The sequence below is a fragment of the Lolium perenne genome, chromosome 2 (assembly GCF_019359855.2).
Source record: "Lolium perenne isolate Kyuss_39 chromosome 2, Kyuss_2.0, whole genome shotgun sequence".
Classification (NCBI taxonomy): Eukaryota; Viridiplantae; Streptophyta; class Magnoliopsida; order Poales; family Poaceae; genus Lolium; species Lolium perenne.
Window position 1 is genome coordinate 203,824,199 of NC_067245.2, and position 71,492 is coordinate 203,895,690.

A 71,492-nucleotide genomic window follows, 5' to 3' on the forward strand; every position below is an offset into this window, starting at 1 on the left:
GAACAATTCTAGTAACAACTATAGGCCATATCCTTATAATAATAGCAACGGCTATGGTAATTCTTATGGGAATTCTTACAACAATAATAGGAATTCACCCCCTGGACTTGAAGCCATGCTTAAAGAATTTATTAATACACAAACTGCTTTTAACAAATCTGTTGAAGAAAAGCTTGGGAAAGTTGATATACTTGCTTCTAAAGTCGATAGTCTTGTTGCTGATGTTGATCTTTTGAAATTGAAAGTTATGCCTAATGAAAATCATCATAATAAAATTGTTACTACAGCAAATGCCATCCAAGTTAGAATTAATGAGAATATAAGATTGATGGCCGAATTGCGTGCTAGGTGGGAAAGAGAATAAAATGAAAAAGAAGATAATATAGCTAAAGTTTGGACTATTACCACCACTACTAATGCTAATGCTACACAAGTTGCTGCACCTCCTACTATTAATAATAAAAGAATTGGTGTTAGCAATGTTTCCACTTCTAGCGCAAAGCGCGAAAAACTGCCCGAAACTGCTAAAACTGCTGAAACTGCCTGTGATAAAACTGCTGAATTTTCTTCCAACATTGGGGATGATGATCCCATTGCTTTAGATTATAATGGTTTGAATTTTGATGATTTCCACATCTCTGAAGTTATTAAGTTCTTACAAAAACTTGCTAAGAGTCCTAATGCTAGTGCTATAAATTTGGCTTTCACGCAACATATTACAAATGCTCTCATAAAAGCTAGAGAAGAGAAACTAGAGCGCGAAACCTCTATTCCTAGAAAGCTAGAGGATGGTTGGGAACCCATCATTAAGATGAAGGTCAAAGATTTTGATTGTAATGCTTTATGTGATCTTGGTGCAAGTATTTCTGTTATGCCAAGAAAATTTATAATATGCTTGACTTGCCACCGCTGAAAAATTGTTATTTGGATGTTAATCTTGCTGATCATTCTACAAAGAAACCTTTGGGGAAAGTTGATAATGTTCGCATTACCGTTAACAATAACCTTGTCCCCGTTGATTTTGTTGTCTTGGATATTGAATGCAATGCATCTTGTCCCATCATATTGGGAAGACCTTTTCTTCGAACTGTTGGTGCTACCATTGATATGAAGGAAGGTAATATTAAATATCAATTTCCTCTCAAGAAAGGTATGGAACACTTCCCTAGAAAGAGAATGAAGTTACCTTTTGATTCTATTATTAGAACAAATTATGATGTTGACACTTCGTCTCTTGATAATACTTGATACACACTTTCTGTGCCTAGCTGAAAGGCGTTAAAGAAAAGCGCTTATGGGAGACAACCCATGTTTTTACTACAGTACTTTGTTTTTATTTTGTGTCTTGAAAGTTGTTTACTACTGTAGCAACCTCTCCTTATCTTAGTTTAGTGTTTTGTTGTGCCAAGTAAAGTCGTTGATAGTAAAGTTCATACTAGATTTGGATTACTGCGCAGAAACAGATTTCTTTGCTGTCACGAATCTGGGCAAAATTCTCTGTAGGTAACTCAGAAAATTATGCCAATTTACGTGAGTGATCCTCAGATATGTACGCAACTTTCATTCAATTTGAGAATTTTCATTTGAGCAAGTCTGGTGCCTCAATAAAATTCGTCAATACGAACTGTTCTGTTTTGACAGATTCTGCCTTTTATTTCGCATTGCCTGTTTTGTTATGTTCGATGGATATTTTGATTCCATTGACTTTCAGTAGCTTTGTGCAATGTCCAGAAGTGTTAAGAATGATTATGTCACCTCTGAACGTGTATATTTTGATTGTGCACTAACCCTCTAATGAGTTGTTCCAAGTTTGATGTGGAGGAAGTTTTCAAGGATCAAGAGAGGGAGATGATACAACATGATCAAGGAGAGTGAAAGCTCTAAGCTTGGGGATGCCTCGGTGGTTCACCCCTACATATATCAAGAAGACTCAAGCGTCTAAGCTTGGGGATGCCCAAGGCATCCCCTTCTTCATCGACAACATTATCAGGTTCCTCCCCTGAAACTATATTTTTATTCCATCACATCTTATGTGCTTTTCTTGGAGCGTCGGGTTGTTTTTGTTTTTTGTTTTGTTTGAATAAAATGGATCCTAGCATTCTTTGTGTGGGACAGAGACACGCTCCGCTGTTGCATATGGACAAGTATGTCCTTAGGCTTTACTCATAGTATTCATGGCGAAGTTTCTTCTTCGTTAAATTGTTATGTGGTTGGAATTGAAAAATGTTACATGTAGTAATTGCTATAATGTCTTGGATAATGTGATACTTGGCAATTGTTGTGCTCATGTTTAAGCTCTTGCATCATATGCTTTGCACCCATTAATGAAGAAATACATAGAGCATGCTAAAATTTGGTTTGCATATTTGGTCTCTCTAAGGTCTAGATAATTTCTAGTATTGAGTTTGAACAACAAGGAAGACGGTGTAGAGTCTTATAATGTTTACAATATGTCTTTTATGTGAGTTTTGCTGCACCGCTTCATCCTTGTGTTTGTTTCAAATAGCCTTGCTAGCCTAAACCTTGTATCGAGAGGGAATACTTCTCATGCATCCAAAATACTTGAGCCAACCACTATGCCATTTGTGTCCACCATACCTACCTACTACATGGTATTTCTCCGCCATTCCAAAGTAAATTGCTTGAGTGCTACCTTTAAATTTCCATTCTCTACCTTTACAATATATAGCTCATGGGACAAATAGCTTAAAAACTATTGTGGTATTGAATATGTACTTATGCACTTTATCTCTTATTAAGTTGCTCGTTGTGCGATAACCATGTTCCTGGGGACGCCATCAACTACTCTTTGTTGAATATCATGTGAGTTGATATGCATGTTCATCTTGTCTGAAGTAAGGGCGATCTACCACCTTATGGTTAGAGCGTGCATATTGTTAGAGAAGAACATTGGGCCGCTAACTAAAGCCATGATCCATGGTGGAAGTTTCAGTTTTGGACATATATCCTCAATCTCATATGAGAAAATTAATTGTTGCTACATGCTTATGCATAAAAGAGGAGTCCATTATCTGTTGTCTATGTTGTCCCGGTATGGATGTCTAAGTTGAGAATAATCAATAGCGAGAAATCCAATGCGAGCTTTCTCCTTAGACCTTTGTACAGGCGGCATAGAGGTACCCCTTTGTGACACTTGGTTAAAACATGTGCACTGCGATAATCCCGGTAGTCCAAGCTAATTAGGACAAGGTGCGGGCACTATTAGTATACTATGCATGAGGCTTGCAACTTGTAAGAAATAATTTACATGATACATATGCTATATTACTACCGTTGACAAAATTGTTTCTTGTTTTCAAAATCAAAGCTCTAGCACAAATATAGCAATCGATGCTTTCCTCTTTGAAGGACCTTTCTTTTACTTTTATGTTGAGTCAGTTCACCTATTTCTCTCCACCTCAAGAAGCAAACACTTGTGTGAACTATGCATTGATTCCTACATATTTGCATATTGCACTTGTTATATTACTCTATGTTGACAATATCCATGAGATATACATGTTACAAGTTGAAAGCAACCGCTGAAACTTCATCTTCCTTTGTGTTGTTTCAATACCTTTACTTTGAATTATTGCTTTATGAGTTAACTCTTATGCAAGACTTATTGATGCTTGTCTTGAAGTACTATTCATGAAAAGTCTTTGCTATATGATTCAGTTGTATACTCATGTCATTTACATTGTTTTGATCGCTGCATTCACTACATATGCTTACAAATAGTATGATCAAGGTTATGATGGCATGTCACTCCAGAAATTATCTTTGTTTATCGTTTACCTGCTCGGGACGAGCAGGAACTAAGCTTGGGGATGCTGATACGTCTCCGACGTATCGATAATTTCTTATGTTCCATGCCACATTATTGATGATATCTACATGTTTTATGCATACTTTATGTCATATTTGTGCATTTTCTGGAACTAACTTATTAACAAGATGCCGAAGTGCCTGTTGCTGTTTTCTGTTGTTTTTGGTTTCAGAAATCCTAGTAAGGAAATATTCTCGGAATTGGACGAAATCAACGCCCAGGGTCCTATTTTGCCACGAAGCTTCCAGAAGACCGAAGAGTCAACGAAGTGGGGCCACGAGGTGGCCAGACCACAGGGCGGCGCGGCCCAAGCCCTGGCCGCGCCGACCTATGGTGTGGGCCCCTCGTGACGCCCCTTGACCTGCCCTTCCGCCTACAAATAGCCTTCGTCGCGAAACCCCCAGTACCGAGAGCCACGATACGGAAAACCTTCCAGAGACGCCGCCGCCGCCAATCCCATCTCGGGGGATTCAGGAGATCGCCTCCGGCACCCTGCCGGAGAGGGGAATCATCTCCCGGAGGACTCTACGCCGCCATGGTCGCCTCCGGAGTGATGAGTGAGTAGTTCACCCCTGGACTATGGGTCCATAGCAGTAGCTAGATGGTTGTCTTCTCCTCATTGTGCTTAATTGTCGGGTCTTGTGAGCTGCCGAACATGATCAAGATCATCTATCTGTAATTCTATATGTTGTGTTTGTTGGGATCCGATGAATAGAGAATACTTGTTATGTTGATTATCAATTTATATCTATGTGTTGTTTATGATCTTGCATGCTCTCCGTTATTAGTAGAGGCTCTGGCCAAGTTTTTGCTATTAACTCCAAGAGGGAGTATTTATGCTCGATAGTGGGTTCATGTCTCCGTGAATCTGGGGAAGTGACAGAAATCTCTAAGATTATGGATGTGCTGTTGCCACTAGGGATAAAACATTGGTGCTATGTTCGAGGATGTAGTTACTGATTACATTACGCGCAATACTTAATGCAATTGTCTGTTGTTAGCAACTTAATACTGGAGGGGGTTCGGATGATAACCTGAAGGTGGACTTTTTAGGCATAGATGCATGCTGGATAGCGGTCTATGTACTTTGTCGTAATGCCCAATTAAATCTCACTATACTCATCGTAATATGTATGTGCATGGTCATGCCCTCTTTATTTGTCAATTGCCCAACTGTAATTTGTTCACCCAACATGCTGTTTATCTTATGGGAGAGACACCTCTAGTGAACTGTGGACCCCGGTCCAATTCTCTATACTGAAATACAATCTACTGCAATACTGTTCTAGTGTTTTCTGCAAACAATCATTTTCCACACTATACATCTAATCCTTTGTTACAGCAAGCCGGTGAGATTGACAACCTCGCTGTTTCGTTGGGGCAAAGTACTTGGTTTGTGTTGTGCAGGTTCCACGTTGGCGCCGGAATCCCTGGTGTTGCGCCGCACTACATCTCGCCGCCATCAACCTTCAACGTGCTTCTTGGCTCCTACTGGTTCGATTAAACCTTGGTTTCATACTGAGGGAAAACTTGCCGCTGTACGCATCACACCTTCCTCTTGGGGTTCCCAACGGTCGCGTGTTGTACGCGTATCATACACACATTGTTTAGGATCGTGAAATTCCCAAAGGAATATCACTCCCCCAAAATGGGATAGTCCATTAATCGCTCATAAGAGCCATATATGATACAACAAGATGCAAAGTGGCTCCAACACAAACACAAATACATGGTGTGCAACCCAACATGCATAGACTTGATTTCTCAAGAAAAGCAAGTAGGAAGCACAACATATACAAACACATGTTAGGAACAAAAACTAACACATGCAAAGGGGCGAGTAACTTTCAATATAAATGAGTTGAGCACATGTTACTGCAAGGAGGAACATTGAATATATGATAGAAGCAAGATAACCAAGACTTGGCTTGAGATAATATAAATGATGAAGATCCCTTAATTCTTCATGATGTAGCCAAGTCTCCAATGCCCTCCAACAAGCACCTGTTGATCAAGTTTTGGATTGTTGGTCCCCAACTAAGTTGGGTCCTAAGAGGTTAGTCACAATAGGCTTGGCAACCCAAATGGTTCTTTTCTTGACACCACTTTGAGCACCAACATATTTGGCAAACACATTGCCACCCTCATCCTTACGAAGAGAATAAACATCATCAATGGAGATAGAGTTGGATGAGGTACCAATAGTGCAAAAGGAGGAGATGTGGCCCTTCTCACGGCATATGTAGCAAGTTCTTTTCTTCTCCTTCTTCTCACTAGATTTCTCCACAATGGGAGCATTGGCTTGATTCTTCTTGGGAAGTGGAATTTCTTCAACTTGAGGTTGAATATGAGTTTGAGCTTGAGGCCGCTTCCCTTTTTGCTTCTTCTTCAAAGGGCAAGATCTAACATGGTGCCCTTCAATTTTGCACTTGAAGCAAACAATCTTGGCCGGGTCTTTGACTTGTACTTGGCCCTTGTTGTTGTTGTTGTTGTTGTTGCTGCTGCTGTTGTTCTTGGACTTGTTCTTGTTGTTGGATTTGAATCCAAGTCCACTCTTGTCATTGGGGGATTGTTGCACACTTAACATCGTGTCAAGTTTGCATTTCCCTTCATGACTCTTTACCAAGTCGGTCTTCAAAGAAGTGACTTGGGCCTTGAGCTCTTTGATTTCCTCTACATGGTTAGTAACAACACAAGTACTAGAGGAAGTAGAACCTTCATTGTTAGAGCAACAAGGCAAGGAAGATAATTCATCACAAGATTTAGCAATACTATGAGTGGATGAATTACTAGGACTAGCACATGGCAATATAGCATCTTGGGTAGTAGGGCTAGTATCCACATGAGGCTCACAAGGTGTTGCCTTTGATATGATAGCCTCATGAGCTAACTTTAGCCTATCATGGGAGGCTAGAAGATCCTCATGGGAGCTATAAATCTTTCCATGATTTTCTTCCAATTTTCCATAATTAGAGTTAGCAATTCAAGTTGAGCCCTTAGCTCAACATTCTCCTTGAAGATAGATGCTTCACAAGAAGTAGAGTTAGTAGCACAAGCATCATCACAAGACATATTAATAAGAGATGGTAACATAGCATGCTCTTTTAAATAGTAAGCTTGAAGTTGCTCATGGGACTTGGTGAGGACAGAGTGTTCGCTCTCCAAGACCTTATGGGCCTTGTCTAGATCATCTAGATCCTTAAGAAGTTTATCATGACCAACACCAACTTTGGAATTTTCCTTTTTAAGCATTTTTACTTGAGCTTTAGCATGGTCTCTTTCCTTAGTGAGTTTACAAACTATTTAATTTTGAGACACTTCAAGGGTTTCAAGTTGCTCTTCAAGAGAGGCTATGGTCTCTTGTTCTTCTTCAAGATCATTCTTTAGGGATGCTACATCATTGGCATACTCTCGTTCAAGAGCACCCATTTTATCAATGGTGTTCTCATGCATCCAAATAAGTTTTTGGCTCTCAATAGCGGTAGTCAAGATTTCAAAGAAGTGAGAGCTAGCAATTTTATCTTTGCAAAGAACCTTGAACACACTCTTACCCTTATCGCGTAGAGAGACAACCCAATCCTCTTCTTCATATTCATCCTCATCCTTATCACCACGAGACATATTAGGTTCCATGGTAGGAGGTACCGTGAAATCCTTGGCCATAAGGCATATATGAGGACCGTGAGATAAAGATGAGGAGTTACTTGAGGCTCCTTTCAAGATCTTGTCTTGACCAATAGAATCTTTGGTTTCCTCTACATTGTTAGACACACAACAACTAGAGGAAATAGAAGCATTTTTATCATGGCCACAAGACAAAGTAAGCATATCATCATTAGATTTATTCAAGCAACTTGCACATGATATGCAAGGACTATCAACACAAGCATGTAAATCATTTCTAGTGCTAGCTAGATGTGTTTGAGTCCGTAGATGAAGCATTGCAATGAGATAGAGATGAAGAATCATCAATAGTAAGCTCAATATCAACATTGCAATTTTCATCACCACTCACCATATTATTACCTTGTGTCTTGACACACTTTGGTGAAGTGGATGAAGATGAGAACTCATCACGGCCGGAAGTGGAAGCAATACAATCATCCTCAATAATATTGGACACATCATATTTATCTTGAATCGTTGTCCATAACTCATGAGCGCTCCAAAAAGGCAAGTATGGAAAAAGACCTACATCTCTCAAATCATTCATAAGAACATTACAAGCTTGAGAATTGAGATATAAATTTTTCTCATCCTCTAAAGACAGATTTTGTGAATCCATAGGAGGAGAAAAACCTATATCTACAGTTTTCTCCATATGAGGGTCAATGTCCCGAAAATGACTAAGCATGCAAATTTTCCAAACATCATAATTTGTGCCATCTAATATAAGAGTGTTATCGTGCACTAATCCTCTAGCCGACATCTTTACTCTCAAGGCGGTGAAGCCTAAGAATGAGAGACCTTGCTCTGATACCAATTGAAAGGACACGGATGTCGCCTAGAGGGGGGTGAATAGGCGGTTTAAAACTTTTACGAGATGGGCTTAACAAATGCGGAATAAAACTAGCGTTTACTTTGTCAAACCCAAATCCTATATGTTATGGTTCACCTATGTGCACCAACAACTTATTCTAAGCAAAGGTTCACCTATGTGCACCAACAACTTATGCTAAGCAAGACAAGCAACTTATATGATAGCAAGATATATATAACCTCAAGCACGATGGCTATCACAAAGTAAAGTGCATAAGTAAAGAGTTCGGGTATAGAGATAACCGAGGCACGCGGGAGACGATGATTTATCCCGAAGTTCACACTCTTGCGAGTGCTAATCTCCGGTGGAGAGGTGCGGTGGCTTAGTGCTCCCGAACACCACAAGAGGCTCACCTTGAGGTGTGGTTGCTCGATGCACACCAACGCCACAAATGCCTCACCCCAAGATGCGGTACTCACACCACACACCGAACGCCACGAAGGTGCCTCACCTAAATCTCCGGTGACCCTCGCCACAAAGGCCTAGGTCACGGTTCCACTAAGGGATTTCCTTCGAGGCAGAAACCGGGCCTTACACAAAGGTTGGGGCACACTTCCACAACTTAATTGGAGGCTCCCAACAAATCGCCACAAAGGCCTAGAATCCGTCTAGGGTTCCAAGAACCCAAGAGTAACAACCTTCTTGCTTTCACCACCACGAATCACCGTGGAGAACTCAAACCGATGCACCTAATGCAATGGCAAGAACACTAGAAAGATGCTCAAGTCCATCTCTCTCAAATTCCAACAAAGCTACAAAAGCTATTGGGGGAATAAGATAGGAAGAACAAATAAGAGGAGGAACACCAAAATTCTCCAAGATCTAGATCTAGTGGATTCCCCTCACAAAGAGAGGGATTTGATTGGTAGGAATGTAGATCTAGATCTCCTCTTCCTTTTCCCTCAAAAAGATTCAAGAAGCATAGGAGGAGTAGAGGGAAAGGGAAGCTCTCAAGGTCAACAATGGTGGAGAGCACAAAAGGGGAAGAGGTGACAGCCCAAGGAGGAAGAAGGGGGGCTTGAATACCCCATCCCATCGAAATATGACCGTTTGGGTATGCTCAGGCCGGATTTTCCGGGCCGGATATTTGCAAAATATCCGGGACCCGAAAAACGGCAAAGGACCAGAAAAAACATGCCCCAGGATGGGGGCCGGATATTTGGCCGGATTTTCCCAGAGGCCGGAATTTTCGGGGGGGGGGGGGCGGATTATCCGCCCCAAACTTGGGCCGGAATATCCGCCCCCCTTAAAACTGGTAGAAACATCAAACTGAAACGGGCATAACTTTATCATCCGGACTCCGATTTTGATGATCTTGGGCTTGTTTTAAAGCTAGGAACAAGCTCTACAAGATCATGCAGGGAACCATCATAATCCAACAATGCAGGATATAAACAAATGATGAAAGGTTTGACCTATCTAAAAAAGACATACCGGTGAAAACCTCCAACCTTGAAAATGCAACAAGTTGCCCAGGCAAAAACCATTTTCGATGAACTAGAGCTTGTCATTAGAATACACACAAGGTATAAAACATAACATGGATAAGATCCAAATAAAACCAAGAAAGATGATGAACCAAACTCGAAAACGCAACAAGTGATCTATGCGAAATCCGTTTTCGATGAACTAGAACTTGTCATGAGAATAAGCACAAGCTCTAAAACATCACATGGATAAGGTACAAATAACAACCAAGAAAGATGATGCAAGGATGCAAAGGTTTGAGCTTTCTCCGAACGATACGATCGAGTTACTCACTCGAGAGCCCTCTTGATAGTACGGCAACTAAACTATAAACCGGTCTCCAACTACACTATGAGACCGGTGAGAAAGAAACCCTATCAAGAGCAAACCTTATACCTGCGCATTCCACTTGAGCTCGATGACGACGATCTTGACCTCAGCAAGATGGAATGCCTTTCTTGCTTGTGCTTGCTTGACGAAGTCTTGTGGATTGCTCCCCCATAATTCACCATGGGAGAGCTTCTTCTTCGACGCATCTTCACATATCCATGAACACCATATGGATGGCAAGAGTCAATCAAAGGATCTCTTCGAGATGGCTCATCTTGAACTAGCACTTCATTTCTCCATTCTTCATCATGTAGATGTCTTGAAGTAACTTGAGGGCTCACTTCATCTTCAAGACATACTTGACACTTGATATCCTTCATCAATTTCTTCTTATTGCAACCTAACACAAACATGTTGATGTCTTGAAGTAACTTGAGGGCTCAGTTCATCTTCATCTTCAAGACATACTTGACACTTGATATCCTTCATCAAATTCTTCTTATTGCAACCTTGAAGCCAACATATGGTTCAAGAATTGCCTATGGACAACTCCTACAAATATAACTCAATGCAACTTTCAACGGGCACGTTAGTGTGTCACAACACGTAGGATTCGGCATGTGGAGCCGTCATGGCCGCAAGAGTAACCATCCGTCGCGTTTTAAATGACCATGCGGAGAAGGCCGGTCGTTGGCTTCAATGGGCGCACCGATTCCCGAAACAACGATGCGGCGGGACACAGCCTGCCATGTCCACGCGATGACTGCAGAGCTTCCCGCTCATCAATGTGCACCACCTCCCTCTATAAACCACCCGCCCCTCCCGCCTCCGTCCATTCCACCGCCCTCTCCTCCAAAAAAAACCCCAGCCACCAACAACCACCCTCTCCAAGTCCGAGTTCGCCTCTTTCATTAGATTAGTTTTTTTGACGTCTTGTATTTTAAATTTGGAAAAACTTTGTACAAATTAGAATGGAATCCGACGTATTTTGTTCAAAGTCAAATTTTATGAAAGTTTAAATTTATTGGGGCCGCCGTTTTTGGGTCACCGGTGTGTGCAACCTCCCCCCAAATTGGGGAATAGGTGTCGGCTCCCCCAATGGGGCACTGCCAATGCACATGCCGAGATGCCTATTTGGGGGCGATGGTGGAGATGCTTTTAGCCCTTAATTTTTATGAAATTTTTGATTATTTTCCATAGTAGAAGTGGCAACCACAGTGATTGACCTTATGCTCTCCTTACTTTGTGTCTTATTAAATGACTCGTATTGCTTGCTTGCTTGTATTCGTCTTTTGCATGAAGAATAAGATTTTGTATTTGAAAGAAGGTGTTGAGGGAACGTAAAACTTATTGGTGGAATAAAGATATATGATTTAATTTTCCAATATGCAATGGGTTTGGTTTAACAAAGGGTATTCTTTAAAGCTTCAACTCATAGGTCAGCAATTGCATGATTGATGTTCTATAATCTTACATTTATTTAAACTTATGATGATATAATGCTCGTATTTATTTATCAACCACAAGTTCATATACATTTGTTAGTTTAATGAACTTGCTCAAGGACGAGCTTAGGGGAGGTTATATGTGCATTTTGTATCAGCATTATTAGACCATATTGTTCATATTTAGGATGGTATTTTCATTGATCATGAGTTATTTTCATTCTAGGAGGCAAAAAAGTAACTTCTCGTATTTTGATGTGTATAGGACCTTACAAAAGTCAAATAAGTCGAAGAAAAATCCCCAACAACTCTTTCTTTTACCAAAACGAAGATTGACAACATTGGAGGGCCACAAGACGAGCATCAACGCTCCAGGGAGGGCCCATGGCGTGGACCACCTTCCAGGTCAGGACATGGCGGCCCCCTATGCCCCGAGCCTCTCCTAGCCTCCTCCTTTTTTATCGTAACCTTTATTGTCATGAGAAACCTAAATTGTAATTTTCTTGATTATTCTGAAATGGCAGTGAAGGCGAAAGTTATCTTCTTCTCCGGGAGATGGAAAATTTTGTGGCTCCATGGCCACCGCCAGGGGCGGAGCTAGAGAAAAAGCTTCCCTGATGCATCTTCAAGACATAGCATAAGTTTTTTCAGGTTCATAACCTTGTGAGCTAGATTTGTAGCTTCCTGATACGTTCAAAACGTATCTACTTTCCCGAACACTTTTGCTATTGTTTGCCCTCTATCTTGGGTGTTTTGAATACAACTAACGCTGACTAACGTTGTTTTTAGCAGAATTGCGCTGGTGTCTCGTATTTGTGCAGAAATCCAACTTTCAGGAAAATTCTCGGAAAATATCGCAAAACTCATATTTCACCTGAAAACTCACGGAGTCAGAAGACGAGACGGAGGGGGCCACGAGGGGCCCACACCTACCCTAGGCGCGGGCCAGGCCTTGGCCGCGCCTAGGGGTGGTCTGGCCGCCTCGGCCACCCCCTCGACCTCTCCTTCACACTATAAGAAGCCCCTGACCTGAAAATATTGGGGGGTTTCGACATTTTTCCAGAAAGAGTTCCGCTGCTCCGCCGCCACCAGAAACCCCAATCTGGAGACCAGAAACTCCGTTCTGGCACCTTGCCGGGATGGAGATTTGGAGGAGATCATCACCATCACCGATGCCTCTCCATCAACCATCCATGATTCCCCCATCCATGTGTGAGTAATTTCCTGCTGTAGGCTGTAGGGGATGGTAGGGATTGAATGAGATTGGTCATGTAATAGCTATAAGATTGTTATGGGTATAGTGCCTAGTATCCATTGTTAGTATTTTTGACATTGTTGCAACTATCTATGCTTAATACTTGTCACTTTGGGCCCGAGTGCCATGATCTCAGATCTGAACATGTTATTGATTCATGATGATAATTATTGTTTTTGATCATATCTGCAAGTTGTATACACATATCATTGTTCGGAACCCGAGGCCCCAAAATGATAATAATTGGGATAACCGGAGGGAATGGCTATGATGTGAGGATTACGTGTGTTCACGGAGTGTTAATGCTTTGCTCCGGTACTCTATTAAAAGGAGTACCTTAATTACCAGTAGATTCCCTAGAGGCCCCGCTGCAACGGGCTGGTAGGACAAAAGATGTCATGCAAGTTTCTCATTGCAAGCACGCACGACTAAATAGGAACACACGCTTATGGTTATCTTTTACTAGGATGCTTATATCATTATTACTTGCAATGCATATGTCTTGCTATTATATGGACTCTCTCATTCATCCAGTGCCCGTTCATCCATCCATGTGCCTACAGTATTTTAATCCTGCTATCTACTGCAATCATCGATACTGCTGTTTTTATTTCGCTACTGTTGTTACTTCACAACTACCACTGCTATAAAACTATTACTACTAATAAACTGTTGCGAGCAAGTATATTTTCAGGTGCAGGTGAATTGACAACTCACATGTTAAAGCTTATAAATATTCTTTGACTCCCCTTGTGTTAAATCAATAAATTTGGGTTTTACTTCCCTCGAAGACTGTTACGATCCCCTATACTTGTGGGTCATCACTTCCATGATGCAAATTTCTCACTCTACCCTGATGCATTGGGACTGTTTAGTCATAACTGCAGCTAAAAAAAAATATTTGACCCTGATGCCATGCATGCAGCTCTGCCCCTAGCCACCGCTGATGGGAAATCACCGGTATTGTTCTCATCAACTCAACCTTAGCATAGGCGGAGTGTCTACAACGCCACCTTCGCCAACACCACCATTAGCACTATCACCATCTCCAAGATCGACGTCACCCCCTTGTAGTTTGTGTAAATCGGAACCCTAGAATACCTTTAGAGTGTCTTTTGCATGATTGTACTTGGTTTTATTGAGATTAGTTTGTGGTGAATTTGTACTTTAGATTGTGTTGTAATCCAGATGCCACTGGTTATGTCAGTCTTTTGACTAGTTCCACGTGTTCTTGAGGGCATATTATGAATTGCGATGATTCTATATAGTATGTTTTGAATATTTGGTCAAATTTTATACTTTGTTGTGGTGCAATGATGGTAATATGCAAATATTGACTACATGTTACTTCACCTATATGGACTCATACGGCTGCACCTTAGTGTGGGGACGAGAGTAAGGATGGTCGGAGTTGACACAAACTGTGTTTCAGTTCTTAGACCTGCAATAGGAGGTTATCGATTGGGACCTTAAAACTTATAGCGGATATTGAACTTATGTCTTAATAAATTATATTTTTGCGCATATATGTGGCATTGGCATCAATTTCTAGGGGTGTATTTATACGTGTACACGGCTGCACCTATCTTAGGTTATGTCCAAATATGTGTAACACTTGACAAGATATTAACCATGTTACAATATAAATCTATTGACTAAATAATCCATCTGGCTCTTGGAAACGTTTGTGTCACCTAAGTCCACGCCAAGGGTGTCATCTTGCTCCATAGATGATTAGGCTCCTCTGAAGTTTGTCTCACCTAAGTGCACACCAAGCTTGTCATCTTGTTGCATAGATGATAGGGCTTCCTCTGAAAAGAACTATTTATTTTGCTACTTGTATTTTACCTTGTGTTTTACTTTTGAGAAACTTATACACCAAAATACAAACAAAACATATGCATCTTCTATTGTTTACATTTTTCAAGTTACCGAACCAATTTTTTCAACTTCTCGTGAGCTCGACACTTATTATTTATCGAAAGATACTATAATTGATCCCTACACTTGTGGGATGTCGGTGTGGTGTGGCAAGCGACGAGATAGGACGAGGAGGAGTGAGCATGAACTCATTTTTTTCTCACACTTAGTGTGAGTAGAAGAGATTACCTTATAAACCACTTCAACTTTCCCCTTACAAAACTCTAGATCCCAAAGTTGCTCTCAAGCTTCTGTAATGATGGACCTTGAGATTTCGAAAATTGTAAGCTACATTCACAGTGCAACCTATATAAATCGAACAAAGAACTAAGCTGCTCAAGTTTGTTCCGATACGATTACATCTAGAGATATTTTTAGTACATTGATACATTCGTATCTAAAAAAAATTGAGCAAATATTTTATTAGTGTATCTATACATGGGGTGAGTATACAGATGTTGCCCAAAAATTTCTTCATGTTTTTAACTAAAAGTAGTTCATTAGACCTATTCACACTTCCTATTAGCAATTTCGACATCTCGTGACCTAGACTGTCAAACCTATTTATTGCCACCTATCCATTTATCACCTCAACACTTTGCACAGCAATACAGCATTCACTCCTCACTCACTCACTCGTCTCTCGTCTCTCGTCTGTCTCTCTCTCTTCCCCTCTCCCCCTCTCCCTCTTTCTCTCTCTTTCAAGTTTCAAGAGCAGAGTCAAGAACATGCACCGGGACATCATTGCTGCTGTGGTCTGTACAGCTACCGTGCTTCTAATCAGCAATGGCTGCCTCTCCATGGGCATGGTGGAGGACAAGATCAGCGTGTTGCCAGGGCAGCCGCCGGTCAGCTTCGCACAGTACTCCGGCTACGTGGCGGTGGACGCCGTGAAGAAGAGGTCGCTCTTCTACTACTTCGCCGAGGCCGAGCTAGATCCGGCCACCAAGCCCCTCGTCCTCTGGCTAAATGGAGGTAAGTTCAGACGCTGATACATCTTTTACACTGTTTCATCTTATTGCATTATTGGTACTGGGGATATAAGTTATAACACGAGAAAGAACCGTGTGAACTTGTGAAGGGCAGAGCCCAGATGGGAAAGGAAATTAAGAAATGCCGATACTAGATTACCTGTGCAAATGCAACTAGAGCAAAGGTCTTCTGCTTGGTTCTGACACTAAAAGAAGTTTTTTCCCTAATTGACTTCTTGAAAAGTAGACAGAGAAAGTGCCCCACTGTTAACGGAAGGGGGCTTTTTATCTTCGAAAATTTTATAACTAGCAGAAATGCGCTTTTGTTATGATTACATGATCTCGTCAAATGGAACTAATGTTGAAAACCACCCGTATGGGAGGGTTCCTAGCATGATAGCATCTTCAATTTTCGAATCCTGTTGGGTGGGGAATTTCACCTGATTTATGATCAAGATTCTGTGTCTCTCTGTTTGGAGTTCTGATGATGTCCAATTATGTGCTTGTGTAGGACCTGGTTGTTCATCTGTGGGGGTGGGGGCATTCTCAGAGAATGGGCCATTCAGGCCTAGTGGCAATGCCCTTGTGAGGAATGAGTATAGCTGGAACAAAGGTGAGCACTTGCCTCTTGTAAAAGCTGAGATCCACACCACTCCAGACAACCTTTGTGTACCTTTGATTGGTCCGCCTTTTACTGGCCCTATCTTTTGTTGGTGCAAAAGAGAAGAAGAGTTCACAGATTTTGTATCACAACTGAATTTCTTTCTTGGTATATGTTTGGCTTACTTTCAGAGGCCAACATGCTGTATCTGGAGAGCCCTGCAGGGGTGGGCTTCTCCTACTCCACTGATCCTTCCTTCTATGGGGGTGTTGGGGACAGCATGACAGGTGTGACCTCCATGCTTGCAAAGTTGTACCTCAATTTTTCCTTGTAGACAGACTTAACCTGCAAGATAGTTTTTCAAGGGCTTTCGATTTCTAAAGCTAGAACCTTTCGAATTTGTCTGAAGCCAGGGACAATTTGAAGTTCTTGCAAGGCTGGTTTGACAAGTTCCCACAGTACAAGGGCAGGGACTTGTACATCACAGGAGAGAGCTATGCTGGTACAGCCCATTCTTGACCACCTTGTTGTTGTTCAATTCTGAATTCACCGCTTCTTGTTATAATTACCTTGATGATTTTCTTCAGGCCACTATGTTCCGCAACTAGCGCAGCGCATGGTCGAGTTCAACAAGAAGGAGAAGCTGTTCAATCTGAAAGGCATTGCTGTAAGAATTTACCAATCTTACAAAAAAATAAATGTGTACAGAAGCCTCTTCCATTTATAGTGTTCACTCACTTGCTTTTTTCTCCCACATTGATCCAACAGTTGGGCAATCCGGTTCTTGAATTCTCAACTGATTTCAACTCAAGGGCCGAGTTCTTCTGGTCGCATGGGCTGATATCGGATTCAACTTACAACATCTTCACTACAGTCTGCAACTATTCGCGGTATGTAAGCGAGTACTACCACGGCTCGATCAGCCAGGTTTGCGACAGGGTGATGAATCAAGTTACCAGAGAGACCAGCAGATTCGTCGACAAGTATGACGTCACCCTCGACGTCTGCATCTCTTCAGTTTTGAGTCAATCCAAAATCCTCTCACCAAAGGTAACGTTTTTGGCATCATATATTCATATACCCTCCGATTCAAATTAACTGACTTAATTTTATCTAGATACGGATGTTAACTAAATACATTGATATCTATACAAAGTTGAGTCAATTAAAATAAATTGGAGGGAGTATGTTAAGGAGAATAGGAGACATCATGTAAAGATGCCCTTAACCGACTATATATTCTGCGCAGCCTAGCCAGCAAGTGAACAGGGAGCTCGATGTGTGCGTCGAGGATGAGACGGTGAACTACCTCAACCGAAAAGATGTGCAGAAAGCAATGCACGCGCAGCTCAGCGGTGTGCCCAAGTGGACGGTTTGCAGCAGGTGCGAGTTTGCCAATTCACTATCTGTGTACATCGGCTATATAGCTGCATTCCATCAGTTCAGCAATTTTACAAGTTTTTGCCCAATCCAGTATTCTTGAGTACAAGCAACTGGACCTCAAGATCCCGACCATCAACATCGTTGGCGCGCTCGTCAAGGCCGGCATTCCGGTGCTGGTTTACAGGTAAAGAACCGAATACAGTAAAGTCGGCAGCATGTATTCAGGACCTGAACCTTATGCCTGCAAGAAAATGTTTGCTGCTCTTGGATCTCTCTGCAGCGGCGATCAGGACTCGGTGATCCCCCTGACGGGCAGCAGGACGCTTGTGCACGGCCTCGCCAAGAGGCTCCGGCTCAAGGCCACGGTGCCGTACCGGGTCTGGTTCGAAGGGAAGCAGGTATGTGAGCTCCGGTCCATCCGTTGGTCATCGTCATCGTCAGCTCCACTCCTGGCTATGGTGGTGAGACTGAAGCGTTTTTCTCCGGGGATGTGCAGGTAGGCGGATGGACGCAGGTGTTCGGCGACGCGCTGTCCTTCGCGACCATCCGGGGCGCGTCGCACGAGGCGCCCTTCTCGCAGCCGGCGAGGTCCCTCGTGCTCTTCAGGGCGTTCCTCGCCAGCCGGCCGCTGCCGGAAGCGTTCGAGTGACCTGAACTATCTTCAGTTCAGGTTCTTGTACTAGAATCTAGTAGCTAGAGTTCATGCGTCAATCGTCTTATGGTTGGGAATCCAATCAGAAAAGTATGCGCGAGTGTCAGAATCAGTTGTTCTAATTCGCAAGTATTTCATGGTGTGGAGGTGCACTGGAAATGTATATGCACATCCTGAAGAGGGTGTTGCACAGGATTTTTCTCTGCTGCAGAGCACTAAATCTAACACGGATTGTTATCTCTGGTGTCATACCGGGAAAACGTGCATGAAAAATGAATTTGTACCACACGGCTGAAATTTACTCGGATTGTTATCTGTGGTTTACGATCAAATGCAGACGTGTAGATTCACATACCCAAAAACAAAACAGAGAGAAAAATGCAGGTATCCTGTTATCCAAACATTTTATGCCGTAGCCACACTATACTTCATTTTGTTTCGGATTTGGACTTCAAAATTGAAAGGTATTCTTGGCGGACTGGTTTTTCTGCTCCCGAGCTCATATGCTCCTGCTCCAATAAGATTATCAAGAAAAATCTGAAATCTTTAGATAATGAACGTGAACATGTGCTCTAATAGTATGCCAAAAATCTCCTAAAAAGATACATGTACTGGTCTATGCAAAAAAGACAAATCTGATTATTGCAAACAACAAATCCAAATGCTCCAAACAGCACTAGATTTTGTTGTTTTTGCATAGACCAGCAAATATGTTATTTCTCACCATATGTTGCTTCCAGCTAGAACAGATTCTCATGTTACTGTAAAAAAAACAGAATTTTCTATTTTGTTTGCTATTTTTTGCATGTTTTTTTTACTAGCGAGAGCATAATTGAGCTCGGTTTCAAAAGTGCATTCGATTCATGGTGACTTGTCCCGTTCTGGATATCTCTTCCCCGGTGTACATATCAATCACTCGTCTCTCACAATCTCTTCTTCTAATATGTCACGCATAGTAAGAAACTCTCTCCTCCCTTCGCTTAAAAGTGTAGTGTCTCGGATGAATTCAAATTTGACAAAAAATTTACCAAAATCATATTTTCTTGTCTTGAATAAAGTCGTTTTTGGAGAAATTTGTGTGGCATTTTCATGATTTTTTTTGTCTATGTCAGCGTTGCGCAGAGCAAGAAACCACGCTTTCCCCTCTCCTCCTCCATCTCATCGGCGGTGTTCTCACCGGTAGCGTTAAGGAGGGCAGGGAGTCGTCTAGTCACCGCTCCAAGATTTCGTTTCGTCTACTTGTGTTGCAGGTTTTGTGTCAGGAATTTCAGACTAATTCGAGGGTTCAATGGCGATGGGTCTGGTTGTGGGCCCTTGGTTCTTAGGGGCGCTTGCACGAGAATTTTCACATTGTCATGAGCAAAGTCAAGCCTGCTCGGCAGGGGAGCAGCGACACAGCGGCGCATCGCCGGCTCGAACCGGCGGCGGCACTGGTTGTTTATCCATATAATAATTTAGATATAGAAAATAGTTCATGTCTCCAAGCTGAAAATATGCAAACAACTCACATGGAAATCGTACACGCGTAGATTAACTAGTAGGCTGCATAGCCTGAATGTAGAGTAGCGATGTATCTGTTATAGCTGGTGTGGAGATGTTTGAGATGGTCGACCACGTCACATGATGGAGCAGGCGTTGACGTCCTCGTCGTTGAACATGTTCATGTACCGGACCTCCTGCGCCCCTGGGTCGGCCATGGCCAGCGGCGCGCTGCGGACGAAGCCGGCGGGGGCCTTCTTGTCGTAGGCGCCGCCGACGTAGGGGTAGGTGGTGAGCGAGTAGGGCACGTACGGCCACATCTCCGCCCCCTTCCCGGTGCTCTTCACCCGCTCCAGCACCTTGCTCGGCTCCACGTACCCAGTCACCGTCACCTTGCTCATCTTTGGAGTCACGGACACCGCCGTCACACCTTAAGTATCCACGGACAGACATGGGTTCAGCTACGCAAGAAATTACTGTATTTCTAAAGAAACTTACTATTATACTGTTTATGCTAGTGCGTACCCCGCATCGATTTCACCGCGTTCTTGACCCTCCTCTCGCAGCCCTCACAATCCATCTTCACCTTGATGTTTACCGTCTGCAGATAACAAACTACTCCGGTTAACCACGCATATAGCATCTCGACAAAAAGCTCGGGAAACATATGGATCACTTGACAAGATCGGAAGTTGGTTGAAAATGTTTCCGAGGAACAGTCAAGGAGAGCACACGATGTTTTCTTGAATTCCACAAACCTTACCTGCAGTGGCCGCCTCTTCCTGGGCTTGAGGGCGTTCTTTGTCTGGGTCATACTGCACATATCGGAGAGGTGATCCAAGATGCCCATGGTTTTGCTTCCAACAGGAAGCCAGGATGAATGAAGTGTTCTTGCGCGTGTTAGCGGTGCCAGGCAAAGTGTTCTTAATTGGGTACAGGACGAAGGTCGTGTATATACTCAGGGAAAATGGAAGAAAAATCAGAGCATGGCTAATTTCGTATGGTTAGGATGGACGTGCAAGTCCATATTGACACACCGGTCGACCGATTAAACCACGGAGCTTTCGGATTAAATGGGCAAACACCCCTGCTTCCAGGATGGGCCATTCCCTGCCTTGCATGCTAGCTGTTTTGACAGGGAGCTACCTGGTCGGTGAGACCAATCATCTCTCCAGTCACTACCAAAATCATACAAATTACTTTAATGCTTCCAACATTTTTTCATAAAAGAAAAAAAGATCTCAAAATCTAGTATTCAGCTTGCTTCATAAATGCATCCTTATCTGTTCCTTTTACAGGAGAAATTCCATTGCCTCACTTCAAAATTCAAGAGTGTAAAGAAAACAAGGCAACTCAAAATAGCAAGTACAAATTATTGAATGACAATGATGCTTCCAACTTTCTTTCAGAAACAAAGCAACTCAAAATCTAGCGTACAACTTGCTTCGTGAATGCATCTCTATCTGTTCGATATACATGACGATTTCTAGTGCCTGACTCCAAACTTCAAAATTCAAAAGAGTGAAAAGAAAGGACAAAGCACATAACTGGAAGGGGTTTGACGTAAATCTAGTTTTACAATCACCAGGACTCAAGCTGAGAGGCAAAGAAAGCCAGAGTACAGGCCAAAGATGGTGTCCCCCACTAGACACTCAGAGCAGGCGCCAGCGGCTCCGCGATACCACTCCCACTGTTGAGAACGACCACCTTGCCGTCCGCATCCACATCAACAATAGCAGAGTCACCTTCCTTGACCTCGCCAGCCAGCATCTTTTCCGCGAGACTGTCTTCCAGAAGCCTCATAATAGCACGTCGCAGAGGCCTGGCACCGTAGCTTGGGTTGTAACCTTCATCGACAACCCTATCCCGGAACTTCTCCGTAACCTGGAGGTCGATCTCCTTTGCCTTGAGCCTGTCAAACACCTCTTTGAGCATAATATCAGCAATATCTTTCACCTCCAATTTCGTCAGCTGCCGGAACACAATCATCTCATCCAATCTGTTCAAGAACTCAGGCCGGAAGTACTGCTTCAACTCCTCGGTGACCAAGCTCTTGATCCTGTTATAGCTGGTGTCTTTCTCGTCAGACTCAAGGTCAAATCCAATCTTCCTGCCTCCCTTCTCAATCACACTGCTTCCAACATTCGATGTCATGATCAACAGTGTGTTCTTGAAATCAACTGTCCGTCCCTTGCTATCAGTGAGCCTCCCATCTTCTAAGATCTGAAGCATCATGTTGAAGACATCTGGATGTGCCTTTTCAATCTCATCAAAGAGAACAACTGTGTACGGACGGCGGCGGACTGCTTCTGTTAACTGACCTCCTTCTGTGTAGCCAACATAGCCTGGAGGTGATCCGATGAGTTTGGAGACCGTATGTCTCTCCATGAACTCGCTCATATCTAATCTGGTCATGGCTTCCTCTGAGCCAAAGTAGTAGGATGCCAGAGCCTTCGCCAATTCTGATTTACCAACACCAGTTGGTCCAGAGAATATGAAGCTAGCAATGGGTCGATTCGGATTCTTGAGGCCAACACGAGCACGTCGGATAGCACGGCTAATAGCTTTAACAGCCTCATCCTGCCCAATGATACGCGTATGGAGTGTCTCTTCCATCTTAAGGAGGCGTTCAGACTCATCAGATGAGACTTTCTCCACAGGTATACCAGTCCAAGAGGAGACAATGTGTTGGATATCTGCCTCTGTGACAACAGGACCAACTTCGCCAGATTCAGTCTCTGCTTTAATCATTTCCTTGCTCTTGTCAATAATGGCTGTAATTTGAGCCTTCAGCTCCATCTCCTCATCTCTTAATTCCCCAGCCTGTCAAGAAACAACAACAATAAGATAACATGGAAGGAACAACAACAGTTATTTCTACTTACAATATAACAGAAAAAGGAAGAAAGGGCTGGCTTCTACTAGATTGCGCGGTATCATACAATACAATGTACAAATAGCCAAATCAACCCATACGGTTGCATGAAAAACAATCTTACTATAGCAGACCATTGAGGAACCTTCATATAAAACTCAGATCACATCTACAAAATAAATGCATACCTTCTCAAAATCTTGGCCACGCACAGCCTCATTCTTGTCCTTTGTTATCTGGCGGAGTTTTTTGTCCAGCTCCTTGGCTTCATCAGGGAGCTGTAACGTGAAGGGGCAAAGGTTAGACAGAAAAAATGTCATGAAGTGGCTCTCCGCGGTCAGAATAATTCAGAGTTAGTACCTGTGCATGCCTGAGCCTAACACGGGAACCTGCTTCATCAATCAAGTCAATAGCCTTGTCAGGCAGGAAGCGGTCACTGCAGAGATAGCAACAGTAACATGTTCAAATCAGATAATTGGCTCTACAACAACAACAGCAACAACATCAAAGCCCATTCCCCAAGTTAGTTAGGGTAGGCTAAATATGAAACCCAATGGAAATAAAAGGAAACCCTTTCGTAAATAAAAAAACTAAATAAAAAAAACTATATTATAAAATATAAATCAACTCATCTGATTTTCGGTAGATATTATTTCATATGTATAGAGGGTATTCATATACTATAATATGAATTAAATAAGATATGGATCAAAGAAAGACTACTTCTTCTGGATCCTAAATTAATAAAATAAAGAAATGAATTTTTTCAATTTTAAATAAGGAATAAATAATGTATACATCTAAACGACCTTTTCTTAAATCTAAGCAACCCTTTCTTAAATCTAAGGAACCCTTTCGTAAATCCAAGCAAACTTTTCGTAAATTCAAAAACAAGGATAGAGAAAAAGGAATAAGGTGGAAAACAAGGTAGGATAGATGATTGGCTCTACTGCCAACAAATTAAATAGGTGGAAAACAAACGCTGTCCATATCTACTAACTGGAATTAAGGTTTCCCTTCTCCGAGGGATCCTAATGACCATGCATGTGTAGAGTCAATCAAGTGTCAAGCATAATACAAATTTTACATTCCTGACTTGTAATTTAATTACAATTTTACAAAATCTTTGCAGATTAAGGATGAAACTGCAGTGTTCTACAACTTATGTCATTTATAACATTTTCAGCAGAAGTCTAGAGTAAAGGGAATAATGGAGCACAATGGGAACTTGACAAAATTCAGGATACCCTTTGATGATGGATAATAAAATCGTGAGATGTCACTAACGGAAGCACCTTGCCTACCCAAAATATCGATGAAAAATGTAGTCAAATTGATGATACACATAAGTGAACAATACAGACAAAGGAACCACCGGAGACCAACATACACAGTTGGGCTTGTTTGATTCAGAGGATAGGGAAAGTAGAGGGATAGGGAAAATGGTGGATTGCTATGGTCTGCCCCCATGAATCCTATAGGAAAGAAACCTATGGAAAGTGGTGGATTGCTACAACTGATTGGTTGATGGCAGCATAGGAAAGCTACAGGAATTTTACATGAAGAATTCAAAGGAGCTAAGGTCATTTTCTTCTTTTGGAAGAGGCTAGGGGAAGTCCATAGAAAAGAATCCTGTAGGAGTGTAGGTTCTATTCCTACAAATCAAATGACGATTGTAGAAAAAAAAATCCATAGGAATACAATCCCGTGAGAATCCTGTACAATTCCTACAAATCAAACAAAGCCCACATTCCTATGCCCAAGTGAAATTGAAACTTTGAAGAGTTAAAAAGATACGACCAATAGAAATAACTGTTGCTCCAGAATTGGTGTAAACACAATCTTAAGGAAAAAATATTGGAGATCAACCAAATTAATTAAAAGTGTGATGCAATGCAAACCTGATATACTGATATGATAACTGTGCCGCAGCAACTAAAGCCTCGTCGGTGTATCGCAGCTTATGATGAAGTTCATATCTCTCACGAAGTCCTCTTAAGATCTGTATCGATTCATCAACAGTGGGCTCTGGAACCTTAACTGGTTGAAACCTTCGCTCCAATGCAGGATCTTTCTCGATATGTTTCCTATACTCATCTAGCGTTGTGGCACCAATGCACTAAAAGAACAGACATCAGAAATAAGGAAATTAGGGGCAGCTCATGTATCCTTTGCTAGACGCATGGCTTGTGAAGTGGAAGGACCAAGTATCTGGATCCAGCCTAGGTTAGGCCTTCATAACAATGACAGGGATGGAGTTCAAAATAAGGGACATTACCTGCAGTTCACCTCTTGCAAGAGCTGGTTTTAATATGTTAGCAGCATCAATGGCACCTTCAGCTGCACCTGCTCCAATTAATGTGTGCACTTCATCAATAAAGAGAATAATGTCATCATTTTGCTTAATTTCTTCCATAAGTTTCTTCAGTCTTTCTTCAAACTCTCCACGATACTTGGTACCAGCAACAAGGAGCCCCATGTCAAGGGTAATAACCTGAACAGAAGAATTGTGATTAATGTTCTGGAAGAGCATGATGATAAAGAGGAAAAGAAGCTTTATGCTACTCAATTGTTTTTGGACAATTTTTGCAGCTGATGATAGCCTTCCATGACATTAACTGTTGAAAGCTATTGATCCCAATAATAACACTAATTGTGTAGGATGACAAAGTCACAAAAAAAGGCCTTCCATGTTACATGAAAAAGCTCTGAGACACCAATACATGGTAAACCAAGGGTATCAACATGTGATACAGATAATGTTCAGTACACCCTGGTACATACACAACAAGTATCAGAATGATTACCATTAAAAAGAACAAAGTGGCCCAACCCTATAAGTGTTATCTAAATATCTTGATAAAATGCCATGAATAGCTTCGCCTTTGATAAAATGATATGTCCTATGACACTGACAGGTGGGATCCAGCATTTATCAAAGGCCAGGCTACCACTTGGCATTTTATCAAATCTCCATCATCCAAATATTGCCCTGTCTTGTGCCTTCCTGTCCCAAAAGGCTAGCCTCATCTGACCCAACTCGCAGTCCCAGTATATCCACGTATTGGTATTTTTTAATAATTAAATGTACCCATGTAATAACATTAATTTAAAATGGCACATTCCAGTATCTATATCGCCAGTATACCAATAAATGTATCAGCATGGGTGCTGCATAGAGAAAAAAGTAAACCACTAACCATCCATTTTTGCAATTCATGCTACTCACTTGCAATCATATATAGGAAACCACAGTAAGCATGATAACAGAACAGTCTAGGCTAACCTTCTTTCCTTCGATTGTTTCTGGAACATCACCATTGCAAATACGCTGTGCAAGCCCCTCTGCAATAGCAGTCTTGCCGACACCAGGCTCTCCAATTAGGCAAGGGTTATTCTTTGTCCGCCTTCCCAAAATTTGAGTTACACGCTCAATTTGATCCTGTCTGCCAACAACTGGGTCTAGTTTACCCTGCAGCATAAAAAACATGAGACTATTTCTTTGCTGCTTAATATTTGCAGCAGACAAAGCACACATGAGAGGAAGAACATACCTCTTCTGCCAGCTTTGTCAAATTAGTACCATATTCTTCTAGTGTAGGCATCTTCTGACCACTGCTTCCCCCACCAACACCAGCACCAACAGCTTCTGTGCTTTCGCCAACCATTCTTATGACCTGCGCGCATCACGTAAAACATTCACTCCATGCACAGCTTTAATTCAAATAAATAGTCTAAGAAGGATAATGGTGAAGAAAATTGCCTGGGTACGAATATTGTTAGGATCAGCACCAAGACTTTCAAGTACCCGGGCTGCCACACCTTCACCCTCACGAAGTAGCCCTAGGAGTAAGTGCTCGGATCCTATATAGTTATGCCCTGAGTAATGAACATAGAAGAAAATTAGTTGACATAAGATGCATATGTATATCGAACAAATGACTGGTCTCACGAAGATAAACAAGTTCCAAACACGAGCAAATGAATGGAGTGAATGGTGATCTCCTAGCTGGTTTATATTTTATCGAACAAATGAATGGAGTGAATGGTGATTTCCTAGCTGGTTTATATTTCAGATTGTGGAATAAACATGGCCCCGTTCCTATTTTAGATGGTGTGCTAATTACGCTGGTCCATGTTCTTTCTATTCCAGTAAGAGGCAAAACAACAGATTATGGCCAGGTCATGCAATTAAAGAAGGGGGCTGTGTGCTTTGTATGCTTTTTTTTTTTTACTCATGTGCCTTCCATACCCGTGGGAGGTGAAAGACGAGGATGTGGAATGGTAAAACATCCTTCTTGCAGGTTCACCTAATGGGTGATGAGCAACTCCACTAGCTTTTCCCACAGGGGAGATTCCCAGCCCCGTCCCCTAATGGTGGAATTCTGCCGTGTGATAATAGGAATGGGGCCTCATTTTCCACATGGTTTGACGATCACTCTACTTAACCATCATTTTGGATTAGTCATTGATTAAAAAATGTCCATTCGCCACAAGTAATCATATGCCGGTCTCCACACCAGTAATTTGCATACTTAACAGGGACCCAGAAAGTAAGAGCAGGATACCAGAGATAAAACAGTATATAAAACAACGCATCCACACAAGGAACAAGCATAGGTCATGGTCAGGCCTAACATATAGAATAACAAAGAACGGGCGTATCAGATGGTTAGGTCCCAATGAAGGTCAATGAAAGGACGGAGGAACCGTTTGTGTCCTTGCTTTACCAGATGTGGGATGAATTACCAACTATTTCCCCACACTTGTAACCGAAAGGGGATGAGGCTCCATTCCCATACCTAGCAAAACTAACTTTTCCTTAATTATCATTCTGAATGTATAATTTAGTAATATATTATTTGTACATGCTTAACGATCAATCCACTACATGTAACTGTGCACTCTTCTGAACCAATTGACACTAAGCCAGAACAGGATAAAGAGAAAAGAAGGTAGAGTCGGACAGATTTGATTACAAACTAGGGGGCATCAAGAAGTGTTGATGATGCACATAAAGTAATAATTCTAGAACAGCTTATCAAACAGAATAAAACAGGAACAAATTAGCTGAATTTGTGGACAGATGAAGATAATACCTAGCTGGCGAGCTTCTTCAAGTGAAAGTTCCAGCACACGCTTAGCACGGGGTGTAAATGGGATTTCAACAGCAACAAATCCACTGCCTCGTCCAATGATCTTCTCCACTTCCAAACGGGCATCCTTAAGACTGATCCCCATAGACTTGAGAACCTTGGCAGCAATTCCAGTTCCCTCACCAATAAGGCCCAGCAGAATCTGCTCCGTGCCAACAAAGTTGTGACCCAGACGCCTTGCTTCCTCCTGTGCAAGCATAATCACCTTGATAGCTTTCTCAGTGAAGCGCTCGAACATGGCCCGGACCACCATTTTTGACCCCAGCCCTCGTGGGCGTGAAATCTGGCTTGCTACGATGGAGCCAAAGTCACGCTTGATCACGGACCTTGTATCCAGGAAGTTTGTTTGCCGCAGCCCTTGAAAGCCACCAAGAGTAAGGGTCCTTGTTGGCATACTGCGTAACATGGTGGCCCTTACACGCACACGGGAGCGCTTAGAGCTGCTCCTGTATGCGGTCGGAGCGATGACAGACTGAACTAGAGTTCCCTCCATTTTGAACTAACCAGAGAACCACTGCTTTACCAGTGCCTGCAAAAGAAGTATAAATCAAACAGTAAATATCACAAAACAATCACAGATGCAACTAAGGCAATCAGTGCCGATGGTCAGAGCCGACATAAGTGCCCAAAATGCGAGGTCAGAAGAACTAGCAAACCATCAGTCCATCACATATCACAGAACAACCACCTAATCCTACACCTAATGATCCCAAATCAAACAGGAATACATGATTATAATCAATTCGAGCACAACCATCAACACAGGATTAGTTTTGTGTATCCATCAAAGTCAACACGGGATTATCCACAAGTGACTACTCCAACCAACAGAGAGAGGAACACGATCTAAATCCGCTGGACAATAGCACCTCAGCCAGACAGCCACTATGGTGAATGAGCCTACACGCAACAAGCAAGCAACCATATCCACATCACGGCAGCTACCAACAGCGTCCACCGACGCACGCGGTCCGAACCGGATTCGCGGAATGGCCCCTTGACCAATCATCAACCCCCGGAACCACCGAAGCCCAATCCAGAAAATCACCCACCCGAACAAACGTAATTAAACCCGGGAAATTCCTGGTGGGGGGGAGGACGCGCGGGGACTCATCAACCCGAGGAACGACGGAGGCGGCGGAGGGGCCGAGGAGAGGGGCCGGACGGCAGAGCCTCACCTCGGCGAGGCCGTCCAGCGGCGGAGGACCTTGGCGCGGCGAAAGCCGATAACACGAGGCTAGGAGCGAGATGCGAAATCCTAGCAATCCATAGACAAAATCAACAAGTACGACCCGTCAACCCGGACAGGAGCATGCTAGGACGGAAGTGGAACGCCGAGGAAATACCTGAGCTCCTTCCTTCCGGCGGCGCACGTGGACGCACCTACTCCGGCCGCCGTGTTGGGTCGGTGCCCGCTGGCCGCCGCACCGCGCTCGCTCCGCTAGGGCTAATCCCCTTCCTGCCTTGGTCGCCTCGGATTAGACGGCACTCTGTCGATTGATCAGGGAGACCATGCCCACCTTCCTTACTTATCTGTTCAGCCTAGACTAAAATAAGCCCACCAAGGCCCACACCCCTCACTTCACTACGCCTTTTCTTTATTCTCAGGGAAGTACAAGTGGTTTTGTTTTAAATCCAAAAGTTTTTATTTTATATACTTACTAATTACTAATATAATTGAGAATCCAAAGGTTTTTTATTAGAGGTATAGGTGATACAAAAACTTATTATCAAGTCGGTTCACTGGACTAGTTTGTCCACAAATTTTATGGGGTTACATTTAACCATTCTACCATCTAGGAGAATGTAGTAAATGACGATTCTCATGGGCAATGCGGAGAGTTACATCATTGAGTTACTAGGAAGCAATGGCACGGCGGCACGCCGCGCCTGTGATGTGAATTCGTTGATATAAATTCTATTGGTACCCATGGAAATCAGTTTAAGTGCGATTGCAACGAAATTTAATAAATTTTGGTAATTTCGGTACACAAATATTTCATTGGTACACATGATTTAAAAAATCAAAATATTTCCATTTTGCATGTTTGGATGAATTTTGAGAGATAATTTTGGTCCTTTGGTGAATAGTAAACCGAAATCACTGAAATTGAAATATTTCCGAAACTGGAATTGAAAACCATGGTGCTATTCTCTCTTCAATCTTAATTTGGTTTTTTGAAATGCTGATGTGAGTTTTACTTCGATAAAGAATGCCGGTGACAATTCACGTTTGGATGCTTGTATGAGCTGTTAAGAAACAAAATGTCTCTCTTTCAAAGGATGTGTATAATCTGATTAATCTGATTGCTTTGATCAGAATATCGTATGTAAATTAGTAGTGACATGGATTTGCCCTTTCGTGTTGATGACTATCTTAGTTTTAAGCTTCGCGAACTTGTCAGTACAAAGAGCCTAAGTGTCTGCTAAGAAGTGATTTAAGTACGGAGTAGACAGTATGGGAGGCAACAGTGAGGAAGCCTATCTCTAGCATATGTACGGTACATAATGTACCGTCTTCTTCCTCTGCTCCATCCCCAAATCGGACCGACCCGGCCTCCTCCTCCCCGCATCGGCGCTGCTGCCCCGCCTCCCCACTCCGCGTCCAACCCAGCCTCAGGCGGCTGGGCAGAGTCTCTTCCCTCCCTTCTATCCCCGCCTTTCTCCTCACCCGCTATCCACTGGCAGAGCCCCATGCTCGTCAGAGCTCGCCCGGCCACCAACTCCGAAAGCAGTACCGACTACCAAGTTGAGCCTGTTGTCCCCTGCGCGGCTGCGCCACGGATCAGCCGGTGGATGCCCAGGGTCGGCGAGCAGCGGCCGCATGTCCGCGTCGAGGAGGGTCAGCCGCAACATCACCACCGAGGAGCTAGTGGTCCTCCTTTTCGCAGCAGGAGCTGACCAGCCCGCAGCTCCCCGCCGACGACGCAACCTGCATCGAGGTCGGCTACGTCGCGCAGCAGCTGCTCTAGTGGGACGGCCTCAGTGGCTGGTTCTCGTTGCCACGGCGACCTTGCCGCCGCAGTCCTGTCCTGACCCTCAGGCCTAACTGGCGGAAGGACGGGGATGCGAGGTGTTCTTGTATCATGGTTGCGGCCACAGGCTGCATTCGCCATCGTGTGGGTCGAGCTTTTCCATTGCATGGACATGAAGAGAGTGATGCACGGAGGCCGCGCTCGGTGGTTCATGGGGGCAGCGGGGGTCGTGGCGAAGCGGGCGGGTCGGGTCGGGTGGAGCCGGACGCCCTTGCCGAGGTGACGGCACATGGCGCCTTGAATCCATGCACGACCGCGGAATGGATGGATCCGGCGGCGAGGAGTGTTATACTGCCAGTCCGCCAATATACTGGAGCAAGTGGGGCTAGAATTCACAGAAACCGGTATGTTATTTTGCCTTTATATACAGTAGTTATTCTGACTAATATATGTAGCTCTGACTGCATAATATCATACTGTAAGTGTTTTATTGATGTTCACTGCTGCCAGCAGTAAAACGTAATGCACAGATTAGAACTGAAACCATCACATTAAGAAAACGGAAAACACCCTTTCAGTTTGCAACTCTGGCAGCTGGTGCTATGTTGATATCACTTCCCCCTATACTTAAGGGTGTCATGTGGGATCCCACTTTTGTCCCACTTGTAGTATAATTTGACTTTTTTAGTACAAATTTTGACATCAAAATTTGAACTACATAGTACAAAATGACATCCCACTGGGATCCCACCTTGACACCCTACCTATACTATCCGTAAATCTGAACGCTATGCTTATGTAAGCTAGGTGCTAATATTTCTACTATGCCTACATATTAAATTATGATATGCTTGGATTACCAAATATGGTCATGTGTACCTCATCTAGTAAGAAGGCTTTAGCAAAAATAGATGTGACTCCCATTTATGTACATATATACCTCTTAATTTCATGGTTGTGGACATGTGCGTTGTTCTTTGTTCTACTGGAATGGACACTCTTCTTAAGAAACATAAGTGCAATTATTAGTATGCCGGATGTCAATCGTAAATCTTAGTTCCCCCAAAATAAAGCAATGGAACACACACCAGCAAAGCTCTCTTACTATTTTCAGGGACACGGGGAAACCTAAATACACATGGATCCATGACTACTGTCTTACAACTTGATCTGTGAGGTACATATATTAAATATAGCAGACCATTGGATAATATATAGAAATATCAATCGATAAGCTTATGTACAAATAGGTTATGAAAAGGTCACCAGCTTTAGGCAAGTATGCAAAACCATGGAATGAAGACACGTTTCTTCACCAAGATAAATATCATCATAAGCAGAGCAAACTTTACAGACATGGTAGACGGCTATTACGCGGATCTTCTGAGGCGATAGAAAGTAATATGAAGAAGATGAAATAAAAGAGAAAGTCTCTGATATATTCATTGACGGCAACTATATACAAAGAACACACGAATACAGCAGAACATTATAAAGTGGCGCTTTCGAGCACACTAACTCAAAAGGTATAGAGAGAACAGAGATCTTGATACATAGTTCTTTTAGCTAAATAAAGCCTACTATGTCTGCGGTTGAATGATCTCTCCTGGATAGCGTAGTTCTTTGAAGGAGAAGTAAAATTGGTAGCTTGCATACCAATCAATTTAGGAAAATGATCACCGATAGGAGGACCGCCACCAAAGCATGAACTACCACTCCATTGGACCCAGTAGCGGCCACTTCACACAATCGACGGAACAAAATTTAGAAGCTTGTCAATTTAATACCCAAAAAGTGGTAGAAAAGTATCACGTTAAGACTAATATCATTTAATATTTTCCTCTACTGAACCCATTCGAATAGGGTCCAGCTGTGAAGACATGCTATGCAGTTGTGAAGCAATGGACATAGGACATCACCAATACCTTCGTGACACTTTGTTCTATGAATTACCATGAAAGATCACTCGGAGGCATGCCCCGTAGCTGTGCAGCAATGGATGTAAAACACCAACAACACCTTTGGAACACCTAGTATGAAAATATTTGCAATCACTATGCTCTTTGAAAGTTGAGTAACAAAGAATCATCAAAATTACGAGGAATTAAGTAAACTGAAAAATCGAACCGAGAATCATATGCCGACATAACCTAATCTTTTTCTTGCTTTTAAGGTCCTGATATAAGGACAACATATATTATAGGAGATGCAAAATTGGAAGGCAAGTAAAAGTTAGAAATAACAAAGTATGTTTTGAGATAGCGATTTGCAACAACAATCCAAATCATATACTCTGTAGCCCTCTATGTAGAACATCAGTAATACCTTGCAATACCTAGAGGGAACATGCGTGCGTTTACCGCTTAACAAAGGTTGTTTACTATCGCACGCATGCAGTTTCATAACAGCCTGCTGAAGTATTACTACCTATACGAAAAGCCATACCTAGCATCTTTTAAGCGAATATGCATCCTTGGCTCTTAATGCGTCTTCTATGAAATGATATCCATTAACAATCATCTGAAATTTATAGAAAAAGAGAGTTAAGTGTACATAAAAATCAGGCAATTAAAAATGAAACGTACAGGCTTGTATTAACGGGAAACCTGATAGAACGGTGTTGTTCCCTGCGCGTGACTGCAGAACATCAAATGAACATAGGAAATTTTTTAGTCTCTGTAATGGCTTCGATGACCTTTGTGGATTGAGAAATCTTGATCATATAAGCGTTATCTTGTATTTGTTTAGCGCTGCTGCTACAATAAAAAGACTCAAATATGTAGATCAAACCTTCCTTTAGTTGTTCTCTGCACATGTATATTTGATTAGATGTCACAGCCTTCCATTGTGTTGCCCTGAAACATTGTTAGCAAGTAACTATAAAACAGATGGAAATCTAGCATTGGTTGGTTACATTGCAGAAAATCAGTCAGTTGAAATATAAGTGCAATAAGCCAATATGCAGGTGCGTATGTCGTTAAAAAAACATATGTTTACTAACTGTTCTTTGATATTGGAGTGAGCATTCATAGATGATAAGATGAATTCTCAAGCTAGTTGTATGCACTGTATTTATAAGTGACAATAGCTAAATGAAGTGTCTGAATATTTAGAAGGTACCTCCCTGTAATAATAATGAAGTCGAACTCAAACAAAATTTGCCAGGTCGCTGGATCCATATACCATGCAAATACTATTTTTAGTATCGGTTGACATGAACGGTGGTAGAAATCGTAGTTCCAACTTTCAAGAATGGAGAAACCAAATGTAAATTGATCTTTATAATGGATGCTGAGACCACAACAACCTAGGCCAACACCTGGGCGACCAAAAAGATACAAACAAAGAAGGAATCAATAAGATGGAGGAAAAGGAATGAAAGGAAAAAGAGAATTATTAGAAGGGAAGGAAATACGTCCCATGAGTTAAACGATGAAGAGGAAGCAAAACAACATCCCTCAGCGACTCAGGCAGTGCCTGTGCAGCCTCGAATCTTGCATTTGAAGTCCCCCACAGGGCGTCACCGCTCATCAAGACCTTGCTGCAGAGCAGTACGGCATCGCGACGCATCAAGCCGTGGCTATGGCGGCCAACTACCAGGCTGTCGAAGCCCTCTAGCAACCAAGCGCAGGACCCTCGCGGCCATCCATTCGCGTTGATTTGGGGCCGCATCGCCATCCGCGTCGGGGAGGAGCGGAAAGGCCCAAAAACCTCCTCCACACCATCAGCCGCCTAGGTAGATGACACAGCGGCCGGAGAGGGAGAAGAGGGCGCCGGTCCTAGGGAAGAATGTGGGCGACGATGGCAATAGGGAGGAGGAGAGAAGGGGATCCAGGGCACCGCTTTAACATCCACCGCCTTGACCAACCCAACCAGAAGGTAATAAATATAACCGGAAACGATTCACAGTAGAAAGGAGGGAGAGAGGCCAACAGCCGGTTGCCTGTTTCCCTTCTGGCAAAAAAAAAAGACCAAAAGCAACTAACTGAGCAAACGATGGAGGAAAAAAACGGGAGAGCTACATGTCAGGCAATGGCTGGATGGAAGAGTGGATAAATACCATATCTACAGTAGCTAAAACGTTGTGAGCGCGCTGATCTGTTCAACTTTTATATAGTGTATGTATTAGTCCTAACTACAGACTCATAATTTATTGCGTAGAGTACACATGCATAGTTTAAAATGGTATATTATAGTGGCATGAAACACATCTCCCTGAATGAGATTATCAATTAATGTGAACAAAATAAATTTCTGTTTTTCTTAAAAGCAGCATCAACAGTTTGTAACGAAATTATGTATCTTATATGGCAGGTCGCTGAGTGAAGAAAGTGAGAGAATAACAAATAGAATACAAAGGGGTTCATAACATACCCGGAGAGAAATGAGTTCGAAGAACATCTATTTAATTTTCTTAAGGCCAGCACTAACCATTCCTCACAATTCTGTCCAGGCCTTAGAGCATGACCTCACAGAGAAGTATATTGCCGCTGAATGAAATTTATACATTGAGCAACCATTTCATGTTGAATCCATGGCTTCAGGAGGTGTCGATCTGAACAAATACCGGCTCTGCCATCGGACGTACGTGATGCACGTGGCGAGAGGTGGCCATCTTGCATCGAAACACAATTCAATCAGGAGTTGGGCATAAAAAGGTAACTATCTATCCTAAAAGGAAAAAAAAGTTACATTCAGATGGTAAGATTACTTGAGTTCTCCATCTGCATACAATTATATGTACATATGAAATATTTGTTCATAGGAAGCGAATTACGTCATCCACAATTCACAAAATAGAAAGAAATACCCATGGCAATAAGGCAAGCACATAGCAAAAAACAGGAATCTTGTTCGCCATTCATTAGTAATATGAAGAACACTTATGGACAAAAATTGCTAAATTACAGATCTAAAACCTAGTGTGAAGCAAAAAAAAAAAAGTGGTAGTAGGCTTGCAATGGACTCACAAACATCCTCATTTTGGTTATCACCATTTAAGACATCATCTCTGACCTTCGGCGTCCAGCGCTTCAAAATGGTACCAGGTGGAAGTAGACGCGGATCAACTATTAAGAATACTCCAAAAATACGATGACATAAAATACTTGAGGACTCAAAGTACTTGCAGCTATATTTTTTCCATCTTAGTGGAAGCATTATAAGTCCTTAGGTTGCACAAGAATCATCTAAAGCCAACTAATCTAGAAAATAGCTGGAGTATAGACAGCAGGGACATGTTGCACACTTGGTGCTCACCTTAGTCTGAGCTGCCGACTGCCGTCACATGGCCGTTTGGGGATCTCCTGGGGTGAACCTCCCATATGGCTGGCATTAATCAGACATGATAAATCGGAGAAGCGGTTCAGACCTCAAGGCAAGAATCCGCAGAGGTAAATCACAGGCCAAGCGGTGAGCTTGTGGCCTCTGTCACCACTACCGCTATTGTTCTTTGACACCGACTCTGCTGCCGGACACAACGGCCAGAGCATTGCTTTTATCACCAAGCACACCATCAGTCCCAATCTAGCTAGTCCCAACCTAGCTGCAGGCCAAAAACCGAACCACAAAACCTCATCAACCCCAAATCACAACAACAAATCGACCAGAGACGTAATCCCCACAGATCTAGAGAGGAAATCGAAATTTGAAGATGGCCACAGAAAAGAATTGTACCTTCTGCAAGAATATTGGAGGCGATGAAACCTTGTTGTGCAGCGGTGTTCAGCTCACTACCGATTGTGAGATTCGATAGACATCATGGTTGGCATCGTTTCCCTCACCCGCGGAGTCGAAGACACGCCGACAGATGTCAAGGTCGTTGTGTTCTCCCGCGTGTGCACCATCACGACCAAGATCATGCTGGAGCCCAGATGGCGCAGCTGCCCCTCGCCATGGAGTCGACGGAGTGGAGGTTGAGGTTGTTGTGTGCGCCCGCATGTGCACCATGGCTGGGGACGTGCTGGCTCTCGGATGGCGCGGCTGCCGCTCGCCATTGAGTCGAGAAATAACCGCTGCCGCAGACTCTCCACCAGATCCGGCCGCACCGGCAGATCACAAGATCCGGCCGCACAGTGCGCTCATGGGCAAGATAATGACCGGTAGCGGCCGCCGCCGGCGGCCAGGAGGAAGAGCAAGGTGGCAACCCCAAGGGCAAGAACTGCGGGGCACTGATTGGGGAAAGAGAAATCAGTTCCTTTCTTTGTTGTATCGTGAGTACTGAGTAGGGATGGGTTGTCTCCATTGTTGGCCTGTGTCACGGCACCGCTTTGACCAACAACATGCAGGCCCACCACCGCTTGGCCCAATTTTTAGCTAAGTCCACCCAAACGATGCACCAAAACAAAAGAAAAGATGTTAGTCTAAATTCCAATGTAGCACCGAAATTGTACACCCATAAATTCAGTCACAAGATAGCCTACGTGTCAGCTCACAGCTAATCTCAAAAAAAATCCAAAATTAGGAGAAAAAAGATGTTTGTTCACCTTTAGTATAGTAGTTATACACAAAGGAATGTTGCATGGGTGATGCATGGAGAGCATTGGATTGATTCAATGATCAAGCCACGTTCGCTAACACTCTTGAGCGGCACACTCGAAAAATTGTTGGTGACTTATGTCATAACATTGGCGGCATAATGATGGCGCGAATATATCTAGAGCATCTTGATATTTCTTGTATGGCCTTGGCATCTATGTGTTCTAGTGCAGAAATTGACAAGTCTTCTTGCATGGAGTTCATTTGGTGGATGTAGAAGGACATCAACGTTGAACTTGATGATGTTGCATATAAATCGGTGACCATGGCAATGGCCTTTCCGAAGGTTGAGACTACAGCGCTTGATGAATGACTTATGAAGAATAAGCTCTCAACAAAGGATGAAAAAGCGTGTCTTCGGTGTTCGTCCTCAAGATTGCTCCTTCACTAATACCTTGAACTTATTCTGATGGACACAATAGGCATAAGGAGAATTTTGTGTAGACCCTCGAGGTCGCGATGGCGTGCAAGAGCTTAGATTAGGGCGACTGAACCTACGGTCGATGCGGGGGTACCGGAGCTTCCCATTGATGACATGTCCAACTAACAGGGCGGCAACTCTATCTTTTGGTAGAGTTGGGCCTTTCTCTTAGTCTGGTAAGGGGAACCTCTTAAAGTAGTTCGATCTGAAACTAAAGACGAATTAGCCTTCTTTTAAATTTGGAAATTTTTTTCATGTTATAACTCGACCATCCCTGGTGGGATTCTACCTTCCCATAGCTTGCTGATGGGATTCTACCTTCCCATTTCTTAGTTTTAAGCTTCGCGAACTTGTCAGTACAAAGAGCCTAAGTGTCTGCTAAGAAGTGATTTAAGTACGGAGTAGACAGTATGGGAGGCAACAGTGAGGAAGCCTATCTCTAGCATATGTACGGTACATAATGTACCGTCTTCTTCCTCTGCTCCATCCCCAAATCGGACCGACCCGGCCTCCTCCTCCCCGCATCGGCGCTGCTGCCCCGCCTCCCCACTCCGCGTCCAACCCAGCCTCAGGCGGCTGGGCAGAGTCTCTTCCCTCCCTTCTATCCCCGCCTTTCTCCTCACCCGCTATCCACTGGCAGAGCCCCATGCTCGTCAGAGCTCGCCCGGCCACCAACTCCGAAAGCAGTACCGACTACCAAGTTGAGCCTGTTGTCCCCTGCGCGGCTGCGCCACGGATCAGCCGGTGGATGCCCAGGGTCGGCGAGCAGCGGCCGCATGTCCGCGTCGAGGAGGGTCAGCCGCAACATCACCACCGAGGAGCTAGTGGTCCTCCTTTTCGCAGCAGGAGCTGACCAGCCCGCAGCTCCCCGCCGACGACGCAACCTGCATCGAGGTCGGCTACGTCGCGCAGCAGCTGCTCTAGTGGGACGGCCTCAGTGGCTGGTTCTCGTTGCCACGGCGACCTTGCCGCCGCAGTCCTGTCCTGACCCTCAGGCCTAACTGGCGGAAGGACGGGGATGCGAGGTGTTCTTGTATCATGGTTGCGGCCACAGGCTGCATTCGCCATCGTGTGGGTCGAGCTTTTCCATTGCATGGACATGAAGAGAGTGATGCACGGAGGCCGCGCTCGGTGGTTCATGGGGGCAGCGGGGGTCGTGGCGAAGCGGGCGGGTCGGGTCGGGTGGAGCCGGACGCCCTTGCCGAGGTGACGGCACATGGCGCCTTGAATCCATGCACGACCGCGGAATGGATGGATCCGGCGGCGAGGAGTGTTATACTGCCAGTCTGCCAATATACTGGAGCAAGTGGGGCTAGAATTCACAGAAACCGGTATGTTATTTTGCCTTTATATACAGTAGTTATTCTGACTAATATATGTAGCTCTGACTGCATAATATCATACTGTAAGTGTTTTATTGATGTTCACTGCTGCCAGCAGTAAAACGTAATGCACAGATTAGAACTGAAACCATCACATTAAGAAAACGGAAAACACCCTTTCAGTTTGCAACTCTGGCAGCTGGTGCTATGTTGATATCACTTCCCCCTATACTTAAGGGTGTCATGTGGGATCCCACTTTTGTCCCACTTGTAGTATAATTTGACTTTTTTAGTACAAATTTTGACATCAAAATTTGAACTACATAGTACAAAATGACATCCCACTGGGATCCCACCTTGACACCCTACCTATACTATCCGTAAATCTGAACGCTATGCTTATGTAAGCTAGGTGCTAATATTTCTACTATGCCTACATATTAAATTATGATATGCTTGGATTACCAAATATGGTCATGTGTACCTCATCTAGTAAGAAGGCTTTAGCAAAAATAGATGTGACTCCCATTTATGTACATATATACCTCTTAATTTCATGGTTGTGGACATGTGCGTTGTTCTTTGTTCTACTGGAATGGACACTCTTCTTAAGAAACATAAGTGCAATTATTAGTATGCCGGATGTCAATCGTAAATCTTAGTTCCCCCAAAATAAAGCAATGGAACACACACCAGCAAAGCTCTCTTACTATTTTCAGGGACACGGGGAAACCTAAATACACATGGATCCATGACTACTGTCTTACAACTTGATCTGTGAGGTACATATATTAAATATAGCAGACCATTGGATAATATATAGAAATATCAATCGATAAGCTTATGTACAAATAGGTTATGAAAAGGTCACCAGCTTTAGGCAAGTATGCAAAACCATGGAATGAAGACACGTTTCTTCACCAAGATAAATATCATCATAAGCAGAGCAAACTTTACAGACATGGTAGACGGCTATTACGCGGATCTTCTGAGGCGATAGAAAGTAATATGAAGAAGATGAAATAAAAGAGAAAGTCTCTGATATATTCATTGACGGCAACTATATACAGCAACACACAGATACAGCAGAACATTATAAAGTGGCAGTTTCGAGCACACTAACTCAAAAGGTATAGAGAGAACAGAGATCTTGATACATAGTTCTTTTAGCTAAATAAAGCCTACTATGTCTGCGGTTGAATGATCTCTCCGGATAGCAGAGTTCTTTGAAGGAGAAGTAAAATTGGTAGCTTGCATACCAATCAATTTAGGAAAATGATCACCAGTAGGAGGACCGCCACCAGCATGAACTACCACTCCATTGGACCCAGCGCGGCCACTTCCTGCCAATCGACGGAACAAAATTTAGAAGCTTGTCAATTTAATACCCAAAAAGTGGTAGAAAAGTATCACGTTAAGACTAATATCATTTAATATTTTCCTCTACTGAACCCATTCGAATAGGGTCCAGCTGTGAAGACATGCTATGCAGTTGTGAAGCAATGGACATAGGACATCACCAATACCTTCGTGACACTTTGTTCTATGAATTACCATGAAAGATCACTGGAGGCATGCCCTGTAGCTGTGCAGCAATGGATGTAAAACACCAACAACACCTTTGGAACACCTAGTATGAAAATATTTGCAATCACTATGCTCTTTGAAAGTTGAGTAACAAAGAATCATCAAAATTACAGGAATTCGTAAACTGAAAAATCGAACCGAGAATCATATGCCGACATAACCTAATCTTTTTTCTTGCTTTTAAGGTCCTGATATAAGGACAACATATATTATAGGAGATGCAAAATTGGAAGGCAAGTAAAAGTTAGAAATAACAAAGTATGTTTTGAGATAGCGATTTGCAACAACAATCCAAATCATATACTCTGTAGCCCTCTATGTAGAACATCAGTAATACCTTGCAATACCTAGAGGGAACATGCGTGCGTTTACCGCTTAACAAAGGTTGTTTACTATCAGTACGCATGCAGTTTCATAACAGCCTGCTGAAGTATTACTACCTATACGAAAAGCCATACCTAGCATCTTTTAAGCGAATATGCATCCTTGGCTCTTAATGCGTCTTCTATGAAATGATATCCATTAACAATCATCTGAAATTTATAGAAAAAGAGAGTTAAGTGTACATAAAAATCAGGCAATTAAAAATGAAACGTACAGGCTTGTATTAACGGGAAACCTGATAGAACGGTGTTGTTCCCTGCGCGTGACTGCAGAACATCAAATGAACATAGGAAATTTTTTAGTCTCTGTAATGGCTTCGATGACCTTTGTGGATTGAGAAATCTTGATCATATAAGCGTTATCTTGTATTTGTTTAGCGCTGCTGCTACAATAAAAAGACTCAAATATGTAGATCAAACCTTCCTTTAGTTGTTCTCTGCACATGTATATTTGATTAGATGTCACAGCCTTCCATTGTGTTGCCCTGAAACATTGTTAGCAAGTAACTATAAAACAGATGGAAATCTAGCATTGGTTGGTTACATTGCAGAAAATCAGTCAGTTGAAATATAAGTGCAATAAGCCAATATGCAGGTGCGTATGTCGTTAAAAAAACATATGTTTACTAACTGTTCTTTGATATTGGAGTGAGCATTCATAGATGATAAGATGAATTCTCAAGCTAGTTGTATGCACTGTATTTATAAGTGACAATAGCTAAATGAAGTGTCTGAATATTTAGAAGGTACCTCCCTGTAATAATAATGAAGTCGAACTCAAACAAAATTTGCCAGGTCGCTGGATCCATATACCATGCAAATACTATTTTTAGTATCGGTTGACATGAACGGTGGTAGAAATCGTAGTTCCAACTTTCAAGAATGGAGAAACCAAATGTAAATTGATCTTTATAATGGATGCTGAGACCACAACAACCTAGGCCAACACCTGGGCGACCAAAAAGATACAAACAAAGAAGGAATCAATAAGATGGAGGAAAAGGAATGAAAGGAAAAAGAGAATTATTAGAAGGGAAGGAAATACGTCCCATGAGTTAAACGATGAAGAGGAAGCAAAACAACATCCCTCAGCGACTCAGGCAGTGCCTGTGCAGCCTCGAATCTTGCATTTGAAGTCCCCCACAGGGCGTCACCGCTCATCAAGACCTTGCTGCAGAGCAGTACGGCATCGCGACGCATCAAGCCGTGGCTATGGCGGCCAACTACCAGGCTGTCGAAGCCCTCTAGCAACCAAGCGCAGGACCCTCGCGGCCATCCATTCGCGTTGATTTGGGGCCGCATCGCCATCCGCGTCGGGGAGGAGCGGAAAGGCCCAAAAACCTCCTCCACACCATCAGCCGCCTAGGTAGATGACACAGCGGCCGGAGAGGGAGAAGAGGGCACCGGTCCTAGGGAAGAATGTGGGCGACGATGGCAATAGGGAGGAGGAGAGAAGGGGATCCAGGGCACCGCTTTAACATCCACCGCCTTGACCAACCCAACCAGAAGGTAATAAATATAACCGGAAACGATTCACAGTAGAAAGGAGGGAGAGAGGCCAACAGCCGGTTGCCTGTTTCCCTTCTGGCAAAAAAAAAAGACCAAAAGCAACTAACTGAGCAAACGATGGAGGAAAAAAACGGGAGAGCTACATGTCAGGCAATGGCTGGATGGAAGAGTGGATAAATACCATATCTACAGTAGCTAAAACGTTGTGAGCGCGCTGATCTGTTCAACTTTTATATAGTGTATGTATTAGTCCTAACTACAGACTCATAATTTATTGCGTAGAGTACACATGCATAGTTTAAAATGGTATATTATAGTGGCATGAAACACATCTCCCTGAATGAGATTATCAATTAATGTGAACAAAATAAATTTCTGTTTTTCTTAAAAGCAGCATCAACAGTTTGTAACGAAATTATGTATCTTATATGGCAGGTCGCTGAGTGAAGAAAGTGAGAGAATAACAAATAGAATACAAAGGGGTTCATAACATACCTGGAGAGAAATGAGTTCAGAAGAACATCTATTTAATTTTCTTAAGGCCAGCACTAACCATTCCTCACAATTCTGTCCAGGCCTTAGAGCATGACCTCACAGAGAAGTATATTGCCGCTGAATGAAATTTATACATTGAGCAACCATTTCATGTTGAATCCATGGCTTCAGGAGGTGTCAGTCCTGAACAAATACTGGCTACTGCCACTGGACGTACGTGATGCACGTGGCGAGAGGTGGCCATCTTGCATCAGCAAACACAATTCAATCAGGAGTTGGGCATAAAAAGGTAACTATCTATCCTAAAAGGAAAAAAAAGTTACATTCAGATGGTAAGATTACTTGAGTTCTCCATCTGCATACAATTATATGTACATATGAAATATTTGTTCATAGGAAGCGAATTACGTCATCCACAATTCACAAAATAGAAAGAAATACCCATGGCAATAAGGCAAGCACATAGCAAAAAACAGGAATCTTGTTCGCCATTCATTAGTAATATGAAGAACACTTATGGACAAAAATTGCTAAATTACAGATCTAAAACCTAGTGTGAAGCAAAAAAAAAAAAGTGGTAGTAGGCTTGCAATGGACTCACAAACATCCTCATTTTGGTTATCACCATTTAAGACATCATCTCTGACCTTCGGCGTCCAGCGCTTCAAAATGGTACCAGGTGGAAGTAGACGCGGATCAACTATTAAGAATACTCCAAAAATACGATGACATAAAATACTTGAGGACTCAAAGTACTTGCAGCTATATTTTTTCCATCTTAGTGGAAGCATTATAAGTCCTTAGGTTGCACAAGAATCATCTAAAGCCAACTAATCTAGAAAATAGCTGGAGTATAGACAGCAGGGACATGTTGCACACTTGGTGCTCACCTTAGTCTGAGCTGCCGACTGCCGTCACATGGCCGTTTGGGGATCTCCTGGGGTGAACCTCCCATATGGCTGGCATTAATCAGACATGATAAATCGGAGAAGCGGTTCAGACCTCAAGGCAAGAATCCGCAGAGGTAAATCACAGGCCAAGCGGTGAGCTTGTGGCCTCTGTCACCACTACCGCTATTGTTCTTTGACACCGACTCTGCTGCCGGACACAACGGCCAGAGCATTGCTTTTATCACCAAGCACACCATCAGTCCCAATCTAGCTAGTCCCAACCTAGCTGCAGGCCAAAAACCGAACCACAAAACCTCATCAACCCCAAATCACAACAACAAATCGACCAGAGACGTAATCCCCACAGATCTAGAGAGGAAATCGAAATTTGAAGATGGCCACAGAAAAGAATTGTACCTTCTGCAAGAATATTGGAGGCGATGAAACCTTGTTGTGCATGTGTTCAGCTCACTACCGATTGTGAGATTCGATAGACATCATGGTTGGCATCGTTTCCCTCACCCGCGGAGTCGAAGACACGCCGACAGATGTCAAGGTCGTTGTGTTCTCCCGCGTGTGCACCATCACGACCAAGATCATGCTGGAGCCCAGATGGCGCAGCTGCCCCTCGCCATGGAGTCGACGGAGTGGAGGTTGAGGTTGTTGTGTGCGCCCGCATGTGCACCATGGCTGGGGACGTGCTGGCTCTCGGATGGCGCGGCTGCCGCTCGCCATTGAGTCGAGAAATAACCGCTGCCGCAGACTCTCCACCAGATCCGGCCGCACCGGCAGATCACAAGATCCGGCCGCACAGTGCGCTCATGGGCAAGATAATGACCGGTAGCGGCCGCCGCGGCCAGGAGGAAGAGCAAGGTGGCAACCCCAAGGGCAAGAATCATGCGGGCACTGATTGGGGAAAGAGAAATCAGTTCCTTTCTTTGTTGTATCGTGAGTACTGAGTAGGGATGGGTTGTCTCCATTGTTGGCCTGTGTCACGGCACCGCTTTGACCAACAACATGCAGGCCCACCACCGCTTGGCCCAATTTTTAGCTAAGTCCACCCAAACGATGCACCAAAACAAAAGAAAAGATGTTAGTCTAAATTCCAATGTAGCACCGAAATTGTACACCCATAAATTCAGTCACAAGATAGCCTACGTGTCGGCTCACAGCTAATCTCAAAAAAAATCCAAAATTAGGAGAAAAAAGATGTTTGTTCACCTTTAGTATAGTAGTTATACACAAAGGAATGTTGCATGGGTGATGCATGGAGAGCATTGGATTGATTCAATGATCAAGCCACGTTCGCTAACACTCTTGAGCGGCACACTCGAAAAATTGTTGGTGACTTATGTCATAACATTGGCGGCATAATGATGGCGCGAATATATCTAGAGCATCTTGATATTTCTTGTATGGCCTTGGCATCTATGTGTTCTAGTGCAGAAATTGACAAGTCTTCTTGCATGGAGTTCATTTGGTGGATGTAGAAGGACATCAACGTTGAACTTGATGATGTTGCATATAAATCGGTGACCATGGCAATGGCCTTTCCGAAGGTTGAGACTACAGCGCTTGATGAATGACTTATGAAGAATAAGCTCTCAACAAAGGATGAAAAAGCGTGTCTTCGGTGTTCGTCCTCAAGATTGCTCCTTCACTAATACCTTGAACTTATTCTGATGGACACAATAGGCATAAGGAGAATTTTGTGTAGACCCTCGAGGTCGCGATGGCGTGCAAGAGCTTAGATTAGGGCGACTGAACCTACGGTCGATGCGGGGGTACCGGAGCTTCCCATTGATGACATGTCCAACTAACAGGGCGGCAACTCTATCTTTTGGTAGAGTTGGGCCTTTCTCTTAGTCTGGTAAGGGGAACCTCTTAAAGTAGTTCGATCTGAAACTAAAGACGAATTAGCCTTCTTTTAAATTTGGAAATTTTTTTCATGTTATAACTCGACCATCCCTGGTGGGATTCTACCTTCCCATAGCTTGCTGATGGGATTCGTAGCATAGAAAACAAAAAATTTCCTACTGCAAGAACGAAACACAAGTCAAGATCTAGTCTAGTAGACGGTAGCAACGAGGAGATGAAGAGACTAACCCTCGAAGATTCGCAAAGCTTAACGAGATTAGATCTCGGGGTGGATGTAGTCGATCACTTGCCGCTTGCAAAAGCGCGTACAAGATCTTGATCTTGACGGTGCCACAATCGGGCAGCACCTCCGTACTCGGTCACACGTTCGGTGTTGATGAAGACGACGTCCTTCTGCCCGTTCCAGTGGGCAGCGGAAGTAGTAGATCCTCCTCGGAATCCCGGCAGCACGACGGTCTGGTGATGGTGGTGGTGGAGAACTCCGGCAGGGCTTCGCCTATGCAATGCGGGAGTTGTGGTGGAGGAGGAGGCTGCTAGGGTTTGGGGAGCAGCTAGGGTTTGGGGCGCCGGCCAAGGGGTGCGGCCAACTTGTGGTCTTGGGGTGGCCGGTCCCCCTCCCCTTGCTCCTCATTATATAGGTGGAAGCCCCAAGAGTTGTAGTCCAAGTCTTCGAATAAAACCCCATCACCAAAACCTACCTTTGGTGGGAAACCTACTCAAGGGGGGAGTCCTACTCAAGGTGGGACTCCCACCTTTCCTTGAGGTGGGGTGGCCGGCCACCCTTGGTGGAGTCCATCTGGGACTCCCCCCTTAGGGTTTGGCCGGCCAAGCTTGTGGAGTCCCTCCGGGACTCCACCTTCCATAGTGCCTTTCTTCCGGACTTTTCTAGAATCTTCTAGAACCTTCCATAAATGCACCGGATCATTTCTAAACTTGGAATATGACTTCCTATATATGAATCTTATTCTCCGGACCATTCCGGAACTCCTCGTGATGTCCTGGATCCCATCCGAGACTCCGAACAAAACTTCGAACTCCATTCCATATTCCATATCTACTCAAACGACATCAAACCTTAAGTGTGTCACCCTACGGTTCGCGAACTATGCAGACATGGTTGAGACTTCTCTCCGACCAATAACCAATAGCGGGATCTGGAGATCCATAATGGCTCCCACATATTCAACGATGACTTAGTGATCGAATGAACCATTTACATACGATACCGATTCCCTTTGTCACGCGATATATTACTTGTCCGAGGTTTGATCATCGGTATCACGATACCTTGTTCAACCTCGTCTCTGACAAGTACTCTTTACTCGTACCATGGTATGTGGTCTCTTATGAACCATTCATATGCTTGCAAGCTAGTTAGACGACATTCCACCGAGAGGGCCCAGAGTATATCTATCCGTCATCGGGATGGAAAAATCCCACTGTTGATCCATATGCCTCAACTCATACTTTCCGGATACCTAATCCCACCTTTATAACCACCCATTTACGCAGTGGCGTTTGATGTAATCAAAGTACCCTTCTGGCATAAGTGATTTACATGATCTCATGGTCGAAAGGACTAGGTAACTATGCATTGAAAGCTTATAGCAAATGAACTTAATGACGTGATCTTATGCTACGCTTAATTGGGTGTGTCCATTACATCATTCACATAATGACATAACCTTGTTATTAATAACATCCAATGTTCATGATCATGAAACGATGATCATCAATTAATCAACAAGCTAGTTATACAAGAGGCTTACTAGGGACTTCTTGTTGTTTACATAACACACATGTATCAATGTTTCGGTTAATACAATTATAGCATGGTATATAAACATTTATCATAAACAGAAAGATATATAATAACCAATTTATTATTGCCTCTTGGGCATATCTCCAACAGTCTCCCACTTGCACTAGAGTCAATAATCTAGATTACATTGTAAGGTACCTAACATCCATGGCATTCTGGTGTTGGACATGCTTTGCCCTAGGGAGAGCTTTAGTCAACGGATCTGCTACATTCAGATCAGTGTGTACTTTTGATGACCCACAAGTATAGGGGGTGTATCGTAGTACTTTCGATAAATAAGAGTGTCGAACCCAACGAGGAGCAGAAGGTGTTGACAAGCAGTTTCGATGAAGGATTCACTGTAAATGCTCACAGACAAGTATTCAGGGGGTTTTGATGTAGCAGATAAATAAAGTACGAGTAAGTAAAATGCAAGAGAAATAACTGCAGCGAGTAGCCCAATCCTTTTTAGCACAAAGGACAAGCCGGTTTGTTTACTTATAATGACCAAACGTTCTTGAGGACACACGGGAATTTAGTCTAGTGCTTTCGCTTCATACAGCTGATTAATCTTCATTGTTTTGATAAGTGTTGTGTGGGTGAACCTATGCTAATGCACCGCCCTTCCTAGGACTAATACATACTTGTGATTATACCCCTTGCAAGCATCCGCAAATACAAGAAAGTAATTAAGATAAATCTAACCACAGCCTTAAACTCTGAGATCCTGCTATCCCTCCTGCATCGATATACCAACGGGGGTTTAGGTTTCTGTCACTCCGGCAACCCCGCAATTAGCAAACGAATACAAGATGTACTCCCCTAGGCCCATAAAGGTGAAGTATCATGTAGTCGACGTTCACATGACACCACTAGAAGAATAACACCACAACTTAAATATCATAACATTGAATATTACTCAACCATAATTCACTACTAACATTTAGACTTCACCCATGTCCTCAAGAACTAAACGAACTACTCACGAGACATTATATGGAACATGATCAGAGGTGATATGATGATGAATAACAATCTGAACATAAACCTTGGTTCAATGGTTTCACTCAATAGCATCAATAACAAGTAGAAATCAACACCGGGAGAGTTTCCCCTATCAAACAATCAAGATCCAACCCGAATTGTTACAACGGTGACGAGGTGCAGCGGTGGAGATGGCGGTGATGATGATGGAGATGATGACGATGGTGATGGAGATGATGTCCAGCTCGATGACGGTGACGATGGCGTCGATTTCCCCCTCCGGGAGGGAATTTCCCCGGCGGATTCCTGCCCGCCGGAGAGCTCTTTTCTCTCTGGTGTTCTCCGCCCCGCAGAGGCGGCTGTGACTCTTCGCGACTATCCTCTGGAGCCTAGGTTTTCGGGGCGAAGAAGTACGCGAAAGAGAGGCGGCCAGAGGGGGCTGTGGGCCCCCTCCTCACAGGGCGGCGCGGCCAGGGCAGGGCCCGCGCCGGCCTATGAGGTGGGCCCATGGCGGCCCTCCTCGGCTCCCCCTTCTGGCTCCCTTCGTCTTCTGGAAAAATAGGATTTTTCGTATAATTTCCGTCAATTGCTGATCTTCCGAAATATTGCATTCTGACGGTGCTTTTTCCAGCAGAATCCTGACTCCGGTGCGCGATTGATACGTCTCCAATGTATCGATAATTTCTTATGTTCCATGCCACATTATTGATGTTATCTACATGTTTTATGCACACTTTATGTCATATTCGTGCATTTTCTGGAACTAACCTATTAACAAGATGCCGAAGTGCCGATTCTTTGTTTCTGCTGTTTTTGGTTTCAGAAATCCTAGTAAGGAAATATTCTCGGAATTGGACGAAATCAAAGCCCAGGGGCCTATTTTTCCACGAAGCTTCCAGAAGTCCGAAGGAGAGACGAAGAGGGGCCACGAGGGGGCCACACCCTAGGGCGGCGCGGCCCCCCCCCTTGGCCGCGCGGCCCTATGGTGTGGGGCCCCCGTGCCGCCTCTTCACATGCCCTTCCGCCTACAAATAGCCTCCGTGACGAAACCCCCAGTACCGAGAGCCACGATACGGAAAACCTTCCAGAGACGCCGCCAACGCCGATCCCATCTCGGGGGATCCAGGAGATCGCCTCCGGCACCCTGCCGGAGAGGGGAATCATCTCCCGGAGGACTCTACACTGCCATGGTCGCCTCCGGAGTGATGTGTGAGTAGTCTACCCCTGGACTATGGGTCCATAGCAGTAGCTAGATGGTTGTCTTCTCCCCATTGTGCTATCATTGTCGGATCTTGTGAGCTGCCTAACATGATCAAGATCATCTATCTGTAATTCTATATGTTGCGTTTGTTGGGATCCGATGAATAGAGAATACTTGTTATGTTGATTATCAAAGCTATGTCTATGTGTTGTTTATGATCTTGCATGCTCTCCGTTATTAGTAGATGCTCTGGCCAAGTTGATGCTAGTAACTCCAAGAGGGAGTATTTATGCTCGATAGTGGGTTCATGCCTCTGTGAATCTGGAGGAGTGACAAGAACCACTAAGGTTATGGATGTGCTGTTGCCACTAGGGATAAAACATTAGTGCTATGTTCAAGGATGTAGTCACTAGTTACATTACGCGCAATACTTAATGCAATTGTCTGTTGTTAGCAACTTAATACTGGAGGGGGTTCGGATGATAACCTGAAGGTGGACTTTTTAGGCATAGATGCATGCTGGATGGCGGTCTATGTACTTTGTCGTAATGCCCAATTAAATCTCACAATACTTATCATGATATGTATGTGCATGGTCATGCTCTCTTTATTTGTCAATTGCCCAACTGTAATTTGTTCACCCAACATGTTGTTTGTCTTATGGGAGAGACACCTCTAGTGAACTGTGGACCCCGGTCCAATTCTCTATACTGAAATACAATCTACTGCAATACTTGTTCTACTGTTTTCTGCAAACAATCATCTTCCACACAATACGGTTAATCCTTTGTTACAGCAAGCCGGTGAGATTGACAACCTCACTGTTTCGTTGGGGCAAAGTACTTTGGTTGTGTTGTGCAGGTTCCACGTTGGCGCCGGAATCCCTGGTGTTGCGCCGCACTACATCCCGCCGCCATCAACCTTCAACGTGCTTCTTGGCTCCTCCTGGTTCGATAAACCTTGGTTTCTTTCTGAGGGAAAACTTGCTGCTGTGCGCATCATACCTTCCTCTTGGGGTTCCCAACGAACGTGTGAGTTACACGCCATCAAGTTCTTTTTCTGGCGCCGTTGCCGGGGAGATCAAGACACGCTGCAAGGGGAGTCTCCACTTCTCAATCTCTTTACTTTGTTTTTGTCTTGCTTAGTTTATTTACTACTTTGTTTGCTGCACTAAATCAAAATACAAAAAAAAATTAGTTGCTAGTTTTACTTTATTTGCTATCTTGTTTGCTATATCAAAAACACAAAAAAATTAGTTTACTTGCATTTACTTTATCTAGTTTGCTTTATTTACTACTACTAAGATGAGTAATCCTGAAGTTGAAGTTCGTACGTTTAAGCAACAAGGGGGAGAATGTTTAAGAGATGCTTGGTATAGAATTAGTGATGCCCATAATAGGTGCACTAAGAAACACTCCATCACTATCTTACTCAGGAATTTTTATGTTGGTATCTCTAGCTGGAATAGGTATGTTCTTGATAGTCTCGCACAAGGTAATTTCCTAAGTACTCCTGCATTAGAAGCTAGTTGCATTATTGAGAGTCTATTTGGAATACCCCCTGTTGATAAAGTTAAAACTGAAATCTCTCTTGAAGATGTTATGAAAAAATTGGAAACCATAGAGAAAAATTTTCCAAGTGTTGAAACTAAATTGGAAATGTTACTTGATAAAACTGATGAACTTGATAAATCCTTAGAAGAAATTGATGAAAGAATTAGTGTCCTAGGAACTTGTGTTATCCATGATGATCAAAGCAATAGGATTGATGAACTTGAAAAAGCTATGGGAACCTTGGGTTCAACATTTTCTTCTCTTAAATATAAGGAGAAAGCGTATGTGGGTAAGGAGCAAAAGTTTATGTATGTCTCTAAAGTGCCTAAACCAAAGAAGTATTATTATAGGCCTAAAATTGACAAAGCCCTTAGTGCCACTATGGATGGGGGAGCTCATAATAACGATGCACCACCCTTTGATAATACTTGATACACACTTTCTGCGCCTAGCTGAAAGGCGTTAAAGAAAAGCGCTTATGGGAGACAACCCATGTTTTTACCTACAGTACTTTGTATTTATTTTGTGTCTTGGAAGTTGTTTACTACTGTAGCAACCTCTCCTTATCTTAGTTTTGTGTTTTGTTGTGCCAAGTTAAGCCGTTGATAGAAAAGTAAGTACTAGATTTGGATTACTGCACAGTTCCAGATTTCTTTGCTGTCACGAATCTGGGTCCACCTCCCTGTAGGTAGCTCAGAAAATTAAGCCAATTTACGTGCATGATCCTCAGATATGTATGCAACTTTCATTCAATTTGGGCATTTTCATTTGAGCAAGTCTGGTGCCATTTTAAAATTCGTCAATACGAACTGTTCTGTTTTGACAGATTCTGCCTTTTATTTCGCATTGCCTCTTTTGCTATGTTGGATGAATTTCTTTGATCCACTAATGTCCAGTAGCATTATGCAATGTCCAGAAGTGTTAAGAATGATTGTGTCACCTCTGAATATGTTAATTTTTATTGTGCACTAACCCTCTAATGAGTTGTTTCGAGTTTGGTGTGGAGGAAGTTTTCAAGGATCAAGAGAGGAGTATGATGCAACATGATCAAGGAGAGTGAAAGCTCTAAGCTTGGGGATGCCCGGTGGTTCACCCCTGCATATATCAAGAAGACTCAAGCGTCTAAGCTTGGGGATGCCCAAGGCATCCCCTTCTTCATCGACAACATTATCGTGTTCCTCCCCCGAAACTATATTTTTATTCCATCACATCTTATGTGCTTTTTCTTGGAGCGTCGTTTTGTTTTTGTTTTTGTTTTGTTTGAATAAAATGGATCCTAGCATTCACTTTATGGGAGAGAGACACGCTCCGCTGTAGCATATGGACAAGTATGTCCTTGGTTTCTACTCATAGTATTCATGGCGAAGTTTCTCCTTCGTTAAATTGTTATATGGTTGGAATTGGAAAATGATACATGTAGTAATTGCTATAAATGTCTTGGGTAATGTGATACTTGGCAATTGTTGTGCTCATGTTTAAGCTCTTGCATCATATGCTTTGCACCCATTAATGAAGAAATACATAGAGCATGCTAAAATTTGGTTTGCATATTTGGTTTCTCTAAGGTCTAGATAATTTCTAGTATTGAGTTTGAACAACAAGGAAGACGGTGTAGAGTCTTATGATGTTTTCAATATGTCTTTTATGTGAGTTTTGCTGCACCGGTTCATCCTTGTGTTTGTTTCAAATAAGTCTTGCTAGCCTAAACCTTGTATCGAGAGGGAATACTTCTCATGCATCCAAAATACTTGAGCCAACCACTATGCCATTTGTGTCCACCATACCTACCTACTACATGGTATTTTCCGCCATTCCAAAGTAAATTGCTTGAGTGCTACCTTTAAAATTCCATCATCACCTTTGCAATATATAGCTCATGGGACAAATAGCTTAAAAACTATTGTGGTATTGAATATGTAATTATGCACTTTATCTCTTATTAAGTTGCTTGTTGTGCGATAACCATGTTTCTTGGGGACGCCATCAACTTTTCATTGTTGAATTTCATGTGAGTTGCTATGCATGTTCGTCTTGTCTCAAGTAAGGGCGATCTACACTGAGTTGAATGGTTTGAGCATGCATATTGTTAGAGAAGAACATTGGGCCGCTAACTAAAGCCATGATCCATGGTGGAAGTTTCAGTTTTGGACAAACATACTCAAATCTCTAATGAGAAAAGAATTAATTGTTGTTGAATGCTTAAGCATTAAAAGAGGAGTCCATTATCTGTTGTCTATGTTGTCCCGGTATGGATGTCTAAGTTGAGAATAATCAAAAGCGAGAAATCCAAATGCGAGCTTTCTCCTTAGACCTTTGTACAAAGTGCATAGAGGTACCCCTTTGTGATACTTGGTGAAAGCATATGTATTGCGGTGATAATCCAGGTAGTCCAAGCTAATTAGGACAAGGTGCGGGCACTATTGGTACACTATGCATGAGGCTTGCAACTTATAAGATATAATTTACATGATGCATATGCTTTATTACTAGCGTTGACAAAATTGTTTCATGTTTTCAAAATCAAAGCTCTAGCACAAATATAGCAATCGATGCTTTTCCTCTATGGAGGACCATTCTTTTACTTTCAATGTTGAGTCAGTTCACCTATTTCTCTCCACCTCAAGAAGCAAACACTTGTGTGAATTGTGCATTGATTCCTACATACTTGCTTATTGCACTTATTATATTACTCTATGTTGACAATATCCATGAGATATACATGTTACAAGTTGAAAGCAACCGCCGAAACTTAATCTTCTTTTGTGTTGCTTCAATACCTTTACTTTGAATTGTTGCTTTATGAGTTAACTCTTATGCAAGACTTATTGATGCTTGTCTTGAAGTGCTATTCATGAAAAGTCTTTGCTATATGATTCACTTGTTTACTCATGTCATATACATTGTTTTGATCGCTGCATTCATTACATATGCTTTACAAATAGTATGATCAAGATTATGATGGCATGTCACTCCAAATTATACGTGTTATCGTTTTACTGCTCGGACGAGCAGAACTAAGCTTGGGGATGCTGATACGTCTCCAACGTATCGATAATTTCTTATGTTCCATGCCACATTATTGATGTTATCTACATGTTTTATGCACACTTTATGTCATATTCGTGCATTTTCTGGAACTAACCTATTAACAAGATGCCGAAGTGCCGATTCTTTGTTTTCTGCTGTTTTTGGTTTCAGAAATCCTAGTAAGGAAATATTCTCGGAATTGGACGAAATCAAAGCCCAGGGGCCTATTTTTCCACGAAGCTTCCAGAAGTCCGAAGGAGAGACGAAGAGGGGCCACGAGGGGGCCACACCCTAGGGCGGCGCGGCCCCCCCCCCTTGGCCGCGCGGCCCTATGGTGTGGGGCCCCCGTGCCGCCTCTTGACCTGCCCTTCCGCCTACAAATAGCCTCCGTGACGAAATCCCCAGTACCGAGAGCCACGATACGGAAAACCTTCCAGAGACGCCGCCAACGCCGATCCCATCTCGGGGGATCCAGGAGATCGCCTCCGGCACCCTGCCGGAGAGGGGAATCATCTCCCGGAGGACTCTACACCGCCATGGTCGCCTCCGGAGTGATGTGTGAGTAGTCTACCCCTGGACTATGGGTCCATAGCAGTAGCTAGATGGTTGTCTTCTCCCCATTGTGCTATCATTGTCGGATCTTGTGAGCTGCCTAACATGATCAAGATCATCTATCTGTAATTCTATATGTTGCGTTTGTTGGGATCCGATGAATAGAGAATACTTGTTATGTTGATTATCAAAGCTATGTCTATGTGTTGTTTATGATCTTGCATGCTCTCCGTTATTAGTAGATGCTCTGGCCAAGTTGATGCTAGTAACTCCAAGAGGGAGTATTTATGCTCGATAGTGGGTTCATGCCTCTGTGAATCTGGAGGAGTGACAAGAACCACTAAGGTTATGGATGTGCTGTTGCCACTAGGGATAAAACATTAGTGCTATGTTCAAGGATGTAGTCACTAGTTACATTACGCGCAATACTTAATGCAATTGTCTGTTGTTAGCAACTTAATACTGGAGGGGGTTCGGATGATAACCTGAAGGTGGACTTTTTAGGCATAGATGCATGCTGGATGGCGGTCTATGTACTTTGTCGTAATGCCCAATTAAATCTCACAATACTCATCATGATATGTATGTGCATGGTCATGCTCTCTTTATTTGTCAATTGCCCAACTGTAATTTGTTCACCCAACATGTTGTTTGTCTTATGGGAGAGACACCTCTAGTGAACTGTGGACCCCGGTCCAATTCTCTATACTGAAATACAATCTCATCGCAATACTTGTTCTACTGTTTTCTGCAAACAATCATCTTCCACACAATACGGTTAATCCTTTGTTACAGCAAGCCGGTGAGATTGACAACCTCCTTTGTTTCGTTGGGGCAAAGTACTTTGGTTGTGTTGTGCAGGTTCCACGTTGGCGCCGGAATCCCTGGTGTTGCGCCGCACTACATCCCGCCGCCATCAACCTTCAACGTGCTTCTTGGCTCCTCCTGGTTCGATAAACCTTGGTTTCTTTCTGAGGGAAAACTTGCTGTTGTGCGCATCATACCTTCCTCTTGGGGTTCCCAACGAACGTGTGAGTTACACGCCATCAAGTTCTTTTTCTGGCGCCGTTGCCGGGGAGATCAAGACACGCTGCAAGGGGAGTCTCCACTTCTCAATCTCTTTACTTTGTTTTTGTCTTGCTTAGTTTATTTACTACTTTGTTTGCTGCACTAAATCAAAATACAAAAAAAAATTAGTTGCTAGTTTTACTTTATTTGCTATCTTGTTTGCTATATCAAAAACACAAAAAAATTAGTTTACTTGCATTTACTTTATCTAGTTTGCTTTATTTACTACTACTAAGATGAGTAATCCTGAAGTTGAAGTTCGTACGTTTAAGCAACAAGGGGGAGAATGTTTAAGAGATGCTTGGTATAGAATTAGTGATGCCCATAATAGGTGCACTAAGAAACACTCCATCACTATCTTACTCAGGAATTTTTATGTTGGTATCTCTAGCTGGAATAGGTATGTTCTTGATAGTCTCGCACAAGGTAATTTCCTAAGTACTCCTGCATTAGAAGCTAGTTGCATTATTGAGAGTCTATTTGGAATACCCCCTGTTGATAAAGTTAAAACTGAAATCTCTCTTGAAGATGTTATGAAAAAATTGGAAACCATAGAGAAAAATTTTCCAAGTGTTGAAACTAAATTGGAAATGTTACTTGATAAAACTGATGAACTTGATAAATCCTTAGAAGAAATTGATGAAAGAATTAGTGTCCTAGGAACTTGTGTTATCCATGATGATCAAAGCAATAGGATTGATGAACTTGAAAAAGCTATGGGAACCTTGGGTTCAACATTTTCTTCTCTTAAATATAAGGAGAAAGCGTATGTGGGTAAGGAGCAAAAGTTTATGTATGTCTCTAAAGTGCCTAAACCAAAGAAGTATTATTATAGGCCTAAAATTGACAAAGCCCTTAGTGCCACTATGGATGGGGGAGCTCATAATAACGATGCACCACCCTTTGATAATACTTGATACACACTTTCTGCGCCTAGCTGAAAGGCGTTAAAGAAAAGCGCTTATGGGAGACAACCCATGTTTTTACCTACAGTACTTTGTATTTATTTTGTGTCTTGGAAGTTGTTTACTACTGTAGCAACCTCTCCTTATCTTAGTTTTGTGTTTTGTTGTGCCAAGTTAAGCCGTTGATAGAAAAGTAAGTACTAGATTTGGATTACTGCACAGTTCCAGATTTCTTTGCTGTCACGAATCTGGGTCCACCTCCCTGTAGGTAGCTCAGAAAATTAAGCCAATTTACGTGCATGATCCTCAGATATGTATGCAACTTTCATTCAATTTGGGCATTTTCATTTGAGCAAGTCTGGTGCCATTTTAAAATTCGTCAATACGAACTGTTCTGTTTTGACAGATTCTGCCTTTTATTTCGCATTGCCTCTTTTGCTATGTTGGATGAATTTCTTTGATCCACTAATGTCCAGTAGCATTATGCAATGTCCAGAAGTGTTAAGAATGATTGTGTCACCTCTGAATATGTTAATTTTTATTGTGCACTAACCCTCTAATGAGTTGTTTCGAGTTTGGTGTGGAGGAAGTTTTCAAGGATCAAGAGAGGAGTATGATGCAACATGATCAAGGAGAGTGAAAGCTCTAAGCTTGGGGATGCCCCGGTGGTTCACCCCTGCATATATCAAGAAGACTCAAGCGTCTAAGCTTGGGGATGCCCAAGGCATCCCCTTCTTCATCGACAACATTATCAGGTTCCTCCCCTGAAACTATATTTTTATTCCATCACATCTTATGTGCTTTTTCTTGGAGCGTCGTTTTGTTTTTGTTTTTGTTTTGTTTGAATAAAATGGATCCTAGCATTCACTTTATGGGAGAGAGACACGCTCCGCTGTAGCATATGGACAAGTATGTCCTTGGTTTCTACTCATAGTATTCATGGCGAAGTTTCTCCTTCGTTAAATTGTTATATGGTTGGAATTGGAAAATGATACATGTAGTAATTGCTATAAATGTCTTGGGTAATGTGATACTTGGCAATTGTTGTGCTCATGTTTAAGCTCTTGCATCATATGCTTTGCACCCATTAATGAAGAAATACATAGAGCATGCTAAAATTTGGTTTGCATATTTGGTTTCTCTAAGGTCTAGATAATTTCTAGTATTGAGTTTGAACAACAAGGAAGACGGTGTAGAGTCTTATGATGTTTTCAATATGTCTTTTATGTGAGTTTTGCTGCACCGGTTCATCCTTGTGTTTGTTTCAAATAAGTCTTGCTAGCCTAAACCTTGTATCGAGAGGGAATACTTCTCATGCATCCAAAATACTTGAGCCAACCACTATGCCATTTGTGTCCACCATACCTACCTACTACATGGTATTTTCCGCCATTCCAAAGTAAATTGCTTGAGTGCTACCTTTAAAATTCCATCATCACCTTTGCAATATATAGCTCATGGGACAAATAGCTTAAAAACTATTGTGGTATTGAATATGTAATTATGCACTTTATCTCTTATTAAGTTGCTTGTTGTGCGATAACCATGTTTACTGGGGACGCCATCAACTTTTCATTGTTGAATTTCATGTGAGTTGCTATGCATGTTCGTCTTGTCTGAAGTAAGGGCGATCTACACTGAGTTGAATGGTTTGAGCATGCATATTGTTAGAGAAGAACATTGGGCCGCTAACTAAAGCCATGATCCATGGTGGAAGTTTCAGTTTTGGACAAACATACTCAAATCTCTAATGAGAAAAGAATTAATTGTTGTTGAATGCTTAAGCATTAAAAGAGGAGTCCATTATCTGTTGTCTATGTTGTCCCGGTATGGATGTCTAAGTTGAGAATAATCAAAAGCGAGAAATCCAAATGCGAGCTTTCTCCTTAGACCTTTGTACAAAGCGGCATAGAGGTACCCCTTTGTGATACTTGGTGAAAGCATATGTATTGCGGTGATAATCCAGGTAGTCCAAGCTAATTAGGACAAGGTGCGGGCACTATTGGTACACTATGCATGAGGCTTGCAACTTATAAGATATAATTTACATGATGCATATGCTTTATTACTAGCGTTGACAAAATTGTTTCATGTTTTCAAAATCAAAGCTCTAGCACAAATATAGCAATCGATGCTTTTCCTCTATGGAGGACCATTCTTTTACTTTCAATGTTGAGTCAGTTCACCTATTTCTCTCCACCTCAAGAAGCAAACACTTGTGTGAACTGTGCATTGATTCCTACATACTTGCTTATTGCACTTATTATATTACTCTATGTTGACAATATCCATGAGATATACATGTTACAAGTTGAAAGCAACCGCCGAAACTTAATCTTCTTTTGTGTTGCTTCAATACCTTTACTTTGAATTGTTGCTTTATGAGTTAACTCTTATGCAAGACTTATTGATGCTTGTCTTGAAGTGCTATTCATGAAAAGTCTTTGCTATATGATTCACTTGTTTACTCATGTCATATACATTGTTTTGATCGCTGCATTCATTACATATGCTTTACAAATAGTATGATCAAGATTATGATGGCATGTCACTCCAGAAATTATCTGTGTTATCGTTTTACCTGCTCGGGACGAGCAGAACTAAGCTTGGGGATGCTGATACGTCTCCAACGTATCGATAATTTCTTATGTTCCATGCCACATTATTGATGTTATCTACATGTTTTATGCACACTTTATGTCATATTCGTGCATTTTGGAACTAACCTATTAACAAGATGCCGAAGTGCCGATTCTGTTTTCTGCTGTTTTTGGTTTCAGAAATCCTAGTAAGGAAATATTCTCGGAATTGGACGAAATCAAAGCCCAGGGGCCTATTTTTCCACGAAGCTTCCAGAAGTCCGAAGGAGAGACGAAGAGGGGCCACGAGGGGGCCACACCCTAGGGCGGCGCGGCCCCCCCCCCTTGGCCGCGCGGCCCTATGGTGTGGGGCCCCCGTGCCGCCTCTTGACCTGCCCTTCCGCCTACAAATAGCCTCCGTGACGAAATCCCCGATCTGAGAGCCACGATACGGAAAACCTTCCGTAGACGCCGCCAACGCCGATCCCATCTCGGGGGATCCAGAGATCGCCTCCGCACCCTGCCGGAGAGGGGAATCATCTCCCGAGGACTCTACACCGCCATGGTCGCCTCCGGAGTGATGTGTGAGTAGTCTACCCCTGGACTATGGGTCCATAGCAGTAGCTAGATGGTTGTCTTCTCCCCATTGTGCTATCATTGTCGGATCTTGTGAGCTGCCTAACATGATCAAGATCATCTATCTGTAATTCTATATGTTGCGTTTGTTGGGATCCGATGAATAGAGAATACTTGTTATGTTGATTATCAAAGCTATGTCTATGTGTTGTTTATGATCTTGCATGCTCTCCGTTATTAGTAGATGCTCTGGCCAAGTTGATGCTAGTAACTCCAAGAGGGAGTATTTATGCTCGATAGTGGGTTCATGCCTCTGTGAATCTGGAGGAGTGACAAGAACCACTAAGGTTATGGATGTGCTGTTGCCACTAGGGATAAAACATTAGTGCTATGTTCAAGGATGTAGTCACTAGTTACATTACGCGCAATACTTAATGCAATTGTCTGTTGTTAGCAACTTAATACTGGAGGGGGTTCGGATGATAACCTGAAGGTGGACTTTTTAGGCATAGATGCATGCTGGATGGCGGTCTATGTACTTTGTCGTAATGCCCAATTAAATCTCACAATACTCATCATGATATGTATGTGCATGGTCATGCTCTCTTTATTTGTCAATTGCCCAACTGTAATTTGTTCACCCAACATGTTGTTTGTCTTATGGGAGAGACACCTCTAGTGAACTGTGGACCCCGGTCCAATTCTCTATACTGAAATACAATCTACTGCAATACTTGTTCTACTGTTTTCTGCAAACAATCATCTTCCACACAATACGGTTAATCCTTTGTTACAGCAAGCCGGTGAGATTGACAACCTCACTGTTTCGTTGGGGCAAAGTACTTTGGTTGTGTTGTGCAGGTTCCACGTTGGCGCCGGAATCCCTGGTGTTGCGCCGCACTACATCCCGCCGCCATCAACCTTCAACGTGCTTCTTGGCTCCTCCTGGTTCGATAAACCTTGGTTTCTTTCTGAGGGAAAACTTGCTGCTGTGCGCATCATACCTTCCTCTTGGGGTTCCCAACGAACGTGTGAGTTACACGCCATCAGCGATTCTCCAATAATCATGAAACATGCAAAATAGATCAAATAACATAAGTATCATCTCTAAATATGAAATATATCAATGAATAACAGTAAATTATGATATAAAATAGTGATGCAAAATGGACGTATCAACTTTGCAAATCTTTACTTCTCCATCTTCGATGTACTCGCGAATCGAATGAAAACGCAGCTTGTTATGCTTCAGCTTCTTGTGTGACCTTGGTTCTTGTGCATTGGCGATGGCACCCATGTTGTCACAATAAATGACTAGTGGGTCCAATGCACTAGGAACCACACCAAGCTCAACAATGAACCTCTTCATCCATACCGCTTCCGATGAAGCCTCCGAAACCGCTATGTATTCCGATTCTGTTGAAGACTTCGCCACCGTGCACTGCTTGGAGCTGCACCAGCTTACCGCAGCACCATTCAATATAAACACGTACCCAGACTAAGACTTAGAGTCATCAGGATCAGTGTTCCAACTTGCATCGGTGTAACTGGTTACAACGAGCTCTTGGTCACCTCCATAACAAAGAAACATATCCTTAGTTCTTTTCAAGTACTTCAGGATATTCTTGACCGCTGTCCAGTGTTCCATTCCTGGATCACTTTGATATCTGCTAGTCAAACTAACATCATGCGCTATATCCGGTCTAGTACACAACATGGCATACATGATAGAGCCTACTGCTGAGGCATAGGGGATCTGATTCATCCTCTCTCTTTCTTATGCCGTAGCCGGACCTTGAGTCTTACTCAAGACCTTACCTGGCAACATCGGTAAGAATCATTTCTTACTTTCATCCATTCTAAACTTCTTTAGAATCTCGTCCAGGTATGTACTCTGTGAAAGCCCTATTAGGCGTCTTGATCTATCTCTATAAATCTTGATGCCTAAAATGTACGTGATGCGCGTGAGACACACGTCCGTTGGGAACCCCAAGAGGAAGGTGTGATGTGCACAGCAGTAAGTTTTCCCTCAGAAAGAAACCAAGGTTTATCGAACCAGTAGGAGCCAAGAAGCACGTTGAAGGTTGTTGGTGGCGGAGTGTAGTGCGACGCAACACCAGGGATTCCGGCGCCAACGTGGAACCTGCACAACACAACCAAAGTACTTTGCCCCAACGTAACAGTGAGGTTGTCAATCTCACCGGCTTGCTGTGAACAAAGGATTAACCGTATTGTGTGGAAGATGATTGTTTGCGAAGAACAGTAAAGAACAAGTATTGCAGTAGATTGTATTTCAGATGTAAAGAATAGACCGGGGTCCACAGTTCACTAGTGGTGTCTCTCCCATAAGATAAATAGCATGTTGGGTGAACGAATTACAATTGGGCAATTGACAAATAAAGAAGGCATAACAATGCACATACATATATCATGATGAGTACTATGAGATTTAATCAGGGCATTACGACAAAGTACATAGACCGCCATCCAGCATGCATCTATGCCTAAAAAGTCCACTTTCAGGTTATCATCCGAACCCCTTCCGGTATTAAGTTGCAAGCAACAGACAATTGCATTAAGTATGGTGCGTAGTGTAATCAACACAAATATCCTTAGACATAGCATCAATGTTTTATCCCTAGTGGCAACAGCACATCCACAACCTTAGAACTTTCTGTCACTGTCCCAGATTTAATGGAGGCATGAACCCACTATCGAGCATAAATACTCCCTCTTGGAGTCACAAGTATCAACTTGGCCAGAGCCTCTACTAGCAACGGAGAGCATGCAAGAACATAAACAACTCATATATGATAGATTGATAATCAACTTGACATAGTATTCAATATCCATCGGATCCCAACAAACACAACATGTAGGATTACAAATAAATGATCTTGATCATGATAGGCAGCTCACAAGATCGAACATGATAGCACAATGAGGAGAAGACGACCATCTAGCTACTGCTATGGACTCATGGTCCAGGGGTGAACTACTCACACATCGATCCGGAGGCGATCATGGCGATGAAGAGACCTCCGGGAGATGATTCCCCTCTCCGGCAGGGTGTCGGAGGCGATCTCCTGAATCCCCCGAGATGGGATTGGCGGCGGCTGCGTCTCTGGAAGGTTTTCCGTATCGTGGCTCTCGGTACTGGGGGTTTCGCGACGAAGACTTTATGTAGGCGGAAGGGTAGGTCAGGGGGCGTCACGAGGGGCCCACACAATAGGGCCGCGCGGCCAGGGCTTGGGCCGCGCCGCCCTAGCGTGTGGCCACCTCGTGGCCCCACTTCTTATCCTCTTCGGTCTTCTGGAAGCTTCGTGTGAAAATAGGACCCTGGGCGTTGATTTCGTCCAATTCCGAGAATATTTCCTTACTAGGATTTCTGAAACCAAAAACAGCAGAAAACAAAGAATCGGCTCTTCGGCATCTCGTCAATAGGTTAGTGCCGGAAAATGCATAATAACGACATATAATGTGTATAAAACATGTGAGTATCATCATAAAAGTAGCATGGAACATAAGAAATTATAGATACGTTTGAGACATATCAAGCATCCCCAAGCTTAGTTCCTACTCGCCCTCGAGTAGGTAAACGATAACAAAGATAATTTCTGAAGTGACATGCTATCATAATCTTGATCAATACTATTGTAAAGCACATGAGATGAATGCAGCGATTCGAAGCAATGATGAAGATAATGAGTAAACAACTGAATCATATAGCAAAGACTTTTCATGAATAGTACTTTCAAGACAAGCATCAATAAGTCTTGCATAAGAGTTAACTCATAAGCAATAAATTCTTAGTAGAAAGCTTTGAAACAACACAAAGGAAGATATAAGTTTCAGCGGTTGCTTTCAACTTCAACATGTATATCTCATGGATAATTGTCAACACAAAGTAATATAACGAGTGCAATAGGTAAACATGTAAGAATCAATGCACACAGTTTACACAAGTGTTTGCTTCTAAGATAGAAAGAATAGGTAAACTGACTCAACAATAAAGTAGAAGAATGGCCCTTCGCAGAGGGAAGCATGGATTACTATTTTTGTGCTAGAGCTTTTCATTTTGAAAACAAGAAACAATTTTGTCAACGGTACTAATAAATCATATGAGTTATGTATAAGATATCTTATAAGTTGCAAGCCTCATGCATAGTATACCAGTAGTGCCCGCACCTTGTCCTAATTAGCTTGGATTAACACGGATTATCATTGCATAACATATGTTTCAACCAACTGTCACAAAGGGGTACCTCTATGCCGCCTGTACAAGAGTCTAAGGAGAAGGTTCGCATTGGATTTCTCGCTTTTGATCATTCTCAACTTAGACACCCATACCGGGACAACATAGACAACAGATAATGGACTCCTCTTTTAATGCTTAAGCATTCAACAACAGATAATATTCTCATAAGAGATTGAGGTTTTATGTCCAAACTGAAACTTCCACCATGATTCATGGCTTTAGTTAGCGGCCCAATGTTCTTCTCTAACAATATGCATACTCAAACCATTTGATCATGAAAATCTCCCTTACTTCAGACAAGACGAACATGCATAGCAACTCACATGATATTCAACAAAGGTAAAAGTTGATGGCGTCCCCAGAAATATGGTTACCGCACAACAAGCAACTTATTAAGAAATAAGACACATAAGTACATATTCTTCACCACAATAGTTTTTAAGGCTATTTGTCCCATGAGCTATATATTGTAAAGGCAAAGAATGGAAGTTTAAAGGTAGCACTCAAGTAATGTACTTTGGAATGGCGGAGAAATACCATGTAGTAGGTAGGTATGGTGGACAAAAATGGCATGGATTTTGGCTCAAGAATTTGGATGCACGAGAAGAATTCCTCTCAATACAAGGCTAGGCTAGCAAGGTTGTTTGAAGCAAACTCAAGTATAAAACGGTGCAGCAAGACTCACATATAAACATATTGTAAGCGTCATAAGACTTTACATCGTCTCCTTGTTGTTCAAACACCTCAACCAGAAAATATCTAGACTTAGAGAGACCAATCATGCAAACCAAATTTTAACAAGCTCTATGTAGTTATTCATTAATAGGTGCAAGGTACATGATGCAAGAGCTTAAACATGATCTATATGAGCACAACAATTGCCAAGTATCACATTATTCAAGACATTATACCATTTACCACATGCGGCATTTTCCGTTTCCAACCATATAGCAATGAATGAAATAGTCCAACTTTCGCAATGAACATTAAGAATAAAGCTAAGAACACATGTGTTCATACGAAACAGCGGAGCGTAATATCTCCAATATAAAGAATGCTAGGATCCGATTTTATTCAAACAAAACAAAAACTAAAGCAAACAGACGCTCCAAGCAAAGCACATAAGATGTGATTGAATAAAAATATAGTTTCACTAGAGGAACCTGATAATGTTGTCGATGAAGAAGGGGATGCCTTGGGCATCCCCAAGCTTAGACGCTTGAGTCTTCTTGAAATATGCAGGGATGAACCACGGGGGCATCCCCAAGCTTAGACTTTTCACTCTTCTTGATCATATTGTATCATCCTCCTCTCTTGATCCTTGAAAACTTCCTCCACACCAAACTCAAAACAAACTCATTAGAGGGTTAGTGCATATTTGAAAATTCACATATTCAGAGGTGACATAATCATTCTTAACACTTATGGACATTGCACAAAGCTACTGAAAGTTAATGGAACAAAGAAATCCATCGAATATAGCAAAATAGGCAATGCGAAATAAAAGGCAGAATGTGTCAAAACAGAACTGTCCGTAAAGACGAATTTTATAGGGGCACTTAACTTGCTCAGATGAAAATGCTCAAATTGAATGAAAGTTGCGTACATATCTGAGGATCACGTACGTAAATTTGTAGATTTTTCTGAGTTACCTACAGAGAATTCTGCCCAGATTCGTGACAGCAAGAAATCTGTTTCTGCGCAGTAATCCAAATCTAGTATTGACTTTACTATCAAAGACTTTACTTGGCACAACAATGCAATAAAATAAAGATAAGGAGAGGTTGCTACAGTAGTAACAACTTCCAAGACTCAAATATAAAACAAAGGTACTGTAGTAAAAACATGGGTTGTCTCCCATAAGCGCTTTTCTTTAACGCCTTTCAGCTAGGCGCAGAAAGTGTGAATCAAGTATTATCAGGAGATGAAGCATCGACATCATAATTTGTTCTAATAATAGAATCATAAGGTAACTTCATTCTCTTTCTAGGGAAGTGTTCCATACCTTTCTTGAGAGGAAATTGATATTTAATATTACCTTCCTTCATATCAATAATAGCACCAACAGTTCGAAGAAAAGGTCTTCCCAATATAATGGGACAAGATGCATTGCATTCAATATCCAAGACAACAAAATCAACGGGGACAAGGTTATTGTTAACCATAATACGAACATTATCAATCCTCCCCAAAGGTTTCTTTATAGCATTATCAGCGAGATTAACATCCAAATAACAATTTTTCAATGGTGGCAAGTCAAGCATATCATAGATTTTCTTAGGCATAGCAGAAATACTTGCACCAAGATCACATAAAGCATTACAATCAAAATCATTGACCCTCATCTTAATGATGGGCTCCCAACCATCTTCTAACTTCCTAGGAATAGAAGTTTCAAGTTTTAGTTTCTCTTCTCTAGCTTTTATGAGAGCATTTGTAATATGTTTTGTAAAGGCCAAATTTATAGCACTAGCATTGGGACTTCTAGCAAGTTTTTGTAAGAACTTTATAACTTCAGAGATGTGACAATCATCAAAATCTAAACCATTATGAGCTACAGGAATGGGATCATTGTCCCCAATGTTGGAAAAAAATTCAGCAGTTTTATCACAAGCAGTTTCAGCAGTTTTAGCAATTTCAGGTAATTTTGCACGCTTTGCACTAGGAGTAGAAACATTGCCAACACCAATTATTTTACCATTGATAGTAGAAGGTGTAGCAACATGTGAATCATTAACATTACTAGTGGTGGTAATAGTCCAAACTTTAGCTACATTATTTTCTTTAGCTAGTTTTTCATTTTCTTCTCTATCCCACCTAGCACGCAATTCAGCCATTAATCTTATATTCTCATTAATTCTAACTTGGATGGCATTTGCTGTAGTAACAATTTTATTTTCAATATCCTCAGGTTTAGCAGCCATTTTATTAATTAAGGAGGATTGTGACGCAGACATGTATGAGATTCGGTTTTCAGCATTCGAAATCTTAGTTTGCAAACCCGAAATCTCCATATTCAAATTTTCAAGTTGATTTCCTATATTTTTCAACAAGGTAGATTGTTCATTCAAAGTTTTAGTAAACAATTGATTTTGCTCATATTGCGATTGCATAAAGCTCTTAGTGGATCTTTCAATTTCTAGCATCTTTTCCTCATATCTACCATAAGAATTACCATAACCACTACCATTAGCAGAAGGATATGGCCTATAGTTGTTACCAGAATTATTCATATAAGCATTGTTGTTGAAATTATTATTTTTAATGAAGTTCACATCAACATTTTCTTCTTGAGCAACCAATGAAGCTAAAGGAACATTATTTGGATCAACATTAGATCTACCATTCACAAGCATAGACATAATCACATCAATCTTATCACTCAAGGAGGAGGTTTCTTCAACAGAATTTACCTTCTTACCTTGTGGAGCTCTTTCCGTGTGCCATTCAGAGTAATTTATCATCATATCATCAAGAAGCTTTGTTGCCACCCCCAAAGTGATGGACATAAAGGTACCTCCAGCAGCTGAATCCAATAGGTTCCGCGAAGAAAAATTCAATCCTGCATAGAAGGTTTGGATGATCATCCAAGTAGTTAGTCCATGGGTTGGGCAATTCTTTACCAAAGATTTCATTCTCTCCCATGCTTGAGAAACATGTTCATTATCTAATTGCTTAAAATTCATTATGCTACTTCTCAAAGATATAATTTTAGCGGGAGGATAATATCTACCAATAAAAGCATCTTTACATTTAGTCCATGAATCAATACTATTCTTAGGCAAAGATAGCAACCAATCTTTAGCTCTTCCTCTTAAGGAGAAAGGAAACAATTTCAATTTTATAATATCACCATCTACATCCTTATACTTTTGCATTTCACATAATTCAACAAAATTATTAAGATGGGCAGCAGCATCATCAGAACTAACACCAGAAAATTGCTCTCTCCTAACAAGATTCAGTAAAGCAGGTTTAATTTCAAAGAATTCTGCTGTAGTAGCAGGTGGAGCAATAGGTGTGCATAGGAAATCATTATTATTAGTGTTTGTGAAGTCACACAACTTAGTGTTTTCAGGGGTATTCATTTTAGCAATAGTAAATAAAGCAAACTAAACAAAGTAAATGCAAGTAACTAATTTTTTTGTGTTTTTAATATATAGAACGCAAACAAGATAGTAAATAAAGTAAAGCTAGCAACTAATTTTTTGTGTGTTTTGTTTTAGTGCAGCAAACAAAGTAGTAAATAAAGTAAAGCAAGACAAAAAACAAAGTAAAGAGATTGGAAGTGGAGACTCCCCTTGCAGCGTGTCTTGATCTCCCAGCAACGGCGCCGAGCTTGATCTTGATGCGCGTGAGACACACGTCCGTTGGGAACCCCAAGAGGAAGGTGTGATGTGCACAGCAGTAAGTTTTCCCTCAGAAAGAAACCAAGGTTTATCGAACCAGTAGGAGCCAAGAAGCACGTTGAAGGTTGTTGGTGGCGGAGTGTAGTGCGGCGCAACACCAGGGATTCCGGCGCCAACGTGGAACCTGCACAACACAACCAAAGTACTTTGCCCCAACGTAACAGTGAGGTTGTCAATCTCACCGGCTTGCTGTGAACAAAGGATTAACCGTATTGTGTGGAAGATGATTGTTTGCGAAGAACAGTAAAGAACAAGTATTGCAGTAGATTGTATTTCAGATGTAAAGAATAGACCGGGGTCCACAGTTCACTAGTGGTGTCTCTCCCATAAGATAAATAGCATGTTGGGTGAACGAATTACAGTTGGGCAATTGACAAATAAAGAAGGCATAACAATGCACATACATATATCATGATGAGTGCTATGAGATTTAATCAGGGCATTACGACAAAGTACATAGACCGCCATCCAGCATGCATCTATGCCTAAAAAGTCCACTTTCAGGTTATCATCTGAACCCCTTCCGGTATTAAGTTGCAAGCAACAGACAATTGCATTAAGTATGGTGCGTAATGTAATCAACACAAATATCCTTAGACATAGCATTAATGTTTTATCCCTAGTGGCAACAGAACATCCACAACATTAGAACTTTCATCACATCGTCCTGCATTTAATGGAGGCATGAACCCACTATCGAGCATAAATACTCCCTCTTGGAGTCACAAGTATCAACTTGGCCAGAGCCTCTACTAGCAACGGAGAGCATGCAAGAACATAAACAACTCATATATGATAGATTGATAATCAACTTGACATAGTATTCAATATCCATCGGATCCCAACAAACACAACATGTAGGATTACAAATAAACGATCTTGATCATGATAGGCAGCTCACAAGATCGAACATGATAGCACAATGAGGAGAAGACGACCATCTAGCTACTGCTATGGACCCATGGTCCAGGGGTGAACTACTCACACATCGATCCGGAGGCGATCATGGCGATGAAGAGACCTCCGGGAGATGATTCCCCTCTCCGGCAGGGTGCCGGAGGCGATCTCCTGAATCCCCCGAGATGGGATTGGCGGCGGCTGCGTCTCTGGAAGGTTTTCCGTATCGTGGCTCTCGGTACTGGGGGTTTCGCGACGAAGACTTTATGTAGGCGGAAGGGTAGGTCAGGGGGCGTCACGAGGGGCCCACACAACAGGGCCGCGCGGCCAGGGCTTGGGCCGTGCCGCCCTAGCGTGTGGCCACCTCATGGCCCCACTTCTTATCCTCTTCGGTCTTCTGGAAGCTTCGTGTGAAAATAGGACCCTGGGCGTTGATTTCGTCCAATTCCGAGAATATTTCCTTACTAGGATTTCTGAAACCAAAAACAGCAGAAAACAGCAACTGGCTCTTCGGCATCTCGTCAAACAGCATCCCCAAGCTTAGTTCCTACTCGCCCTCGAGTAGGTAAACGATAACAAAGATAATTTCTGAAGTGACATGCTATCATAATCTTGATCAATACTATTGTAAAGCACATGAGATGAATGCAGCGATTCGAAGCAATGATGAAGATAATGAGTAAACAACTGAATCATATAGCAAAGACTTTTCATGAATAGTACTTTCAAGACAAGCATCAATAAGTCTTGCATAAGAGTTAACTCATAAGCAATAAATTCTTAGTAGAAAGCTTTGAAACAACACAAAGGAAGATATAAGTTTCAGCGGTTGCTTTCAACTTCAACATGTATATCTCATGGATAATTGTCAACACAAAGTAATATAACAAGTGCAATAGGTAAACATGTAAGAATCAATGCACACAGTTTACACAAGTGTTTGCTTCTAAGATAGAAAGAATAGGTAAACTGACTCAACAATAAAGTAGAAGAATGGCCCTTCGCAGAGGGAAGCATGGATTACTATTTTTGTGCTAGAGCTTTTCATTTTGAAAACAAGAAACAATTTTGTCAACGGTACTAATAAATCATATGAGTTATGTATAAGATATCTTATAAGTTGCAAGCCTCATGCATAGTATACCAGTAGTGCCCGCACCTTGTCCTAATTAGCTTGGATTAACACGGATTATCATTGCATAACATATGTTTCAACCAACTGTCACAAAGGGGTACCTCTATGCCGCCTGTACAAGAGTCTAAGGAGAAGGTTCGCATTGGATTTCTCGCTTTTGATCATTCTCAACTTAGACACCCATACCGGGACAACATAGACAACAGATAATGGACTCCTCTTTTAATGCTTAAGCATTCAACAACAGATAATATTCTCATAAGAGATTGAGGTTTTATGTCCAAACTGAAACTTCCACCATGATTCATGGCTTTAGTTAGCGGCCCAATGTTCTTCTCTAACAATATGCATACTCAAACCATTTGATCATGAAAATCTCCCTTACTTCAGACAAGACAAACATGCATAGCAACTCACATGATATTCAACAAAGGTAAAAGTTGATGGCGTCCCCAGAAATATGGTTACCGCACAACAAGCAACTTATTAAGAAATAAGACACATAAGTACATATTCTTCACCACAATAGTTTTTAAGGCTATTTGTCCCATGAGCTATATATTGTAAAGGCAAAGAATGGAAGTTTAAAGGTAGCACTCAAGTAATGTACTTTGGAATGGCGGAGAAATACCATGCAGTAGGTAGGT

General features: G+C 42.4%; 3 protein-coding genes and 3 long non-coding RNA genes across 10 annotated transcripts; 2 read left to right on the forward strand and 4 right to left on the reverse strand.

The window, feature by feature from the left end:
* The first annotated feature begins 15,395 nt into the window (after nucleotides 1–15,395).
* LOC127321238 (serine carboxypeptidase-like 45) lies at nucleotides 15,396–18,642 on the forward strand. The gene is made up of 10 exons (XM_051350275.2): nucleotides 15,396–15,761; nucleotides 16,269–16,370; nucleotides 16,550–16,645; nucleotides 16,768–16,860; nucleotides 16,946–17,025; nucleotides 17,127–17,408; nucleotides 17,608–17,741; nucleotides 17,833–17,925; nucleotides 18,022–18,139; nucleotides 18,238–18,642. Exons 1-10 carry the CDS (start codon nucleotides 15,515–15,517, stop codon nucleotides 18,388–18,390), a joined length of 1,398 nt encoding a protein of 465 aa, XP_051206235.1. The 5' UTR covers nucleotides 15,396–15,514; the 3' UTR covers nucleotides 18,391–18,642.
* Nucleotides 18,643–19,854: 1,212 nt separating this feature from the next.
* Nucleotides 19,855–20,827, reverse strand: LOC127321239 (heavy metal-associated isoprenylated plant protein 20). 2 transcript variants are annotated; one of them, XM_051350276.2, is made up of 3 exons: nucleotides 20,636–20,827; nucleotides 20,398–20,473; nucleotides 19,855–20,302 (listed from the first exon to the last, which is right to left on the reverse strand). In XM_051350276.2, the coding sequence occupies exons 1-3, from the start codon at nucleotides 20,720–20,722 to the stop codon at nucleotides 20,010–20,012; spliced, it is 456 nt and encodes a 151-aa protein (XP_051206236.1). In that variant the 5' UTR covers nucleotides 20,723–20,827; the 3' UTR covers nucleotides 19,855–20,009. The 2 variants fall into 2 exon arrangements, with proteins under 2 accessions (XP_051206236.1, XP_051206237.1); XM_051350277.2 differs by having other exon boundaries at nucleotides 20,631–20,827.
* Nucleotides 20,828–21,244: 417 nt separating this feature from the next.
* On the reverse strand, nucleotides 21,245–29,411 carry LOC127321237 (chaperone protein ClpC1, chloroplastic). Of its 2 annotated transcripts, none has more exons than XM_051350272.2 (10): nucleotides 29,250–29,411; nucleotides 27,847–28,432; nucleotides 26,511–26,626; nucleotides 26,302–26,424; nucleotides 26,034–26,219; nucleotides 25,026–25,241; nucleotides 24,649–24,866; nucleotides 23,108–23,183; nucleotides 22,936–23,025; nucleotides 21,245–22,695 (listed from the first exon to the last, which is right to left on the reverse strand). In XM_051350272.2, the coding sequence occupies exons 2-10, from the start codon at nucleotides 28,394–28,396 to the stop codon at nucleotides 21,517–21,519; spliced, it is 2,754 nt and encodes a 917-aa protein (XP_051206232.1). In that variant the 5' UTR covers nucleotides 28,397–28,432; nucleotides 29,250–29,411; the 3' UTR covers nucleotides 21,245–21,516. The 2 variants fall into 2 exon arrangements, with proteins under 2 accessions (XP_051206232.1, XP_051206233.1); XM_051350273.1 differs by lacking the exon at nucleotides 29,250–29,411 and adding an exon at nucleotides 29,082–29,167.
* Nucleotides 29,412–32,803: 3,392 nt separating this feature from the next.
* Nucleotides 32,804–35,242, reverse strand: LOC139836120 (uncharacterized). The gene is made up of 3 exons (XR_011752284.1): nucleotides 33,485–35,242; nucleotides 33,324–33,398; nucleotides 32,804–32,908 (listed from the first exon to the last, which is right to left on the reverse strand). It is a non-coding gene; the product is annotated as an uncharacterized lncRNA (long non-coding RNA).
* A 3,010-nt stretch (nucleotides 35,243–38,252) lies between these two features.
* Nucleotides 38,253–43,276, forward strand: LOC127321258 (uncharacterized). The gene is made up of 2 exons (XR_007863925.1): nucleotides 38,253–39,167; nucleotides 43,073–43,276. It is a non-coding gene; the product is annotated as an uncharacterized lncRNA (long non-coding RNA).
* Nucleotides 40,163–43,270, reverse strand: LOC127321257 (uncharacterized). 3 transcript variants are annotated; one of them, XR_011752286.1, is made up of 6 exons: nucleotides 43,133–43,270; nucleotides 41,879–42,712; nucleotides 41,365–41,613; nucleotides 41,204–41,278; nucleotides 40,685–40,788; nucleotides 40,163–40,501 (listed from the first exon to the last, which is right to left on the reverse strand). It is a non-coding gene; the product is annotated as an uncharacterized lncRNA (long non-coding RNA). The 3 variants fall into 3 exon arrangements; XR_011752287.1 differs by having other exon boundaries at nucleotides 41,365–41,453; nucleotides 41,549–42,712; XR_011752285.1 differs by having other exon boundaries at nucleotides 41,365–42,712.
* Nucleotides 43,277–71,492: the final 28,216 nt, after the last annotated feature.

What these genes read in the sequence shown, in the direction of transcription:
- LOC127321238 (XM_051350275.2), top strand. Translation starts at nt 15,515, where the DNA reads ATGCACCGGGACATCATTGCTGCTGTGGTCTGTACAGCTACCGTGCTT. An exon ending in CACAGGAGAGAGCTATGCTG is followed by an intron (nt 16,861 to 16,945) that starts GTACAGCCCATT and finishes GATTTTCTTCAG; the next exon opens with GCCACTATGTTCCGCAACTA. An exon ending in ATTCCGGTGCTGGTTTACAG is followed by an intron (nt 17,926 to 18,021) that starts GTAAAGAACCGA and finishes ATCTCTCTGCAG; the next exon opens with CGGCGATCAGGACTCGGTGA.
- LOC127321239 (XM_051350276.2), bottom strand. Translation starts at nt 20,722, where the DNA reads ATGGGCATCTTGGATCACCTCTCCGATATGTGCAGTATGACCCAGACA. An exon ending in GGAAGAGGCGGCCACTGCAG is followed by an intron (nt 20,474 to 20,635) that starts GTAAGGTTTGTG and finishes TGTTATCTGCAG; the next exon opens with ACGGTAAACATCAAGGTGAA. An exon ending in CGCGGTGAAATCGATGCGGG is followed by an intron (nt 20,303 to 20,397) that starts GTACGCACTAGC and finishes TGGATACTTAAG; the next exon opens with GTGTGACGGCGGTGTCCGTG.
- LOC127321237 (XM_051350272.2), bottom strand. Translation starts at nt 28,396, where the DNA reads ATGGAGGGAACTCTAGTTCAGTCTGTCATCGCTCCGACCGCATACAGG. An exon ending in TTGCAAGAGGTGAACTGCAG is followed by an intron (nt 24,867 to 25,025) that starts GTAATGTCCCTT and finishes CTGTTCTTTTAG; the next exon opens with TGCATTGGTGCCACAACGCT. An exon ending in TTATCATATCAGTATATCAG is followed by an intron (nt 23,184 to 24,648) that starts GTTTGCATTGCA and finishes CTATCTCTGCAG; the next exon opens with TGACCGCTTCCTGCCTGACA.